This window comes from Panthera uncia, chromosome C2, assembly GCF_023721935.1.
Source record: "Panthera uncia isolate 11264 chromosome C2, Puncia_PCG_1.0, whole genome shotgun sequence".
In the NCBI taxonomy this organism is placed as follows: domain Eukaryota; kingdom Metazoa; phylum Chordata; class Mammalia; order Carnivora; family Felidae; genus Panthera; species Panthera uncia.
The window spans coordinates 99,812,891-99,884,979 of record NC_064810.1 but is presented as its reverse complement, the minus strand read 5'-3'; the positions used below and the strand labels follow the sequence as shown (position 1 = coordinate 99,884,979).

Below are 72,089 nucleotides of genomic sequence, written 5' to 3'. Positions count from 1 at the left end.
AAAACAGAACAAAATATGCTATCCTCAGATTAACAAGTTCATTTTCATTCTCACTTCTCGCAGCTAGTACTGATGTACGTAATAGTGTGCCACAGGAAATAATGAGATAGACAAATGTGGCCATATAATGGATTAGAAATTGCACAATTTCAGGTATAAGCATGGTTTGAGGAACTCTAAAGAATTTTTTTTACCCCAAATATGTTACACAACATGCTGAAATGCCACCTTTTTGTGTATGTGTGCAGTGTTCCCTATATGCATACTTTATTTAAGTAAAAAATTCTTAGAAATGGATTAAGAGGTCAAGGTTCTACTTCTAGAAACAGTAGTCCAAGTGGCTACAGCCAGTCTAACATAGAAGTTATTGGGAAAAATAATCTTCTCAACAAAAGTCTCCTCTCCACCAATACAAATGGAGGCAGAGAACAACTGTGTAATTGATTTAAACCAGAGTGGCTACACTGTAACCTACAAAATTTCATGTGATTTGTACAAAAAAGAAAAAATGAAAAATTTTCTCAATTACTTGTGAAATAACAAAATACACCGGTGATTATTTCCACTACCTCCCCAGGGGACCTTCTGAATTAATGTTAGAGATTCATGTTTACAGTTCCAAGAATCAGAAGGTTCAGGACCTCGTGTTGGAGTGATAGGAGGGGTGGGAAATCAAAAGATCTTGTGTTCTCAAGACACCCTAAGATGACAGAGTGGAGTGATGTTTCTCTCTTCTTTATTAAACCAAGAAGTCTTAATCATCACACACTTTACATGCACACATGCACACACTCTCTTCCTAAGGCAATGAGGAATATAAGTAACAAAGTACAGAAATATTTAAGTGTTTACTCTATAAAGGTCTTTTACGTTTGAGCCAATGGCTTTCAAATTCCCCTTGGTTGTGCATTGAATTTACAAACAAAATTTTATTAGTATGGATTGACAGCATGAGTTTCATCATCAGTTATGTAGTTCTTTTTCTGTAAAGGATAAGTCCCCTGAATAGAGGAGTTACTTAATGGACTGGCAACTTAATAGATTGGTAATTTTTTTTAAGTAAAGATATTTAGTGCTACAATAAGGATGCCTTTTCTCTGAGTAATAAATACCACAGAGCTCATGTTCTTTCCAGGCAATCATGTCTTTTATGGTTTTAACCTAGGAATTAATATTGGTGCTGCCAGTGGTTTTATTTTCCTGGAAATGCTGAAAAGGGGAAAGATCCAACTCTGCTATTCACTATACAGTCCATTGTTGAATACCCTGCATTTCTGTCACACAACACTTTCTTGCTTTCCACACCAAACATATTCACACATTCTTTGTCCACTTTCATTGGTCAGTGGGATTTCTGCCTTCCAGTATTAACAACAAGGAAAGGCTCCTGTTTCTCCTCTTTCTATTCTCAATGGAATTATGCCTTTTAATTTGACCTCATTTTGAGGGGTCATTTCAGCATGATTTTTGGTGAAAGAAATAAATGTTTGCTAGTTCCCATCTTAAATTAGAATCCTAAACTCTAATTCTGACATGTGTACAGCCTGATAGCTCATTCCCAATGACTAGAATACTCTATACTCTGCTGTATCCCTACATACCTGAGAAAATTCTTAGGTAAATTTGAATACCCTGTGAATCCTTCCTACAGATTTGCACCTGAAACTGCTTCCCATATTTGAGGAACATAGCAAGGTATAGTTCTTATGAGAAAGCAGTATTCTGCTTTCTACTACCAAAGCCAAATGGTTCAGATGTTAGACAATTTTCCCCCTTCAAGAACTGATGTGTAGAGTACGGATCGGTATGTGTATGGTACATTCTGCATATATAGTTTGTTCAAGTATACCCCGAATGCCCCTGTTGATCACTATCTTGAAACTGTGGAGATCCTGTCTTCCCTCTATATTCCCATCAAGCAGAATGTGCAGCAGTAAGTGTTATTTAGTATTCAAGGTCAACGGCACCCGGGGAAGCCAACTCAGATCAGCTCCCTTGCAATGAAGAGTCTGCCGGGTGGCAGACCTTGATCCCCTTGGAAACACAGGCCTTGCGAAGAAGAGAAGGACCACTGACAGTTACCAGGTAAAGTTGCTATGATGTAAAAATTTGCTGCACATAGATCCCAGCAGAGGATGCTTTGTCCAGTTGATTGCTCCTGGACTCCCTGTGCATAAGTTCCTCCCATAATCCTATGCCTCAATTGCTGTCTCTGGGTCTTTTTTTTTTTTTTTTTTTTGGCCTCACTAGAGCATCACCCACCCTAGGCTTAAAGTCTGCTAGGATGCAGCTGCACAATATTCCACTTAATATTTGCCAATTTGGTATACCATCTGGGACTTTGAATTCAGATAACAATGCACATGGAACCACATTAGCTAGGTAATAAATTTCTAAGATGTTCATGCTCTCCGTAGTTACCTTTAGTTGATTTCTGATATATTCAACCAAGATCTCCTATATAAATATTACTAATAAGGTACAAGTTTCTGGTAAGAGAGCCTCAGAAAGTAGAGACTATTTGAGATTGGGCATTTTGCTTAATTCAGACTGAATGAAGCACATGTTTAGTTTCAGTATTAGAAACTGGCAGTCCAAGCCATGCACTAATGAAAGAACTAATTAAATTAATACAGATAATTTACTAGAAAGAAGTGACTATTAAAGCCTGTGGGGTTTTGGGTAGCTACTACCTAAAATAGGGAGAAGAACATGAGAAATTTAATAACTGCAGGTTGGGGGATTGACTGCCACCAGTAACATCGAAAACACAGAGAAAGAAAATACCATGCTTCAATCCTTATGTTATTCATCAGCCCAGGAACTATCTGTAACCCTGCTAAAGAATATCTTATGTAGCTTCAGGGTAAAGAAAGCAAATGAAAAGTTTGATCCTATGATTTTCCCAATTACTACTCCATTTCATTAAATCGAAGACACTAGTACTATTAAAATAATATAGTATTACTTTATATACTGCTATGAAAAAAGAAACAAATTACTGACCTCGACTCCTTTGAGAACCTGGAAGCATGCTCCAAAGTCATAGTCAGGGGGAAGAAAGATTCACTGGTCAGAATTCTCATTGGGAATAGAAGTTTCGTCGGACATGAGAGAAACCGCACCAGACCCTACAGGACCTTCTCAAACCCACCAGGTACACACCCCTATAAAGCACGTCTCCAATTGGCTATTTATGGGCCAACTGCCCACGTTTCTGAGATTCATTTCCACACCCAGCAGGAAAGGCTTTCAGCTGCTCCTGGCCAACTGCTGCAGGAGCAGCTGAGCCAAAGGGAGGCTCTGCTGTTCAAAGGGGTTAAATACATACACATGGCAGAAAAAAGGATATTCTGTCAAACAAGAAACTGAGAGAACATAATTCATACATGGAGGGCTGCACTGACTGGAACCAAGAATGCTGAAGCTGGCACTGGTTCTGATGCAGCAGGATATCATCAATATCTCATAGCTCTTCAAGCTCATGGGGAACTTCAAGGGAAAACTGAAGGTCAAAGCCTTCTTCCCAAACATGGTTAGCAACCAGTACTAGGGATGCACCTGGGCATTCCTAAGACTGGTAGGCCCATTATCAGTGGATGATATTGCTTGGAGAAGGTGCAGTCCCAGATGGACACACATGGCCTCCACTGCACCTTCATAAGCAACTTCTACACCTACCATGTTCAGCCTAGGGAGTGCACGTTGGCAATGCATTGTGTCAAAAACCCTTTCCTTCAAGTGGTGGAACATGAAAGCCTAAGCCCATCCTCTATGGTATCTTCTAGTATCTTCTGCCTCAGGAACATCCTGGCCAAAGCCTCTGGCCCCCTTCAGGGTGGCACAGCAAGAGTTCTTGGGGACATTTTGGCTTCCTAGGGATGGTCACCTTACCTGAAGTGGCTTCCTCCCTTCCCCTGTGTCTTGGCCTTTGGGGCTCCTCCCTGAGGATCCTAAGATAGACCTGACATTGCAAACTCAGTTCTGCTACGAGAAGCTACAAAAGCAGTTTTATAATTAAGAAGAAAAACTAAGCTAAGACATAAGATTTTAATATAACTTATTGTCTTATAGTTATTAGACAACTATATGTTTATTTAGACAAAATTTTATCATGTATTCATCACTCTTATAATCTACAATGGAAAGAGTAGTGAAACAAACTAGTTAAGGCATTACTAAAGTGTCTTTAAATTTAATGTCTGAATTTTGAATTGCTTTCAACTTGGAATCATTGATACATTGGTTTTTCCATGCAATATATTCTCTGTGTCCCTAATACTGTTGATGGTGCAGCAGGATTTCTTTTTTTAAAGTGTTTTATTATAGCTCTAGGGTATTCTTCCAAGCTTCTGACACTCTTATTCAAGTTTTGATGCTAGTTTGTTCTACATGTATTAAACTCTTATTCATTTGTTCAGTTGAATCACATGGAAGTTAAACAGTTCTGTCCAAAATGCAAATTTTCTGACAAATTGAGTGTCAACAATTGAACAATAGACTGGCCTGTCACATGAATCTATCTTACTAACTTCTTGGTTCCTTAAAATTTAATCCCTCTCCTACAAAGGAGTTGGCAATTTCTACGGTCTACTGCCTCCAGTTGTGTTATGTTTACTTTGATTGGCTACCCAGTTGTACTAATTTGGTGCCAAAAGTTAACAGCTTCTTTTACTTTGTGATGTTTTATTTCTGTGGTACCTTAATACAGTGCATATCTGTCATGAGTGCGATGTTTAATTTTATGTGTCAACTTGAGTGGGCCATAGGGTGCCTAGGTATTTGGTTAGGCATTCTTCTGTGTGTGTGTGTGAGGGTATTTGGGGATGAGATTAACATCTGAATTGGTAGCCTGAGCAAATCAGATTGATATCTTCAGTATTAAGTTTATTTATTTCAAGAGAAGGGAGGAGAGCACAAGCAGGAGGGCAGAGAGAGAATCCCAAGTAAGCTCAGCACTATCAGCACAGAGCTTGATGTGGGGCTCAAACTCAAGGACCTTAAGTTCATGACCTGAGCAGAAAAGAAGAGTCAGATGCTTAACCGACTGAGCCACCTAGGAGCCCCACTCTCCTCAATTCAGTCTGTTGAAGGAATGAATAAAGCAAAAGACTAAGTAAGGGAGACTTCATTCTTTCTCCCTGAATGTCTTAAAGCTGAGACATCTGCTTTCTCCTGCCTTTAGACTTGGACTCCAACTGGAACTATATCATGGGCTTGCCTGGGATTTCATCTTGTTAAATGTAGATCTTAGGACTTTTAGTCATTGGCATGAGACAGTTTCTTAGAATGAAATATATAACATATATTTATAAATATATTAATATACAAATATATAGATATAAATATGTATTATATCACATATAATAAGTAAGAAATAATATATATGTATATTATTGCTTATATATATCTGACTTTGCCAAGGTGGCACAGTTAGGTCAAATAAACTCAAATTTGCTGTTTAACAGGTTGCCTGGTAATAATTCATAGGTTTTTTTTTTTCTTTTAATCTTAGCTTAATCTTTTTGAAGACATTTTGAGTGACAGTTAAACACAATGTGCTATTCCAACAGTGTAGATAACTTGATCTGATGATGCTATCAAAAGCAATGATTATCTTTGCACAAGTGTAGGTGATAGCTACAAAATCAGGACTGCCACTGACCAACAGTGAATGCAACACTAGGTTTTTAAAGGTACATCTGAAAATCTATGACGTTAAAAATGATATTAAAGGATGCATTGAGAATCTCTGAAATATAGTTTTTCAAAATCTGTTACTAGATGTCATGTGCTCTTAGGCACTTTTCCTAGTAAGGAATGGAAAACTGAGAATAGAAATAAAGTATTTATGAGATTCCCAAAGACTCAGAGCCGAACTGGCTACATAATTTGTAGGCCCCAGTGCAAGGTGAAAATATGGGGCCCTCTGTTCAAAAATTAAGATATTAATTGAATTAAACCAATTATGGCACCCTTCTAAGTGTGGGGTTCTGTGCAACTACATAGGTCAGTGCCCCGGAAAGTGGCTCTGGCTCACCACATCTGATACGTTGAAACTTCCAAACCCCATTGCTGCAGTGTAGCCTTGTGGTTAAAAGCACAAATCTCAGCTCTGCCATTGACATTTTCATGGCACTGAACAAGTTAATGATTCAGAACCACATTTCCCCATCTGTAAATGAGGATAATAATAACTATGAAATAGGGTTGTTGAGTGAATTGAGTCAGTTTAAAATATACAAGGTGCTGAAAAGAGATAAGCTGATGACCTGGGAGGCTCACCTCCACACAGACACCACACATCCGCAGTTTGATCATTTAGAAAAAGGCTAGTTCAACAGGGAGTTTAATGAACAGCACTGTCATTGATATGTAAACTCCCTGGCTGATCTCCTCAGGTCACTGAAGATTATTTCCTGTGCCAGAGGTTTCTGTTATTACATAGTTGGCTGCCTGTTTTTACCCCCTTTGCCATGCTTAGAATCTATCTCTTGAAGCTCTTCCCATGGGTTAGCCAGCTGTTCACGGGCAAAAATACGACACTGTACAATTGGAGAAAGGATGGAGAGATGCTCATTCTGCTGGATATATATGGATATCTTGCCCGTTGCTATTGGTGCACGTGTCCCTGCTCCACTGCCCGGCAAGTCCACAAGACAGCACCAAGGACAACATATATGCTATGTATGTGTCCTATTAGCCATTACCTGATTAAGACTATAGCAGCCCTGCCTTAAAGATTTGGGGATTTCCCTGAAAAATAAAATTATATCTCATTCCTCCTTTTATCAGTTTCATGTGGTTTCCTTAACACATAACATGAATTTGGTGGCTTAAAACAACATAAATTTATCTGCTCTTGGTTCTAGAGGCCAGAAATCTGAAATCAAGGTGTTGATAGGACCACACTCCCTCAAGGGTTCTGAGGAATAATCCACTCTCTGCTTCTTTGTAGCTTCTGGTGGCAGTCAGCAAGAAATCCTTGCTTCCCTTGGCTTTTAGCTGCATGTCTCCTATCTCTCCCACCACCTTCACATCACCTTATTCTCTGAGAATGTCCTCTCCTTCATGTTTCTGTCCCTATGCTTCCTCTTCCTCTCTTATAAGGATATATATGATTACAGTTAGGCGCCACCTGGATAATCCAAGAAATGCTACTTCTCTAAAGATTTTTAATCACTTTTTTTTTTTTACATGGAAGGCAATATTCACTTTTTTCACCTTATAAACAATAGTGTCAGGTTCCGGGGATCAGAACCTGGCCACATTTTTTGAAGGGCCATCGTTTAGCCTACTTTGTTCCTCAACTACCACTCATCTTTAGTCTCTGTTTAAAGCAGCATTTTACAACCAGTTTGTGCATTGAAATCACTGGGGAGCTTTAGAAAATCTTGACACCAGTGTCCCTTGCCAGGAATACCAACAAAGATTAGTTTGGGAAATGGTCTGGACATCAGGATTCTTTGAATCCTCCCGCTGATTTTGAAACTTAGCCAAGGTCGAGAAACATCAAATTAGGTAACAGCTTAACATTTTCTAGAGATTGTCAGTTAAAGAAAGCTTTGAAAATAGGCATTATACCAAAAGATTTCCAGTGTTTTATTTTAGCAATTTACATAATAGATATCCCCATGAGACTCTCCTTTAGTAATTTCTGATGTATGAACTTTGGTTATTCCTCTTAGCCTTTACTCCGTGTGACCAAGGGACATTCTACAAAGTAACTAAGTCTAGGGAAAGAGAAATACCAAGACTTTTTAAGGAATTTTAAACACAGTACTGTAGATAGTGTGACATTATTATGTCAAGCAGTGATATCATTTTAGACATCAACAGAAATATAAACTAGGTACTATTGCTCAACATACTTTTCAATTAATTATTATGATTATTATGAATATTATCAATGTGTGTGAATGACATGGAAACTCATTTTAGAAAATGTGGTATTGATTCACATTTTCTTTTTGAGATATAGGATTTTTTTTTAATTCTTTTAACGTTTATTTATTTTTGAGACAGAGAGAGAGAGAGCATGAACAGGGGAGGGTCAGAGAAAGAGGGAGACACAGAACCCAAAACAGGCTCCAGGCTCTGAGCTGTCAGCACAGAGCCCGACCCCGACCCCGACCTGAGCCGAAGTCGGACACTTAACAGACTGAACCACCCAGGCGCCCCAGAGATACAGGATATTTTTACATTCATTAATATTTCTTGGAATTTCTTTTCACGTCTTGTCCTATTCTTGATTAAGTTTATCTCTCTTTTTTTAAGTTTATTTATTTATTTTGAGAGAGACAGAGAGACCATGAGTGGGGGAGGGGCAGAGAGAGAGGGAGAGAGGGAGAATCCCAAGCAGGCTCAGCACAGTCATTCATAGAGCCCAGGGCGGGGCTCCAACCCACAAAACTCTGAGATCATGACCTGAGCAGAAATCAAGAGTCAAATGCTTAACCAACTGAGCCACCCAGGTGCCCCTTGTTAAGTTTATCTTTTCAGATTTACATTTAGAAATTCTGGGTATATTCTAGAGCTTAATCTATTTTCAGTTATATTTGTGCTAATTATTTCCTCTAATTTAGAGATTTTATTAATACACTTTTTTCTTTTAAAGCAGCGTTAGATTCACAACAAAATTGAACAGAAAAATACACAGCGCTCCCATATACCCTTTGCTCCACGCATAGCCTCTGTCACTAGCAATCCCACAGCATGGTGGTACATTTGTACCACCCAAAGCCCATAGTTTATATTAGGGTTCATTCTTGGTGCTGCACTTCCTCTGGATTTTGACAAAAGTATAATGTGCACATATCCACTATTAGAGTATCATACAGCATAGTCTCAATGCTCTAAAAATCCTCTGTGACCTGCCTATTCATCCTTCCTTCCTTCTGCAACATCTCTCCTGGTGTAGGTTATTTTATTCATTTGTTTGTTGGTTGGTTTGTTGGTAGAAAGGAGGAGAGGCAAATAATTGAAAAATACATATAAAAGAATAAATTGTTATTCGATGTATCCCTTAGGATAAAATAGAGTGGGGTGAGTGGATTGAGAATGACATGGAGAAAAAGCATATTTGCATTTCCAAATGGGGTGGTCTGGAGAGACTTGAAGAAGAAGAGGGAGTTAGCAATACATGTATGTGAGGAAGAGCCTTTTTGCCGAGACTAGTAAGTGAGATGCTCTACCTGCCTTTATGCAGGAACAGCAAGGAGGCCAGAGGGACCGAAGAAGGGTGGAGACTTAGCAAGAAGTCAGATTACTTAACCCCATGTACTCAGTCACTGGGCTTTGCCAAGAATTTTGGGTTTCCTCTGAATGAACTAGCAAGACATTGAAGAGGTTTGAGCAGAAGAGTGGCATGATTTGATTTAGGATTTAAAAGTTTCCCTCCAAATGTACTATTGGGGATAGACAGCAGTGTATCAAATGTAAAATTACGAAGGCCATTTAAGAGATTTGCTGTAATCCAAGCAAGAGATCACAGCATACTGAGATTGGGATAGAGCAAAAATGGTGAAATGTAGCTGGATTCTGCATATATTCAGAAATGAAAGACAACAGGATTTCCTGAAGATTGGTTGTGGAATGAGAGAAAGAGACAGTTAAATCAAGGATAATCCTATCTCTCTGAATTTAACTTGGAAAGACCAATGCAAAGAAAAATCCAAGGTTCTTTAATGTTCATTGCATCATGAGGAGTACCCAATGCCTGGTACAGCTGTGCCAGCAGGACCAGCGATAGTGGGGGCAGCCTCCAGATCCAGTGGGATAATGCAGAACATCATTCTCAGTCTTCAGCAGCATTGATGATGACATCCCAGCCTGACACGTTAGTATGAATTACTTGTAGATCAGGCTGCCTAGCCACTTTTTGTTCCTGTACATTTTCCAACCGTGAAACATATGTTTTCTTTAAAATGTATGTTTTAAATAAAATTCACTGCTTCAGAGTTAACTGGAGTTGGTTTCTGTTGTTTTCAAATAAGGAACTTCAATTACACAAAGAATCTTCTGAGACTCTAAGCATAAGGATAAGGATCGTGTCTCATTCTTGTTGTATGCAGGGCCCAGTTATCGTCATGTCTCAAATATGTATTTTTATAAATAAGGGGATAATTTATTAGTAAAGGAGCAAAATAATGAATAAATTACTTGATTAAAAATATCTAAGTTTGAATTATTAAATGCCTAGGACATTCTACCATGGAACCTCTTGATTGTTGAACACTATATATTAATACAGATGGGTTTATTTGGAAGACAAAAAGGCAATACACATTCAAAGTAAAGAAAAAATATATTTTACTTTTAATGTGTACCCTACATGTACTCTTGATTTTCATAACTCATATATTAAAGGAGCAATCTTTAAATTGTAGTTTACTTTCTGAACGTTTTTACTTTTTATTTGCCTTTTTTTCTCAAATTTGTAAGCCACAAAATCTGAGAAAACTAATTTTATAAAATTATTTCCTGCTTTATTAAATAAACAGACAGGGGTGCCTGGGTGGCTCAGTCAGCTGAGCGTCTGACTTCGGCTCAGGTCCTAATCTCGTGTTCCTGAGTCCAAGCCCTGCATCCGGCTCTGTGCTGACAGCTCAGAATCTGGAACCTGCTTTGGATTCTGTGTCTCCCTCTCTCTCTGCCCCTCCCTTGCTCACGCTCTGTCTCTCCCTCTCCCTCAAAAATAAATAAACATAAAAAAATTATTTTTAAGTAAACAAACATACATATCTTTATTTAATGGTAGAGTGTATAGTTTGTCAGGGCAATGCCACATATCTTAGCAGGTAAAATTGTGCGCATGAGTACCAGCATGTTAACATAATGGAAGATCATACTTATTACAAAAACTTGAGATACACTTTGAAGAATGTGAAAGTATTTTCATACCAAAAAATCTTACTTAATAGGCTAACTGAAGTATATGAACTTGGGTTAAATCTCTTATTAAACTCATATAAGCCACATTGCACTAATTAACTATTACAATGGCCAATAAGAATATTTAATTTTTAGGGGCTCCTGAGTGGTTCAGTAGGTTAAGTATCTGACTCTTGTTTTCGACTCAGGTCATGATCTCGTGGTTTGTGGGTTTGAGCCCCAATTCCAGCTCCACACTGACCGTGCAGACTGCTTGTGATTCTCTCTCTCTCCCTCTATCTCTGCCCATTCCCTGCTCATGCTTGCTTCTCTCTCTCTTTCTCTCTCAAAATAAATTAACTTAAAAAAAGGACATTTAAAAAAGAATAATTTTTTTGTGATTCATTTGAGTGATTCTTTTAATATTTATATATTTATAGGAAACTACAATAAGGGTCATATTACATTTGAGTTATTTTATGTTAGAACTATTTGTATATAGCAGATGTTATATAGTTTCAATAAAGAGAGAGAAAAAATAGTGGTATTATCTCAGTTGCATAGTAATTATGGGCAATGACAATTCCATAGAAAATATTTTCTGCTACAAAGAGTGAAAAAAGCACATATATATATATATGTGTGTGTGTGTATATATAATATATTATATATATATTATATAATATATAAAATATATAATATATAATATATATACATATATAATATAATATATTATATTATATATATACATATAAAATATATATATAATAAAATATACAGCAAGACATCTCATGACAATAGCTGAGATAAAAGAAGCTTTAATTCATTCTTTCTTTGTCTTAGATGATAGAAGATACATGGATGAATACATGAGAGAGAGAGGATCACTTGCTACTTATAGATCTACAAGTAGACTGAAGATATGAGCTCACTGTCCTCATGGCTTATACTTTTTTCTTATAGCTCCATTTGTAGTAGGTAACTGGAACCAGTGGCCACTTCCTTCTGAAAACATTTTTATGTATTTCTTCCATGATACTAAGCTTTCGAAAAGGGAAATAGCTTTCTCCTTAAAAAGAAAATAGGAACAACTTTCCCCATATAATACAATGAAATAATATAGATCTATATTCTCCAAATCCTCAGGCTTACAACATTTCTAAAATGTAGGAGAGTACTTAGAGATAAATTTTGAGTAGAAAAAAATAACATTTGAGAAAAAAGGAAGTACAGATTATTACTAAAGTAGTATAATGGATTAGCTCCCTTATCAAAAATAGTGATAATATTTTTTAAAGGTCAGATTTTATTATTTTTAGTTTTTAATACAAAATACACTAGACAAAGAGAGTGTAGGAAGCAAATTACTGAAATAGGGAATTGATCCTGTATCAGACATGACTATGAGGGCAAATAAAAATAACTTCATTGAATTTGAGCTCCTTAATAAGAGACAGTTGACCTTTACATTTTAAAAAAATAAATTTATTTTTTGGAACATTTTTAGACTTACAGAAAAATTGAGAAAATAGTACAACATTCTCATGTATATCCTCACTGAGATTTCTTTGTTATTAACATCTTAAAATATCATGGTACAGTTTTTACAATTAATGAACTTATATTGATATTATTAACTAATTATTATTAGTAGTAGAATGAGTATTATTAGTATCAGTATTAACTAAAGCTATAGCTTATTCAGATTCCATAGTTTTTACTCGGTGTCTTTTTCTGTTCCAGGATCCCATCTAGGATACCTTACTACATTTAATTTTCATGTGCCCTAGCTTTCTGTTAAAGATGACAGTTTCTCGGGGTGCCTGGGTGGCTCAGTAGGTTGAGCATCGGACTTCAGCCCAGGTCATGATCTCGTGGTTCACAAGTTCGAGCCTGGTGTCAGGCTTTGTGCTGACAGCTCAGAGCCTGGAGCCTGCTTCAGATTCTGTGTTTCTGTCTCTCTCTTTCCCTCCCCTGCTCGTGCTCTCTCTCTGCCAAAAATAAATTTAAAAAATATTTAAAATTTTTTTTTAATGATGACAGTTTCTCAGACTTTCCTTTTTTTTTAATGAACTTAAAAAAGTATTTTAAGTAGGCTGCACCTTTGATGAAATTTGTTTGATTGTTTTTCTCATGATTACACTGGGGTTATGGGTTTGGAAAGGAAGATCACCATTTTTTTTCATTCAATCAAGGACTCTAATATCAACATGACTTATCACTGTTGATGTTGACCTTGATCATCTGGCTAAGTGAGTTTTTATCGGATTTCTTCACTGCAAACTTATTTTTTTGTAGCTTCAAGTTTTTATTTAAATTCCAGTTTGCTAACATATAATGTAATATTAGTTGCAGGAATAGAATTTAGTAATTCATCACTTACATATAGAAGCGGAAAACTTGTTTTCTTTGAGTGCAGGACTTTCCAAAGAGTGTACGAAATAGACATCACAAATGCAAGTGTTGTCTGCTGCCTGTGGCACTGAAAGCTGAACCAGATCATGGTATGAACTGGAAATGTATTGGCTAAAGTCTATTATAATCCCAACAAGAGTCAAAGGGGAGAAAAAATATGTTTGGTTAAAACCCAGCAGAAGGCTGAACAAGCTGAGACTCTAATCCAGGACTACATCATCCCTTCATACCATGCTGATGTTCCCTGAGCCCCACCAACAGAATGTAAGGAAACAGCTGGAGAAGGACAGACTGGATCCCCTGATCCAGGGGATCCCCTGATCCATGGGAGCACTCTGTCACCATAACTTGTGAAGAACATTGCTTTGGACAAAACTGGTAACAGGCATCCCAGAGAAGCCATTTTGCAGCATGCTAAATCAGCCCAAGACGACCCATATTGGGTTTCTCCAGCATAGATTGGATTTGGCCCAAAAACCATGTTTTCCTAAGATGAATCTTATGATGAGGAAGCAAAGAATGAGCATAAAATTTGGAAAACGGAAAATGCATACAATTTGAAGACTTTTACATTGGAACTGTTCGCATGAGAGGGGAGGTATTAGACAGTTTTTTTTTAATGAAATAAGAAATACATCTTTATGACTGCCAACTTAAACCATACATTCACTAAATTGGTTGGTTCCAGTGTACACGTTATGGCAGTATCAGAATCTCAATCTCTATCCCCTTAGGAAAAATTTTTTTCAGTGAAATACAGTGTTTATGTGCAATTTCTATTGCCTTGAGTCTTATACACTCCACTTATTTCCAAAGTTACTCAGATCAGCACATTTATCTCCCATCTCCTTCACTGAAATTGCTTCAGACATTTGTGATACAGTTATATTCTCTTGTCATAGCTGCCATTCCTCCCTAGAACCTCCAAACCTAAAGAATTTTTTAAATTTGCACATATTGAAGTTCATCCCTTGTACTATAAATTTCTATAAGTTTTGAAAAACACATAGTGTCATGTATGCACCATTAGAGTATCATACAAAATAGTTTCACTGCTATAACAATTCCCCATGCTTCTCCTTTTCAATCATCCATCCTGAACCCTGGTCAAGTACTAACATTTTACTGTTCTTATTTTTGCCTTTTTCAGAAAGTTATATTGAAATAATACAGTAAATATACTTTCCAGGCTGGCTTTTTTGATTTAAGAATGTGTCCCTAAGTTTCATTCATATCTTTTCATCTACCATGTTTGTAACTATTTTCTATTCATCACACTTGTTCTTTTAATTCTTTTTTCCCTCTCTTTTTCCATCTTCTATGTTGTTAAACATTTTATATGATTCTATTTTTCTCTTCTTTTTTTTTAATTTTTTTATTTAAAAAAATTTTTAATGTTCATTTATTTTTGAGAGAAAGAGACAGAGTGCGAGCAGGGGAGGGGAAGAGAAAGAGGGAGACACAGGATCTGACGCAGCCTCCAGGCTCTGAGCTGTCAGCACAGAGCCCAACGCAGGGTTCAAGCTCATGAACCATGAGATTATGACCTGAGCCAAAGTTCAACATATAACCAACTGAGTCACCCAGGTGCCCTTCTATTTTTCTCTTCTCAACATATCAGTTATGCTTCTTTTTTAAGTTTATTTATTTATTTTTGAGAGAGAGAGAGAGAGAGAGAGCATGCAAGCAGAGGAAGGTCAGAGAGAGGGAGAGAGAGAATCCTTGCACTGTGGGGCTCCTTCCCATGAACTGGGAGATCATGACCTGAGATGAAACCAAGAGTTGGATGCTTAACCAAATGAGTGACCCAGGCACCACCATGCTTCTTTGTCTTTAATAGTTTCATTGGATGCTCTAGAGCTTGCAGTATACATATACAACTACTCTAAATCTACTTCCAAATAGTACTATACCATTTCATGGTTAGTGCACATATATTATAAGCAAGTATTCACAATTCCTCCCTCCTTTCCTTTATAAAATTGTTGACATTCATTTCACCATTATCCATACGCTAAATCACACAATTCCTTGTTAATATTCTTTATTTGAATGCTTATGTATTGGATCAATTGGATTAAGAGGTACAAAATTTCAGTTTAAAATTAAATTAAAAAGTCATGAAGATGAAAAAGTACAGCACAGGGAATACAGTTAATAATATCATAATAATATTGTTTGGTGACTGATGGTGACTATAATTCTCATGGTGAGCACTGAATAATATATAGAATTGTGTACACGTGAAACAGATATAATATTTCATGCTAATTATACTTCAGTAAAAAAGAACAAATACAATACAATAGTTTACCTTCATTTATTCCCATTTAAATTGCTTTTCCTTTATAAAACACTGATTTGATTTTCTGACCTATAGAATTTCCTCCTTCCTGAAGAACTTCCTTTTCCATTTTGCACAGGACAAATCTACTGAGGTTAAATTTTTCTCAGTGTTTGTTTGTCTAAGAAAGTCTTTGTCTTTCCTTTGTATTTTAAAGGTAATTTTGCTGGATATAAAATTGTAGGTTGATGGGTTTTTTTTTCACACTTTAAATATTTCTCTGAACTCTTTTCTTAAATGCATGGTTTCTAGAGACTTTCTACTTAATTCTTATCTTTGCACCTCTATAAACAAGGTGTTTTGTTTTTCTGTTTTCTTTGAAGATTTTATGTTTTTGTTTGGTTTTCTGGAATTTGAATATGATATGCCTCGATGTAGATTTTTGGTACTTACACCTGTGTGGTGCTAACTGCACTTCCTGTATCTATAGTTTGGTATAAGTCACTAAGTTTGGAAAATTCTTAGCCATTGTTACTTAACATATTTATCTTCTCTATTCTCTCTTCTATTTTTGATAATTCAAGCACATACAACTTAAATATTTTATATTTTTCCCATAGTATTTAGTTTTTTTAATTATTTTTCTCTGCATTAAGTTTGCTTAAGTTTCTGTTGGAATATGCTCACTGATATTTTTTTCCCACAGCTGTGTTAATTTACTGACAAGCTAATCAGGGCATTCTTCATTCTGTCACAGCATTTTTGATTTTTATCATTTCATTTTGATTCCCTCTTAGAGTGTCCATCTTTCTATTTATATTACACATGTGCTCTTCCAAATTGTTGCCTACCTTTTATATTAAAGTCATAAATACATCAGTCATAGTTTTGTTTGTTTAATTCTGATCATTCCAAAATTTGTGCTATGTCTGTATCTGTTTCTGAGGCTTTCTTTGTGTCTTCAATGTGTGCTATTTCCTGACTTTTATCATTACTTTTGTTGAAAGCTGGGTATGATATATCAGGTAATAGGAACTGGGGACAAATATGCTTTTAGTGTGAGGTTTATATTAAACTGGCCAGGAGTTGGGCTGTGTTTAATGTTTGCTGTTATGGTAGGTGTCAGGGGCTTCAAAATTCTCCAGTGTCTTTATTTTTATCTCCTTCATTGTCTTTGTTTTTCCCTAAAAACTTCTTCCTAAATATTGTCTGTGCTTTGCATTATTTCCAGTTATAATTCTGGAGTTATTATATTGGAATTGGGGAAGATAAGTATCCTATAATAATTTTTTTATCAATTCTTAGTCTTTTAGTGAGCCTGTGCTTCTTGGTTGTGATCTTCACAAGTGTTTCTTATCCTTTCCTTTCCTCTCCTTTCCTCTCCTTTCCTCTCCTATCCTCCTCTCTCCTTTCCTTTCCTTTCCTTTCCTTTCCTTTCCTTTCCTTTCCTTTCTTTTCCTTCCCTTTCCTTTCCTTCCTTTTCCTTTGTTTTGTTTTATTTTTTCCTACCATTTAATGTAATATTGGAAGGCTAGTGAGTGCTTGTGTTAGGTAATTGCACTTCTGCCTATGTGAGATAAGGCTCTGATAAAGTTTTTCACTGGCAGTTAGGTTTTTTCACAGAGTGCATACTATGTATATTTCACAATGGTTGCTTTTCAAAGACAGAAGGTAACTTTTCTAAGTTCTTCAATATGAGAAACTTATAGGTTCCTGAAGCTAAACCGCACGCTCCCCTGCAAAAAATGTGTTAGCCCCAACTAAGACTGAATCACACCAAGAGTTTCTTACTCTCAAAATAGCCCAAACTTGGCCTCCAACCATTCATCAAAATATCATTTAAGTGTTCCAACCAGTTTATGGTTCTGGTAGCTTCTGCACCAGATTAGCTGTGTTTCTCTTACATTGCCCATCTTTCCAGATTTCAAGATGGTAGTTTGCTTTGCAACCTCAATTTTCTGAAGAATCTAAGAAAAATATTTGATTTTTCAGTTTGCTTAGCTCTTATTTTGTGCTGATAAGACTTCTAGGCTGTTTAAATGTCATAACTGAATGCTATATTTTGATCTCATGAAAATAAAGACAGTACTTGCCGCATAAAAAAAATAGTAATGGTATGGGGAATACATAGATAGTTGCTTCACCTTTGGAAAATTTGGATGCAGCAGTAGAAAATTTAGTTTGGCATCAACATCCAGCTTATTTTTAAGAAACCTCATTCATAGTGAGACAATAACCCCAGTGATCCCACATAATTAATCATTAAAAATCATTCTTATTTCTTATAATAAATTTATTAGATTAATGTCATATTATTTCCATCTAAGTTTTCTATTTTCTATTTTATTCATTTAAAATAAATTTAAATAATCTTGAATAATCTCCTCTTTGATGTTTTCTTTTACTGCAATAAAATATTATGTAACTACAAGTGATGCTTGAAAACTCACAGATTAGTTTCCTATATTAATATGTCATTATACCTATCAAAATTGTGACATTAATTATATAAACTTATGACAAATGTTTGTTTTTAAAGATGCAGAAATATGCATACTAGTAAGAATTATGTTAAGACGATATAGAAATATAACAATATGAATATAAGTTCTTCAAAGAAGAATGAAAATATGTTACTTTGAATTATAGTTTGCAAGTTATTTACTTTAAGCATGTTTTGCATGTGATACATATCAATAGTCTTGTCTTTCCACAATCATAAACTTATTCCATATTTTCCTAACAATAAAATTCATGTATTTTAAAATATGTTTAAAACATGAAGATACTAAAAGATTATAAATCAAAAACCAAGATGAATACTATTTTCTCAATTATGGCAGAATTAATCATGAGTTTATAAACACGACACACCAGTCCATTCTTAACTCTTTTAGAACCGTAGAAAACACATGGCATGGGGAAGTTTATATCAAGTTTAATTACGGTAATTAACATTTTCTTTTTTGGTATCCACTTGATTTTCATTGGGGTGATAGAGAATTTTCACACTTATTTAAATGCCCAATGGACTGAAAACAGTTGAGAATCACAGTTTAGAGGAGGGAAGTGATACACCAAAATTCAATAAACTAAGAATGACACTAACTAAAATCCATAAAAGAAAGATTAATATATAAAGATTATATGTATATAAAGCAGCAATAAACACATTTACACACAAAAGGGAGAATTTTTTCAAGTCATGAAATACAGTGTTAATATAACCAACATGCATTGAGCACTTACAGAACAAGAAAAAGATGAACACCTCAAGGAGTAAGTGGATAAGAGCCATAAACGAACATTTTGTAAAAGAAGTATTGATGGTAAACAAATATAAAAATTGGCATTGGCTTATATAGACAATGAGAGAAATAAAAATTGAAAAAAATAATAGAGTGTTTTCTCCTCTTACATTGGAATGCTTAACAAAATTTTCAATACCAAGCCTGAATGAGCATGTGGAGAAATAAGTGTTTTAATGCACAGATGGATATAAGTCATTATAAACTTCTGGAGGGCAGTGTTGCTATAAATTAGAACATTTCAGATATGTATATTGGTTGACTTACATGCCAAACTTCTAGCAACGATCCTACAGAGTTAATAAAATAATTGCACAAGGGCATGCCATTTTTACCTCTACAACATCTATTATAGTAGCAAAACAAAATAAAGCAAAACCCTAAATATTTTAGGCATCCATTCATAAGGACATTCTGAAATAAAATCAAATGACATATATCCATAGAATTCATGGCTAAAAATTCATGAAAACTGGAACTATGCATTTAAAAAAATTAATGTTTGTCTTATTTTGAGAGACAGAGAGAGAGAGAGAGAGAGAGAGAGAGAAGAGCACTAGTAGGGGATGGATGGAGAGAGAGGGAAACAGAATCTGAAACAGGCTCCAGGCTCCAAGCTGTCAGCACAGAGCCCTACGCAGGGCTCAAAGTCAGGAGCCATGAGATCATGACCTGAGCTGAAATCAGACACTTAACCAACCAACACCAACCACCCAGGCGCCTCTGGAACTATACATTTTGAAATCAATGCATTAATTAATGTGTTATTTGTTTTGAAATTTGGGAAAGTAACTTAAAATGTTTTAATATTGAAAACATATGTATAGTATGATCTTCTCTTGTGTATATGTATATTTTAATTTGCTCCAATTGTTAAGGCTTTTTGAGCTGCAAACAATGGAGGATCCAACTAAAAGTAAATTATGCCACAAGGTAATGTATTGGATCATATACAATGTAGTCCAAAAGTTTCTGCCTTGGTTTGATCCAGTAGTTTAATAATATTTTAATAAGCCCAGATTTTTCCAGTGATTTTATTTTCCCCTTTACTCTTTCAGTTTCATTCTAGAACTTTCTAAAATTTTCATTTTAGGATGGCTGCTACTTGTGATATCAGTGCTACATCCATTTTCTCATGTCTATCAGTGGTTTACAATCGCTCACTATCTTAAAACAAATGAGAAACATTCTTAGAATCGTATCCAGATTAAAGAATTATATATGTATTGTATATGTCCCTCTTGTACTAGTCCCAGGAAATAGAGATGGGGTCACTGTTATATCACCCAAAATTGGAGCTGAGTGTGGTATCAATCTTTTATGGAACATGACTGCAGGGGAAAAGGGTAGATTCATTCCCCTAAAAGGGCACTGTGCAACTAGAAACTGATGCTAGGTTAGTAATAAAGATTACATATTACATGTACAATGTGATGATTTTATGCTTACATATATTGCAAAATCATTGTCATAATACTATCAGTCAACACATTCATCATCTTATATCATTACCGTGTGTGTGTGTGTGTGTGCGTATGATGAGGTCATTTAAGATCCACTCTCTTAACAACTTTCAAGTGTATACTACACTATTGTTAATTATAGTCACCATGTTGTACATTAAATCTCCAGAACGTGTTAATCTGGAAGTTTGTACCTTTTAACCAACATCTCCCCATTTCTTTCACAGACCTTGGCAAACCATTAATCTACTCTGTTTCTATGAGATTAACTTCTTTAGATTTCATACATAAGTGAGATCATGCAGTCTTTTTTTCTCTTATTTCACTTAGCATAATGTCCTCAAAGTTCATCCAAGTTGTCACGATGTTCCCTCGTTTTTACAGCTCAATAGTATTCCACTGTACATACACGCCACATTTTCTTTAACCATTTATTCATCAACAGTCACCTAAGTTGTTTCCTCATCCTGGCTATTGTGAATGATGCTGAAGTGAACATGAGGATGCATAGATCTCTTAATTTAATTTTAAAGTATTAATTTTATTGGCAAAATAGAAATGGAACCAAACTTGGTTATTTTTGGTAACCAATTCTGAACTCCTTCATATGTTTAGGAAGTTAACCACTTCACAAAATGTAGTGCTCGAAAGAGTTTGCCTTCAACTACGGAAGCAATAAAGACCACATGCTTATTTTTTAGGCCTCTCTTGCTTAGCAAGTCACACCCAGATTTCCAGGCTTTGAATTGAAATACTTTAATAAAAAGCAACATGGAGGATGGTGAATCAACTCTGAGTCAGCAGCAGAAGCGACGTCTCATTTCTAGAACTAGCAGTTGTAGTAGAAGCTGCAGTTTCCATTGTCCAATGCTGGTTCTGTCTACGGTGGATCCCAACACAGGTGCTCAGTAGCAGTGGAAGTGATGTGCTCACCCAATGGTTTTGAAGCTTAATTTTTACTTCAGCTGTGATTTTAAGGCCTCTTTTGTTTCCCTCTGTTTTCCAAGCCTGGTTCTCCAGTTTTTCCTGCATCACTGTGAGTATATGAACTGCTTTTGCACTTAAATCTGTTTGAACCAGTGTCTGTTTGCAGTCAAGAACTGTGACAGAGAAAGAACACATTCAGTAAAGTGGAGAAGAGATTTTCTTCAGAGGAATATATTTAGGCTTTACAGATAAGAGATTTGGAAGCATGTGAGCTGGCTCCAGCATAGCGTTGCTTAGAATTGCAAAGATGTCCTTTATGATATCCATAAAATTTAGTAAAATACAGCTTCAAATACTAGCTCTAATTTCTGAAAGGTTCGCAGATATTTTGGTTACTTATGGAGAACATAGCTGTGGGATTAATGAGGAAATTGTCAATTTTCTGAGGAATGATACCATTGGAAAAGCCTGTTCATAGGACAATCATCTGATGTATAAGAAAGGACTGCAGAAACCCCCCAACCATTATAGCAATGTGGCTTTATTCCTAATGGATGTAACCTGATGATATTAGGTGTGATATAATTCAACAATTATGCCTTCAGTCACAACTACCTAGGAAGCTTGGTGATTCTCCACAGCGGGTGTTAAGGTGCCTACATCTCTCAGCATTGAGAGATTTGTATCTGTTTTGAAACGCCTAAAGAAGGCTCCACTGAACAGCCAGCTTTCAAATTCTCTGTCTGTAACTACAGTGTCTGAACAAATTATTATTCTGATGAAAAATATGTAGACATGAAAGAAAACCACCCTTGGTAAATACAGAGTGCATAGGTTTGAGAGAGAGAGAGAGAGAGAGAGAGAGAGACCAATAGCATAACAAAAGTGTAAGTCACATATCTTTAAATTATCAAACAGAAAGTAAATTCTACCATTATAAGTCCGAAGATTTACTTTTATAGGTTTGCTTTGAGCTAGTGCTCTCAGGTCGGGGGGGGGGGGTGGGGTGTGGGGAATGAAATTTAATGAGAAAAACTTAAAAAGAAGCAAGAATTAGACACTCCAGCAGAAATGTGACACAGTAAATTAGCACTTACTATACGCCAGACACTTCTAAGTGTTTTAAAGTGTGTCTTTTTTTGTATGCTTATTTGTTTTTGAGATAGAGAGAGAGAATGAGAGGGGAAGAGAGAGAGGGAGACACAGAATCGGAAGCAAGCTCCAGGCTCAGCACTGTCAGCACAGAGCTGGCATGGAGCTCAAATTTGTGAACCATGAGATCTTGACCTGAGCCAAAGTCGGACGCCTAACTGACTGAGCCACCTAGGCACTCCTCTTAAGTGTTTTAGACATACTAATTTATTGAATCCTCACAAAATCCTGTGAGATATACAGTTATTATCTTTAATTTCTGGATATTGAATCTGAGGCATAAAGATATTGAGTAGCTTGTCCAAGGACATACAGCTAGTAAAGGAGAGCTGGTATGTAAGTTAGTGATCTAATTCTAGAGTTTACACTTGACCACTATGTGTAGGAACATAGAAAAACACGAAAAATTTGTATAAAATTAGGATACAGGATGAGCACAGATATAGAAGAGCCATTTTCAAGGCAATTCAATAAGGCATGAGTCAAAGCACATAAATGTGGTGGCCAAAATTCCATGAGAAATTATATAGGTCGCCTTAAAAATGAAGCATAAATACATCACAGAAGGTGTCATTTAGTATATAATGCAGCTAGCTGGTAAAAAACAGTCGGCTCTGGAGTTTCCTATTGAGCATAGCTTCACACAATATAGGAAAAACATCACTGTTACAACACGCAAACAATTGGCATTAGGCAGATTATAAAATACACACACACACACACACAGTAATTCCAGAAGTGCTAGTTGGTGGAATTAGAGTCATAAGAACATGACATAAATGAAGTCATGCTATGGGAACTTTTGTTAATTTATTCGCTAAGTATTGTTGGAGAAACCACTGTGTTTCAAACATTTGAGATTTCTCAGTGAACTAATAAAATAAAAAGCCCTGAATTTGTAGACTTATAGTTTAATAGTTCAATAAGGGACAATAGAGAACCAACAGCATATGTAGTATGCCACAAGGTGATTTTTATGGGGGAAAAATACAGCTAATGGTAAGGGAAACTGGGTATTCCGGGGTTGAGATAATCGTTGGATTTTTTTTTAAAGCACTGTTTGAGCAAATGTTAAAGATGATAGATTTAGCCATAAAAATGACAAAATTTTGTGGCACTTACAGCACCACAAGACCCTACAGCAGGGGAGACTTATGTGTTCAAGGAACAGCAAGACATTCAGTGCAGCAAAGTGATTTGGGGAAGAATACTGGAAATAAACTCTGCAAAATGATGGAGGACTGGGTCATGTAGGGCCTTGTAGGCTATTTATGGACTTAACCGTTTACTCTTAAGTGTATGGGTGACATTGCAGGATTTTGATTAGAAGAGGCATATGATTGGATTAAGATTTTTAAAGGACCATTCTGACAGTTGTGTTGACTAAAGAATGGGTGGTAGGGAGAAGCAAAGATAGCAACAGACATTGCAACTAGGGATTCATTGTACTAGTTTAGGAAAGAGACGATCACGGCTGCGACCAAGGTGATTGTAGTGGATATATACTCAGTAAAAGGGTGCTGGAAAGAGTGATAAATAATATAGGTAGAAAACAAAATAAGTGTGTTATCCTGGAAAACAAGTGAAGAAAGACGTTAAGGAAGAGGGAATGAACAACTGCACCAAATGTTGCTGGTAGCTCAAAGAAAATAAGGTCCAAAAACTGATCATTGTATTCAACAATGTGAGGAACATTGATTTTTGTAATAAAAGTAACTGGTTGGAGTACCAGGAGTGAAAGCTGGAGAATGGATTAAAGACAGTATGGACAAAGATGAATTGAAGATAACATATGTGGACAACTCTTTTGAGGAGCAAAATCAAATGGTAGCTTATAAAGATATGTGTGATCGATGGGGAACATGGTGGTTCAGTTAACTGAGCATCCAAATCATGATTTTGGCTCAGGTCATGATCCTAACTAAGGTTGTGGAATTGAGCCCTGTGTCGGGATCAACGCTGAGTGTGGAGCCTGCTTAAGATTCTTTTTTTTTCATCTCCCTCAGCCCCTTTCCCCCCACTCTCCTCTCTCTCTTTCTCTAAAACAAAAAAATTAAAAAACTAAAAAAGAAATTTAAGATATGTGTGATCAAAAGAAAGGTTTTTTTTTTCTTTTTTTTTTAATGTAAGAAGTGATTGATCCAGTAAAATATACATTTTGTTGTAGCAGAGAGAAGGAGGAAAAATTGCCAGAGGCAATATTCTTAGGTAAGTGAGGCAGGGTAGATTTAGTGCCATAGAGAAATTACAATGATATAGGATCATGTAGAATTCATCCTTGGTAATAGTCAGAAAGAAAGAATATGCAGTTCTGACAATGAATGGCAGGGAGATATGGCATTGAGAGATGATGGAAGTTCCCATTTAATTGCTTCAAATTCATAATGAAGTAAGAAGGAATGCCCTTAAACTAAAAATACATGCTTCAGCATGTGTGGGTGGTAGTGTTTGCACACATGTATATTTGGGGGCAGAAAAGGGGAAACATAATTTTGGTGGTACATTTTATTAATTTTTGTGAACACATAGGCTGATAGAATAAAAAATTCCTGAGCACTAAAATATGATAGCTTATTTTCCTAGCAATATTAGAACATATGGAAGCCTGGTCCATGAAATGTGAATCAGAGAATGAAAACTTTGTTTGGTAATTTGAAATCCTCAACCTTCAATATGTTTTCGAAACCAGTCCAAGGGAGATTATTTCTACTGTGTTTATAATAACTCAGTTTTGGCTATATTTCAAACTAAATCCAAAATGTTTCCTTTGGCTCACTTACATATCAATAATTTTTATAGTTTTTATCACATGTTTTTATGCTATCTATAAAAGTGTGACATATTTCTGTTTGCATCTGGATTTTAGGTAGTATGCATGTGTGTAGATAAAGAACTGAGAAATCAATAGATTCTGAGCACTTTATGGTAGGGAGTATTATCACTTATGGCAAGCAATCATTATAAAGTTGAAAATGATGAACTGTCCCTATAGTTCAGATTTGCCAACATAAAATCAAATATTCTTGGAAATGATAGAGCTATTAGAAAGTATTGACAGAAACTGATGAAGAAAGCATTCGACCTACCATGATGGGGGTTTGTGTATTTCAATATTGAAAACATTTAAATAATAGACTTTCAGAGTCTTCTTCATTCAATAATATATTCCCATGTATTTGTAACATGCATTTTTAGAAAAGTTATTGATTTCAGTTTACCTATAATCTAAAACTAAATTTATTCAAGAAAAAATATGTCAACACCTTATACACGTGAGATACCCAACCATACCAAATCTTCACATTTCTTGATTTTGCGTTAAATAATTTGAGTGTGTGTATGTGCATACATGTGTGTATGTGCATATATAAGTGTCTAAATTACTTTCAATTAGCAACCTGGCACACCGAAATGAGCCTTATTAACGTTAAATGCAGATGGACATTTGACAGGGGCAATTTGAGCTAAAGACAATAAATAATAGATTTGAAAGAATTGTGCTCTTCACCCATTCGTTCAATAAATGAAGAATTATTCATGGGGTACTTAAAGAATACCAGGTCCAGTGACGGGTAGTGGGGGTATTAAAAGGAATAACAACAATCAATCTCTCACCTCAAAGAAAATGCATTCTAACACCAGCAGCCCTAGGCTAAACCAATTTTCCAACTATTTTCTTTAGCTGCAGAATTTCAAATTACTGAATGTGAATGTTCTGCACAGGTCATGCACTCACCAATCTTTTCTTGGCACCACACTGTCTATGCTTTTATACTTAGCCTGACCCAGACATTTATGTAGCTTGTCTAATCTTTATATATACAATTGTACGCTTGTACCTTACAAACAATGGTATTATATATGAATACATGATTGTAGTCATAAATTGTATTTGAGTGCCATGTTACAGTTTGCAGGTCCTATTTGTTTGTAAGTATTAGGGCTTCTGCACACACTAACAATACGTACTCTTTAAATTCAAAGTCAATTGAAAAATGGACACACATGTACAAGAGTGAGACATCAAAGTGAAACTAGATTACAAAAGATGGCTTTATGTTCAATAAGTACAGTTTTCTTTTCTTGAATTAAAATTTACCTTGAGGTCAAAGGAAGCACATCTGGCACCTATAGACCTCTTCTAAAGGTCTTCTTGTTAGATCCTGGGACAGAACACAGACCTAATTGTTCTCATTAAACTCATCATTGAATAAATCATTTCACATCCTTTGGCCATGATGGGGAATAAGGAGTAGGGGCAGGGTCAAAGTTCTCCCCAGCACTGGATATAGAACCTCCTTAGACCTGGGCAAGTGAGCCCCGATTCAGGCCCTGGGCCTTCAGCAGCCTGCTGCTTTGGAAATGTCTACATCCCCTCAGGTTAATAGGACCAACCAGACCACATTGGCTATGGCCCTGCAAATGTAGGGACAACCGTACTACAGAATGGGTCCATGTCTCCCTACTACAGACCAAAGAAGGAATACAAGGAGAGTTAACTTGTGGACAACTGTGTTTTTCTTATATGCTTCTCACAGCAATCTGATGAGGTAGCCAATTTTAACCTAATGTTGCACATGGATACACAGAAATTCAACACTTTCATTGAACCAGTAAGAGCTGTGCAAAGTCACATATCCTTGTGTCAGAGCCGCATTCGATATTTTGATGTGGTCTTTCTATCATAACTCAATTTTAAAAAATAAAAGCTCTGTGTTTAGGTTTTGAGGCAAAACAGAGACCAAATCTTTACTGAAAGAATATTTGCAGTAGATGCAGCATTCTGTGACACTTGCACATAGCTCGGGAGCGATTTTTTTTGTTGCCTTAGTTCATATAACTTCAAATGAATTGTTGTAATGGCAGTTATTCCATACAGTTAAGGAAAGTCAAAAACAGTTTGGAAATCTTATTGACTATTAAAATATTTAAATATATTTAGTTTAATTTAGTGCTGTTTTGTTTTAGTGTAAATAAGATTGAAAATAAGGAGTTGCTTAGTATTCAGTTAACAGATTGATCAATTTGTCCTTTTGGTGTTTTTCAAATCCTGCTTCCTAAGCACCAGCAGCTAAATCTTTAAAGTAGAATAAATGTTTTCAGATTTCTCCAAATGGATCCAGAGATCTCTGTTATAATGTCTAACATAGATTTCCCCCAATCGCATCAAGAGATCTTTCTCTCCCTTTATCTCTGTCTATATATATCTCACTACTGTTGCCCATGAGACATAGGTTTACGATGCTAATATCACTAACAGCAAACAAATTTAGACACCTTTTATAAAGAGCATTGTTTTTTCTATGGTTAGTAGACTATGATGTGGTGTCTCACCTTTTTTAAATCCATGTGCCTTTTTGATAAGCCTTAAAATTGAATTGCATACCACGCATGAATACTGTGGCATTTCACAACATATTATGCACTATGACTAAAAGCCAACCAAAGCAGTGTAGGTAATAAAAATACCTTTTATGACCACACATCACAGCAAAATGTTTTTTATGTTCTTGGTGCAGGGAAATCCCCCATCTATCACCCCACACCAAAATTGATTGTCTCAATAGGTACAAACTTTCAGCCTCTACAGTTGAGAATAATTGATATATAGCCACAAGAAGCTTATCATTTATTTTGCTATAGAAAACAAAAATCTCAAACCATACAAGACCATTGTGCAGTCATAATCAAGCTGTATTCCATCTCCTGACTTCCTTTACAGACAGTGGTTTGTGTCCATCTCCCCTACACTTACTGTACTACAGCCACCCTCACATACTTTCTCTTGTGTAAACTGACCAAGCTGATTCCTGCCCTGATCTCAATGCTATTTCTTCTATCTAGAAATATCATGCCTCCAATTTTTGTAGAATAGACTCCTTTCTGTCATTCCCATTTTAGGTGACATATAAACTCCTCAGAGAGGGTTTCTCTGATCATGTGATGGTTTCCCTTAGTATTTTATTTTCTTCTTAGCACTTCTCACAGCCTTGGATTTTTCTCTTTGTTTATTGTCTCTTTCAAGCTTCATCCCACTTTAGGGTATAAATACTTTGAGAATACAAGTCTCAAAAGTGTTATTCAATGTTGCAAGCCTTCTCTCTCTTTTTTTTTCAATATATGAAATTTATTGTCAAATTGGTTTCCATACAACACCCAGTGCTCATCCCAAAAGGTGCCCTCCTCAATACCCATCACCCACCCTCCCCCCCTCCCACCACCCATCAACCCTCAGTTTGTTCTCAGTTTTTAAGAGTCTCTTATGCTTTGCAAGCCTTCTCTTTAGAACAGTCTGCCACTCAACGAGTACTCCAAGCATATCTGGTGAGAAATGGTGAGGGAAAGAATAAAGAAAAATCGTACAATACAGCCTATGATCATAGAACATTGGTTTCTACATAAATAAATCCATGTGAATATGCTGATGCCTACTATTTTCTTAATGTTTTCTATTATATCACATTTGTTTTCCACAAATCTTATGCAATTGAGATATGCAAATGTATAACCAACAGTGAATAATTTGAAGAATGGGAATGTTTAAGGGATTGTCTTTAAAAATAAACATTCTGGGGCACCTTGGTGTCTCAGTTCGTTAAGCATCTGACTCCCGATTTCGGCTCAGGTCATGATCTCACAGTCCTGAGATTGAGCCCCGCGTCAGGCTCTGAGATGACAGCACACAGCTTGCTTGGAATTCACTCTCCCTTTCTCTTTCTACCCCTCCCCACTGTTTGTGCTCTCTCCCTCTCCTAAAATAAATATATAAACAGTTAAAATTTTTAAAAAGTAAATATAAAAATATAAACAAACCTTCCATTTGCACCTCCATAGTCTTTTGATCTGCACTGTACCTTCAATTTTCTTTTTGGATATGTTAGTCATTTTGGAATTGCTATTTCCCCAAAAAATTATTAGTGCTAAAATATTTTTGAAAGAACAATATTCTAGAATACTTTCTACTGGCAAGTTTCTATCTTTACACCATCTACTAATATATCTTAAAAATAACTCAATATTAATTTAAAGATATCTTCTGTATTCTATTTTATAATTGTATAATACTCTATTGTGTTGAGGTACCCCACTTTATTTGGCTAACCCCTCAAGCATGAATATTTACCTTTTTTCCATTTTTTAAATAAATGTTTTATTTTACAGCAGTAGATCTAGATTTATAAAAAGATTGCAAAGATAGTATAGAGAGTTCCTATATACCACACACCCAAGTTTTGCTCCTTATTAACATCTCATATTAGTATGTTACATTTGGATTTTAGACATACTTACAAGTGTTGGTGGTGTCTCATTTATATTTAAATTTATCTTCTCACATGCAATTTTCTATCTGTATATTCTATGTGGTGGACTGTCTGGTTTTTTGCCCATTTTTAATTAGGTTATCTGTTTTCTTACTGTTCAGTTAAAAAAATGTTTTATATAGTTTGGAACCGAGTCCTTTATCAGATATGTGCTTTACAAATATTTTGTCCCAGTCTGCGGCCTACATTTTCATCCTATTTCCAGTGTCTTTTGCAGATAAGACTCTTTTATTTTATATTTATTAAATTAATAACTTCAATTATTTTTACGTATCATGCTTTTGTTCTTACATATAGTAACTCATGACCAAACCCAAGGTCTCATAAATTTTCCCCTCTTTTATTATAGAAGATTTATAGTTTTGCATTTTATATTTAGGTCTATTTTTTATTTTTATGTGTGTGTGAAGGTTGTAAGTTCTGTATACAGTTTCATTTATTTTCATATGCATGTCCAATTTTCCTAGGACTATTTGTTGAAAAGAATGTAATTTCCCCACTGATGTGCCTTTTCTCTTTTTTCAAATACTAGTTTATTGTATTTGTGAGAATATGTTTCTATGTTTTCTATTCTGTTGAATTGATCTATGTGTTTATTTCTTCATCAATAAATATCACAGTCTTGATTACTGTAGTCATATGTTATGTCTTGAAATCAGGTAGTGTAAGTCTTCAACTTTGTTCTTCTTCACTGTTATTTTGTCTATTCTACGTCTTTGTCTCTCCATACAAATCTTAGAATCAATTTGTTGATATCTGCAAAATACCTTGTTGAAATTTTTATGGAAAATTCATTGAATGTACTGATTAAGATGGGAAGAAATTCACATCTTAAAAATTATTGAGTCTTCCAATTCATAAACATAGAATGTCTCTCCATTTACTTCAAACTTCTTTGGTTTATTTCATAAGCACTGTATAGTTTTTCATATATAGATTCTCTATGTATTTGGTTAGATTTGTGCTTACTTTTTGAGGCCACAATAAATGGTATTTTCTTTTAATTTTCAATTACAATAATTCATTGATGGTATACAGGAAAATAATTTGTATATTAACTTTGTATCTTAAAACCCTGCTATACCTGCTTATTAGTTCCAGGAATATTCTTCTGACTTTTGGGAAGAAGAGTGATTGTTTCAGAATATCCAATGGGAGGCACCTGGGTGGTTCAGTCAGTTAAGTGTCTGAGTTTGGCTCAGGTCATGGTCTCACGGCTTGTGGGTTTGAGCCCCGTGTTGGGCTCTGTGCTGACAGATCAGACCCTAGAGCCTGCTTCAGATTCTGTGTCTCCCTCTGTCTCTGTCCTCCTCCACTCATGCTCTTTCTCTCTCAAAAATAAATAATAAAACATTAAAAATTAAAAAAAAAAGAATATCCAATGGATATTTTTTAAGGAAGTTTTATTTCTTCTTTTCTAGTCACACACACAAACATATGTATACATACATATACATGCATTTCTTTTCCTTGTCTTATTGAAATAGCTGGAACTTTACATACAAGGTTAAATAGTACTGTATTGTAAACAATACATTTATAGAAGAGGATTAATTGGTTAAAGGATAAATGTATATATAGAATTATTAAATATTGCCAGTTCGTGAACAGATGATTTACAAAGAAAGCTATATATTTGGCCTGTAAACATAAGAAAAGAGGCTAGACCTAACTTGTAATACAAGTAATTCAAAACTAAACTGACATACCTTTCATATCTATCAGACTGGAGGGGGGGACAACAAAACCACAAACAAAACCAAAAATCATGTGATTTAATATCCAGTTGGCAAAGCTTTAAGGAAACAAGCATTCTCATAAAAAATAAAAATAAGTACATAAATAAGAAAATTTAGTAGACTTGGCACACAATGTTTCATTAGTTTCAGGTGTACAAAATAGTGATTTAACAACTTTATATGTCACACTATGCTCACCAAACATTTCCAGACATTTCAGTTAGGACCATTTTGGTCCAACCTCTATAGAGATATATTTGACAATAAGCCTAAATATTTTAGACTTAAATCTTCTCAATTTTCTTTCTGTTTCATTCCAGGATAATCTTCCTAAACTTTTCTCTGATTACTTTATATCTAGTTATTTTAACTTCCACTAACCACTAAGAGTAAAAAGTCATGGAATAAAGAAATACTCATAATATGAGAACTGTGAACTTTCTCTGGAAATTTGTTTTATATAGTGATAGCTTTTGAGTTTATGGGATATCCCTGACCTAATCTTCAGATTCGCTTAGATTTAGGTCTATTGTAATTAAAATGTTGCTGTTTGTGAATGATTTCTTTATCTGTCCTGAAACAGACAAAACCTTGATGGAGCTGCAGTAGAAATTTTTGTCTAAATAGTTGTATCTCAGAATCCCCAGGGTGAATGAACTGACTCTGGGCAGCTTAAATTTATTTGATGGATGTAATTAGTCATATATAGCCTCTGAAAGTTAGGAAAGATTTCTTTCAATTCAGGAATAATTTGACTTCTATCATACTAAAATATAGGATGAGGTGATGGTAAAAATATAAGTTGTGTAACTAAGATTAAACACTTTTGTCACTTCCTAGCTGCATACTCTTAGAAAATATGTTAATCATCCTGAATTTCAGTTTCTTCACTGTAAAAGAGAGAATCACAATTCATTCCTTTAACTCATCAAAAGGTATTCATTTACTGAACAAGCAAGGATAAAAATACCAGGATATTTTGGAAAATTAAATAGTGTGAAAACACACAGCACATTTTCTGGAATATACTAGGCACTCAATAAATGTTCATCTCCTTATTTGTTTCTTTTTAAAACATTATTTAAATTCCAGTTAGTTAACTTACAGCGTAATATTAATTTCAGGTTTACAATATAGTGATTCAACATGTCCATGCAACACCCAGTGCTCATCACAAGTACACTCCTTAATCTTTCCATCACCCATTTCACCCATCCCACCCAACCACCTCCCTTCTGGTAACCAACCATTAGTTTGTTCTCTCTCATTAAGAGTCTGTTTCTTGGGCGCCTGGGTGGCTCAGTCGGTTGAGCGTCCAACTTCAGCTCAGGTCAGGATCTCGCGGTCCGTGAGTTCGAGCCCCGCGTCGGGCTCTGGGCTGATGGCTCAGAGCCTGGAGCCTGCTTCTGATCCTGTGTCTCCCTCTCTCTCTGCCCCTCCCCCATTCATGCTCTGTCTCTCTCTGTCTCAAAAATAAATAAACATTAAAAAAAAATTAAAAAAAAAAAGAGTCTGTTTCTTGGTTTGCCTCTGTGTGTGTGTGTGTGTGTGTCTCTCTCTCTTTTTGTTTTGTCCTTTTCCTCATTTGCTTTGTTTCTTAAATTCCACATATGAGTGAAATCACATGGTGTTTGTCTTTCTCTGACTGAATTATGTCACTTAGCAAAATACTCCCTAGTTCCATCCATGTCATTGCAAATGGCAAGATTTCCTTCTATTTTACAATTGAGTGATATTCAATTTACAATTGAGTAATATTACAAATGAGTAATACAATTGACTAATATTTATATGTATATATATGTGTGTACATATATATGTATATGTGTATATATATATATGTATATATATATATATATATATATAAAATCAGTCAATGGACATGTGGGCTATTTCCATAATTTACTCATATATAATTTTAAATTGATTCAGGTCATTTATTTTTGCTTCTCTGCCACCTCGTGGCTTTAATAATATTTTTACATAAAACTTACTCATGCCAAAGTTAAATGACATCTGGTACTCCTAAAATATTGGTAATTGTCTGTTTAAGAGTAACTGATAAATAAAATTATAAATTTATGCACATTCAGACTCATTACCCTTTAGTATGGATGTTTTAAGTGAAGTACAATATTGTATTTCAAATTTTAACTTTCTCAATATTTAAATGAAGATTTTTCCAGTCCAATTTTTTTTACACTGAATATCAAGCAACTTCTAATTTCAATTTTATGATTTTTCCAGTGAGTGTGATTATTTTTTGTGCAAATGTACCCAGAGGAAATGTTTTTTTTTTTTAATTACGGGTAAGGGGCGCTTGGGTGGCTCAGTCAGTTAAGTGTCCGACTTCGGCTCAGGTCATGATCTCACGGTTGGTGGGTTTGTGCCCCATGTTCAGGCTCCGTGCTGATGGCTCAGAGCCCAGAGCCTACTTCAGATTCTGTGTCTCCCTCTCTCTCTGCCCTTCCCCTGCTCATGCTCTGTCTCTGTCTCAAAAATAAACGTTAAAACTTTAAATAAATAAAAAATAATGGGTAAAGAAAAGAGTCATAGCAATACATAGAAAGACCCATTTAAATATATGCAGTGAATTACTCTTTGTACCATTTAATTAACTTAGAATTTCATAAATACTAAAATTGTAACTGCATTCATATGAATGTATTAACCTTCAGGAGTATGTACAGGTGCTTAATTTGTACTTAGCAAGATATAAATATCAAATTAGGTGTCGATTAATTGATTAAAATATCTTAGTTTTTGAGTAGCTATTTTAAATTTGACATTCAATAAACACCTATCAGAAGCAGATGACGTTTGATCCTCATTTCTCCACCTATTTTCAGTCTTAAATTTTATTTACCATTTATTAAATTCCTAATATGTGTCAGGTGCCATCTATTGCTCTCATTCTTCCCTAAGAAACATTTCTCTACTTTTAACTCCTACCAGTTAGGATCAATTCTGCTTCTATAGGTTTATTTCTTCCTTCAGCTAGCCTGAATGAGATAGTCCCAGGAATGTTTCATGTAAATAAAGTTGGCAATTTTTTCTAATATCTTCGACCTTTATTTCTTAGATCCTAATTTATATCTACTTGATTCTAATTTACCTGACTCTATTTCATCATCTTTCTATCACTCAGTGTTAAATTAAATCATCCATTGTGATATATTTCATGATTATATTGGTTTTAATCATTAATAATTAATCACTCGTAACTTTTTTCATGGAAATGATTTGTCAGTGATCCTTTCTTGCTTCCTGTAATGATAATTTATCCACTGATATTCCATGGTTAGATATATAAAACATAAAAAGGTCAGGAAGCTTCTCAGTTTGGTTCAAAATTTATAATTCTTTTCTTAATGAATATTATGTGTTTATATAAGACCTACTGTTTAAATTAAAGGTAATATTATTCAAAGTTAAATGAAGTACTAACATGTATCAAGTGTTCTAGATCTCAAAATGAGACTAAGCATACATTATTCTTCAGATTGATACAAAAACAATTTGGATTAGTTATTTAAACAATACACTTTTATGATATGAATGGAAATAGAATAGTAATAACTCATCACCTAGCCTTTCTCTTCCCAGGAATCCCACATTCTTGTGTTGCTTATACCCCACCTTAATTGCTTATTTATCCAGGTCTCTTGCTCAGTATCAAAAATGCAGTCCTCAGCAGACAAAGGTTAAGATGTGTAAAGTGATTTATTTTTAAATTGGATACCATGGAAATATCTCACATATTATTCAAGAAAACCCATTTCAGTGATGCAATCTTGTATTTTGGATGATCTTGATGCACATATTTGAATAAAATACATAGGAGGCACCCATTTAAAACTCTGGTTTATACTGTGGTTATAGCTAACATGACATTGTATCAATTAATCTTCCAACTTCCAAAGTTCCCAACTGCAAATCCACAATCAAAAAAATGCATGTCTGCAACATAATTGGATTCTTCTACAAACACAAGTGTATGCTCATTCCTCTGGGACCAGTTAAAGGTGATTTTTGACTGCTAAAGTCATTTTCTACTCTCCTACTTGGACTAAAGATCACTTAAAATTCTTCTTTATAAATATTGATGGAGCTATTTTTATTATGATCCAATTTAATATTGAAGTATACAACAGGAGTATCTATTGGGGCTAGAATGAAGATATATTTTTGTTACAAAGAATTTACAGAATACAACAGCACACATTCAATCATATTTAGGGAAGTGAGAAAAGGATTACTTAAAGAAATCTTCATAATTACATTTGGCAGTTTCTCCTCAGTTCTATAGTCAAATCTGAAAAATGTTAATTTGCCTAACTTTACTTAGTTTGCTATTAAGCCAATCCTGTTATCTACTCTGTCTAGACAGAAGAATTTAAAGACTTCCCATTCTTAATTTGACACAAGAAATAGAATTTATTAAAAAGTGAGAGTAAAACCATAGAAAGATGATTATATATCTAAGGCATATACAAATAAATATCTTAGCTTTTTCCTTTTTTCAATATTACTAAATGTTGCAAAATTACATAGATTTATAAATATTGGACATTTACAATCTCTTATACATTCCTTTAATAAACAATATTAAAGAATGAAGATATAGGAAAATAATTGCAGCAGTTATGCTAGAGAAGGATTATTATCCTTAATACATGAGTCCTTGAATTTTTATAACCAGTCACTTTCTTCCCATTAAAAAGTTGAATAAATCTAAAAAAATATATTGGTGGGAGAAAAAAAATTGTCAGCAAACAGCAAAATATGCTTATACCTACCAGAAAACAATCAAGAATAGAGATTTCATGTTATTTTTATCAAATTGACAAAATTTTGTCTTCTATTAATAGTTGATAGGTTTGTGCAGAGATAGAAATTTTTACATACTGGTAGTAAGTCTTCTGGCAATAAGAAGAATACACATATATATATATATATATATATGTGTGTTTTCGGGTTTTTTTTTGTTTTTTTTTTTTTTTTTGAGAGAGAGAGAGAGAGAGAGAGAGAGACAGACAGAATATAAAGCAGGCGCCAGGCTCTGAGCTGTCAGCACAGACAGAGCCCAACGTGGGGCTCGAACTCACAAACTGTGAGTCATGACCTGAGCTAAAGTCAGATGCTTAACTGACTCAGCCACCCGGATGTCCCTATATATTTGTGTTTTTTTAATATAGATAGAATTTTTCATAATAGTGAAAAAGTTAGGAGCATTACACATACCTAACACTAGGAGTTTTGCTTGATTAGCTATGGTGCAATTATATGATGCATATCACGTAGCCATTTAAAAGTAAATATTTAGGGGCGCCTGGGTGGCGCAGTCGGTTAAGTGTCCGACTTCAGCCAGGTCACGATCTCGCGGTCCGTGAGTTCGAGCCCCGCGTCAGGCTCTGGGCTGATGGCTCGGAGCCTGGAGCCTGTTTCCGATTCTGTGTCTCCCTCTCTCTCTGCCCCTCCCCCGTTCATGCTCTGTCTCTCTCTGTCCCAAAAATAAATAAAAAACGTTGAAAAAAAAAAAAAAAGTAAATATTTAAAGACTTTAATGGTATAAAAATTGTTACATTATAATAGTCACAAGGCAGATCATAGAACTACAAATGATATGTTATCCTAATTTTTCTATTAGTTACATGGAATTCAAATAAAATATCAGGAAGGGAATTCACCAAAATTCTAATACTGGTTTTCTTTTTGGTGGATCTGCATGTTTTTAATTTACATATGTATTTGTCAGTATTTTCAACAATGAAATAATATTATATAAAATTTAAAAATGTGAATATTCTTAACAGTGAAAGAAAAACTATTTTAGTTATGTATTGACAATATCATTTTTCTATATTTTAAATAGCAATTTATTCAACATATAATTATGCCAATATTAAAATTTTGCTTATTAATAAAAATAATTTACCTTTTTAAAAATTTTAATTCCACTGTAATTAATATAAAATTTTAGATTAGTTTCATGTGTACAGTATAGTGATTCAACAATTCCATACATTACTCAGTGCTCAAGATAACTATACTGTTAATTCCCTTCACCTATTTCACCCATCACCCCACCCACCTCCCCTGTGGTACTATATGTTTATTCTTTATAGTTAAGCGTCTGTTTTTTGGTTTGGCTTTTTTTCCCTTTATTCACTTGTTTTATTTTTTAAATTCCACATATTAGTGAAATCATGTGGCATCTTTTTCTGACTGACTTATTTCAGTTAGCATGATACTTTCTAGATCCACCCATGTTGTTGCAAATGACAAGATTTCATCCTTTTTATAATTGAATAATATTTCAGATCTTGATCCATTCACCTTTATCCATTCATCTGTCAAAGATCTGGAGAAAAAGAACCCCTTGTTCACTGTTGGTAGGAATGAAAAAAATAGTTTATTTTTCAAATGTATAAAATATCCTGTGTGTGTATATATACGTATGTATGTATATGTGTATGTATATATATATATGTATATGTGTGTGTGTGTGTGTGTGTGTGTGTGTGTATCCAGAACATGGATGGAATCAGTTTGCTTTATACTTCTCCAGAATTCAGGAGATATGCATAACTCAGGTTCATGTTTATTTCAGGACACCAATGACTGATGGCATTGCTTTATTTGTCACCACAGATCTCAGCTGTCCAAATTTACCAGTTGGGGGGCGCCTGGGTGGCACAGTCGGTTAAGTGTCCGACTTCAGCCAGGTCACGATCTCGCGGTCCGTGAGTTCGAGCCCCGCGTCAGGCTCTGGGCTGATGGCTCGGAGCCTGGAGCCTGTTTCCGATTCTGTGTCTCCCTCTCTCTCTGCCCCTCCCCCGTTCATGCTCTGTCTCTCTCTGTCCCAAAAATAAATAAAAAACGTTGAAAAAAAAATTTAAAAAAAAATTTACCAGTTGGGATATCTGCTTGGACCATATTGGCATTTGAACTTAAAATCTGTACTGGCCAAAATAATATCATGCAGTAGTGACATGTCGTTAACAAGACTGATCTTTACATTATCAAGTTTATGATGTTCTAAGATTTCTAATTCTTAAAATACTGTAACTATCTGTGTGTGTTTCTTAAGGCAGAAGTTATTTATTTCTATTTGTGGTCAAGCTACTCAGAAAGATAGTAAAATAAGAAAATGAATTGAAAATGTATCTTAGCGAGAAATTCTGTTTTCTTATATGAAATGAAATTTGAGGTTACAATTAAGCACAAATATTTCTTCACAGAACACTTACATGTGCATCACAGCATATTTTGCTTTCTCTATCTTATTTACTTGCCACAGTTTATTATAATCCTATTCAAAGTAAGTGAATTGGCTTATGGACTCAAATCTATACCTGACATATATTTTTACATGTAAAATTGTTTGAGTGTTTTATAACTTACAATACTTTTACAATTTGATATAAACAAAGAGCACTTTTCCAAAAAGCCGTATAGGTAAACTAGGTCACAAAAAAAATAAAGGAATTGTAAAAACATTTCAGCTTGAAGCACACTGATCTCCTTTGCCCTAGTCTACTCTTCTCTTTCCATGTCTCACTGCATGAATTCCTCTCTGATGGACAGCATGCATATGCAACCTAGGGTGTAGAAGCTTAAGACAAGCTAAAGTCATTCATCATCTCTGAATGCCTGGATGACTATATGCAGAGACATTTTGTGTTCAACAGAATTACACTGGAAACTTTGGTTGAGCACATATTTGTTTCATTGTCAGATCTGTATACTGAGTCCTTCAAATAGGATACATTTCCTTGTGTCTGCTGCTATGTTACATAAAATCAACAAAGAGTAACTAGGTTGCATTTTCTTGCTCCACCCTGCCCTCCTGAAGAATTGCTTTCATGAAATTCCTTATCAGTCCAAATGGAAGAAAATGCTGTAAGATTTGTCCAGGAAGCAAAGCCCCATTGCAGCTATGCCAAAGCAATGTTAGCACAGAATTTAAAGAACAACTGTTCTTCCTCCAAGAACATATTTAATCTTATGATCACGGTAAAATGTGTAAATGATCACAATACCCTCTTTTATGGGCATTTCTAACAAGCTTCAAGCCAAATTCATGGTCCATTAAAGCGTGAAGGTAAATGTCATGGATATCTTCAATTAATTATTGACTAATCTCTGTCCTTACCCTACCTTTTCTTTCTGCTTTTTTCCTATCTTATGAGATATAAGTATAGATACAGATTCTTGAATCCTTACAAGTTATTGAACTTTCTTTGTGAAGCAATCTTATCATAAACAAATATACATGGAGCATAAAACTAACCAATATCACATGAAGTCGTATGTGTGTATGGTATGAGTTTAAATTAGTAAACTTATTTTCATAGAGTAGTTTAGGTTCACAACAAAATTGAGCAGAAATTACAGAGAGTTCGCATATACTCCTGTATCCCTCCCTTCCCCCACTTTGCCAACGACTTCCTCTACTATTGACATTGAGCACCACAATGGTATATTTATTACATTCAATTAACACATTATCACTCAAAGCCTATAGTTTACATCGGAATTCACTCTGGTATGGTACATTCGATAGATTTCGACAAAAGTATAACGATATATATCCACCATTGTACTACTATACAGAATAGCTTCACTGCCATAGAATCGTTGTTCTCTGCCTGTTCGTTCTTCTTTCCCCTTTCCTAACTCCTAGTAATCCTTGAACTTTTCATTGTCTGCATAACTTTGTCTTTTTCAGAAGGTCATAATTGGAATCATATAGCATGTACCCTTTTCAGAGTGTCTTCTTTCAGTTAATAATATGCAAGTAAGTTTCTTTAGCGTCTTTTTAGCGCTAAAAATATTCCATTGTCTGTATGCACCACTGTTTATTCATTTATCTACTGAAGGGCATCTTAATTGTTTTCAAGTATTAGCAATCATGAATAAAACTACTATAAATATCTGTGGGCATTTTAATGTAGACCATAAATCTTCTCTATTGAGTGAATTCCAAAGAGCATGATTGCTGGATCAATAGTATGTTTAGTTTTGTAAGAAACCACCTAACTGTCTTTCCAAAGTGGCTGTACCATTATGCATTCTCACCAAAAGTGAATGAAAATTCCTAATGTTCCATATTCTCAGTGTTTATTGTTGTCAGTGTTCTGGATTTTGCCATTCTAATAGATGTGTAGAGATTTCTCACTATTGTTTTAATTTGCACTTCCCTATAGCAAACAATTTGGAGCATCTTTTCATATGCTCTCTTGCTATCTGTATATCTTTTTTGATGAGGTATCTGTTCAGGTCTTTGGGCCATATTTAAACACTTCTCTGTTGTTTTTTCATTGAGTGTTAAAAGTTTTCTGTATATTTTGGATCATAGTCCTTTTAAGATATATATCCTTTGCAAATATTTTATCCTACTCTGTGGCCTGTCTTTGCATTTTTATTTTTTCAATTTGTTGTTTATTTAAATTTCAGTTAGGTAACATATAGTGTAGTATTAGTTTCTGGTGTAGAATTTAGTGATTCAACACTTACATACAATACCCGGTGCTCAACACAAATGCTCTCCTTAATATCCATCACCTATTTAACCCATCCTTCCTCCCAATTCCCCTCTAGTATCAGTTTTTCTCTATAGCTAAGAATCTGTTTCTTGGTTTTCCTCTCTGGTTTTTTTTTTTCCCCCTATGTTCATTTGTTTTGTTTCTTAAATTCCACATATGAGTGAAATCATATGGCATTTGTCTTTCTCTCATGGACTTATTTCATTTAGCATACGACTTTCTAGCTCCATCCATGTCATTGCAAATGACAAGATTTCATTCATTTTGATGGCCGACTAATAGCATTCATCAGTCGATGGACATTTGGGTTCTTTCTGTAATTTGGCTATTGTAGATAGTGCTGCAAGAAAAGTTAGGGTGCATGTATCCCTTTGAATTAGTATTTTTGTATTCTTTGGGTAAATACCTATCACTGCAATTGCTACATCATAGTGTAATTCTATGTTTAACTTTTTGAAGAACCTCCAAACTGTTTTCCAGAGTGGCTGCAACAGTTTGCATTCCCATCAACAACATAAGGACATTCCCCTTTCTCCACCTCCTCATCAACACCTATTGTTTCTTGTATTACTTATTTCAGCCATTTTGACAGGAGCGAGGTGACATCTCATTCTAGTTTTGATTTATATTTCCCTGATGATGGGTGATGATGAATATCCTTTCATGTCTCTGTTAGCTGTCTGTGTTTTCTTTAGAAAAATGTCTATTCATGTCTCCTTCCCATTTTTAATTGGATTATTTGTTTTTCGGGTGTTTAGTTTTATATGTTATTTATACATCTCTTTCTTTCTTTCTTTCTTTCCCTTGTTTTACTCTTTTTTCTCTGTCTTCAAATCCTCATTCTTTTTAACATTATCCCCCAACCCTGAAAATATTAAATATTTCTTTAACCTCAGACCCAAAATATCCAACATAAGAGACAGTCATCCAGCCTCCATCCAGATATCCACAGATAATGGAACCAATTTGTTGTAAACTGAAACTGTCACTAATTGCCACCCTCAATACCATGAAACTTCTCCAGCCAATTATCTGATACATCTCAGAATGGCCCTCTGTTTCCACTTGCTCAAGCCAGAAAGCAATGAATCTCCTTTAACTGCATCGTCTCCATCAACAGCCTCATTTTCAATTTGTTGTTAAGTACTGACAATTTAAACTCAGAAATAGTTATTGAATTTATTGTCTTCTCTCCAACATAATTATTTCTTCTCTGAATCAAGCAGAATTCTCCCAATTTATCCCACTACCTCCAATTGTGTCTTCTTTCTGGATATTATCCACACTGCATAGTGAAATTTCTAAAATGCAAATTACAGTTCATTGCTTTCTGGATAAAATCCAGTATCTTTGCATAACCAATATGTCCTCTTATATCCTCCCACATTGCCTCACTTTCATAATATTGAAATTGCTTTCTAAATGGTGTCCTTTTCTCCATGAAGCAATCTCGCATTTGCCAGAAAATTCCTAATAAAACCTTGTATCATCGAGTTATTTTGTATTGCCTGTATTAAAGTTCATACTCAGCTTTTACACCTTCCACAGCCTATTATTTTTATTAATCCCTTCTTTTCTCCTGATACCACATTATAAGTGATCTTTTGTTCTACTGGTCTATTCAGTACCCTCCTTACACCCTCACTTTTCTAAGACTTTTACCTTGCATAGAATTTCTTCCATATTGTTCTCTACTTCTATTCATAAGATTAATGGCAAAGACTAATCCTTCACACTCATATTCTCATGGCTTCCTGCCACCCATATCATGTAAGTTTTATTTTTTCTCTAAGGTTTGTAACAAGTAAACAAAAATTAACTATCTCAGTTCTTGTCTTTTATTTGAATGCATAGATCTATGCATCCAGAATGGCAGATGGAAAGCTTTTGGGGAGTTTGAGTGTGTCTACAAGCTATGGCTATAAAACACTGAAACAGACTTTTGAACACCATACTTCTATTTTCTTTATAAATTTTAAATCTTCTTCACTCACAGCCATCTCCCCATTCCCTCCTTAAACCTATGAAATATTTACCTTTACTACTTGTTACCAATATACCACACTTGCATATCAATTACACTACATTTTAAAATAACTTGTATTTTTCACTTGATTATTTATCTCTCTCAAAACTAACGACAATTTGAAATAAACATGTCCCTCAAGAGTCTAGTGAAGTATAACCAATAATATATTTTTAAAGAAAGAATTTCTCTGAAAACTCATATTTTATTTAAAATTTATATAAATTTTGCATCCTGTTCTATATAAAGATGGTTTGTTATATCATATAAAGGTATAAATCACTTACTAAAGAAAGATAAAGCAAGCAACCAAAACTATCCTTAGTTTCTCTGCCTATATTTTTTATCAGTAGTTGATGTGGTTTCATTAATCTATCATTTATTTCTCTAGTTATTTCCTCTCCTCTGCTTTATTGCCATAATATTACAACATACCTTTATGAAATACGAGAATACAAATGGGAGCTATTTAAATTTTGCTGCAAATAATAGTCCATGTGTTATTTCTTGGTCATTTTCTTGGTCATTGATTATTATATAATGCCCTTCTTCATCTCTTGTACAGCCTTTAATTTAAAGTCTAGTTTGTCTGATATAAGTATGGCTACTCCAGCTTTCTTTTGGCTTCCAGGAGCATGATAAATAGTTCTCCATCCCCTCACTCTCAATCTAAAGGTGTCCTCAGATCTAAAATGAGTCTCTTGTAGACAGCAAATAGATGGGTCTTGTTTTTTTATCCATTCTGATACCCTGTCTTTTGGTTGGCGCATTTAATCCATTTACATTCAGTGTTATTATAGAAAGATACGGGTTTAGAGTCATTGTGATGTCTGTATGTTTTATGCTTGTAGTGATGTCTCTGGTACTTTGTCTCACAGGATCCCCCTTAAGATCTCTTGTAGGGCTGGTTTAGTGGTGACAAATTCCTTCAGTTTTTGTTTGTTTGGGAAGACCTTTATCTCTCCTTCTATTCTAAATGACAGACTTGCTGGATAAAGGATTCTCGGCTGCATATTTTTTCTGTTTAGCACACTGAAGATCTCGTGCCAATCCTTTCTGGCCTGCCAAGTTTCAAAAGAGAGATCAGTCACGAGTCTTATAGGTCTCCCTTTATATGTGAGGGCACGTTTATCCCTTGCTGCTTTCAGAATTTTCTCTTTATCCTTGTATTTTGCCAGTTTCACTATGATATGTCGTGCAGAAGATCGATTCAAGTTACGTCTGAAGGGAGTTCTCTGTGCCTCTTGGATTTCAATGCCTTTTTCCTTCCCCAGTTCAGGGAAGTTCTCAGCTATAATTTGTTCAAGTACCCCTTCAGCACCTTTCCCTCTCTCTTCCTCCTCTGGGATACCAATTATGCGTATATTATTTCTTTTTAGTGTATCACTTAGTTCTCTAATTTTCCCCTCATACTCCTGGATTTTTTTATCTCTCTTTCTCTCAGCTTCCTCTTTTTCCATAACTTTATCTTCTAGTTCACCTATTCTCTCCTCTGCCTCTTCAATCCGAGCCGTCGTCGTTTCCATTTTGTTTTGCATTTCATTTAAAGCGCTTTTCAGCTCCTCGTGACTGTTCCTTAGTCCCTTGATCTCTGTAGCAAGAGATTCTCTGCTGTCCTCTATACTGTTTTCAAGCCCAGCGATTAATTTTATGACTATTATTCTAAATTCACTTTCTGTTATATTATTTAAATCCTTTTTGATCAGTTCATTAGCTGTTATTTCCTGGAGATTCTTCTGAGGGGAATTCTTCCGTTTGGTCATTTTGGATAGTCCCTGGAGTGGTGAGGACCTGCAGGGCACTTCCCCTGTGCTGTGGTGTATAACTGGAGTTGGTGGACGGGGCCGCAGTCCGACCTGATGTCTGCCCCCAGCCCACCGCTGGGGCCACAGTCAGACTGGTGTGTGCCTTCTCTTCCCCTCTCCTAGGGGCAGGATTCACTGTAGGGTGGCGTGGCCCGTCTGGGCTACTTGCACGCTGCCAGGCTTGTGGTGCTGGGGATCTGGCGTATTAGCTGAGGTGGGTAGGCAAGGTGCATGGGGGCAGGAGGGGCAGGCTTAGCTGGCTTCTCCTTAGGTGATCCACTTCAGGAGGGGTTCTGTGGCAGCGGGAGGGAGTCAGATCCACTGCCGGAGGTTTGGCTCCGCAGAAGCACAGAGTTGGGTGTTTGCCCGGAGCGAGCAAGTTCTCTGGCAGGAACTGGTTCCCTTTGGGATTTTGGCTGGGGGATGGGCGAGGGAGATGGCGTTGGCGAGCGCCTTTGTTCCCCACCAAACTGAGCTCTGTCCTCCGGGGGCTCAGCAGCTCCTCCTCCCTTTGTCCTCCAGCCTTCCCGCTTTCTGAGCAGAGCTGTTAACTTATGACCTCCCAGATGCTAAGTCGCGCTTGCTGTGGGAACACAGTCCGTCAGGCCCCTCGGCTTTTGCCAGCCAGACTAGGGGGCTCTGCTTGGCCGGCGAGCCGCCCCTCTGCCCCAGCTCCCTCCCGCCAGTCTGTGGAGCGCGCACCGCCTCGCCGACCTTCCTACCCTCTTCCATGGGCCTTTCGTCTGCCCTTAGCTCTGGAGACTCCGTTCTGCTAATCCTCTGGCATTTTTTTGCGTTATTTAGGCAGGTGTAGGTGGAATCTAAGTGATCAGCAGGACGCGCGGTGAGCCCAATATCCTCCTACGCCGCCATCTTCCCTCTCCCACGATTATGTTTTGAATGATGATAGTTTGATAAGTTTACCAAACATATCATTCACACAAACAAAAAATATGTTTCTTCATGATTATTTTTTTCCCAGAGGTAGGGGGTGGAATTTGACATTGACTGAAGAGTTAAAATTATTTGTAAGAAAAATATGTTTATATAATAATAAATTTATATGTATATTTAAAGATAGCTTTGTAAAGTTTCCTAGTGGCTGATCAAGAAATTTTAAATCATTACATTTGTTAGACCAATACAAGCTGGTCAGATAAATAACATCAAATCAGTTATTTGTTCTCCCTAGAGAAACTCACTGAACATGGGAGTGATTGCAGCATTGATAACACTGATAATAACAATTTAAAAAGAAAAAATATATTAATCACCCAGTAAGAGCCTATTATTTTCTTTTTTCCCAACTTCTCGGGGATTCTTATATCTTGAGTGAGAAGTGTAATATCTGGAAATACAATTTATTTCTCTGTATTACTTTCATCATGGCATTCTTCTGTATAGGATTAATTTTCCTTGGTTCATTTTTCCTGTAAGCTATTTTAAAGTGGGGGGGGGGAATATATTATTGTTCAGAAAATTTATCACTTGATGCAATAAATCAATCAGCATGTGCATCCTGGCTTGAAACAAGAATTAAGATGAAGCACAATTTATTTCAACCAAATGAAGTTTGAACTCAGAATTCTGAAAGATGCATACAATCTTCACGTTTTGACTTGATGTAACCACTTGAACTAGCTCCATTCCAGGAGGTGGCACTTGTATGAACCAGATCTAGGTTAAAATCATGTAGTTATTGCATCCTTTGCTTTCCCCAGTGAGAATACTTTCTGTTACATTGAAAAGCTATTCTAGGTCAGCTTTTGAAGCAATGGTGCTCTTGACTCTTTCCTTTTTTGAATTGCTCTCAAACTGAAAGGAATATTTGTGAAGTACATCCCTTCTTAGATCCCACCTATGAAAGAAGAATATTTTATCCACTCACTTGATTTCATCTTCCTTTTAGCTTTGTGCCATTTCTTGTGACTTACAACCAGCTTGGGCTTCCTCGCATCATCAAGATAATTATACTAAGCTTAGTGCTGACAGTTCAAAGACAGCTTTTTAATAAAACAAGAAAAAATATTTTCAAAAAAGAACTTAACTTATTTTTCCTTTGATCATCCACAAAACAGTTAATTATATAAAACCTTTCAAAACGTTAAGTTAAATCATAGAATCTCAATACTACCATTGCACTGTGCATAGGGTAATACTTAATTGGTTCAAAGTAAATATGTGTTGAATAAATATATTCATGCATTCAGCATGAAGTATTTAATATCTCAAGGTCATTGGGCAAGTTTATGATGCTTCACATCCTTTGTGATGATCTTAAAGTGTTTTGTATTTTTGCTTGATTCTGTTCATGAGAAACCAGATAGAAAGGTAGATTTAAAAATTATCTGGAATTGAAATTTATTTATTCCCAAAGGCTATCAAGAAATAGCTCTATAACATGTTTTGAAGGATTTCCAAATATCCCTATAGATATTTATTTTAACTACTCTGTACAGCCCATGGTGTATATATATATATATATATGAGATCACCATTTAAGAGTTTTTCTTAGTCTATTAAATTTAAGGAAAACATTTGCTTATTATTATTAAAATATAATTATTCTATATATTCAAATTGTTAAACCTCATTGATTTATTGGTTTTTTTTTCAGAATAAGCAATTGGTGTAAAGAGCAGCAATTTAAAAAGAATTACTTAAAATTAAAAATGGCAGGACATTTGGGTAGCTCAGTTGGTTAAGCATCTGACTCTTGATTTCGGCTCATTATCTCAGGATTGGTGAGACTGAGCCCAGCGTTGGGTCTGCACTGACGGAATGGAGCCTGCTTGGGGTTGTCTCTTTCCTTTTCTCTCTGCCTCTCTCCTGCTCTTGCTCTCTCTGGCTCTAAATAAATAAATACATAAATAAACAAATAAAAAATAAACAAATAAATAAACATTTAAATTTAATGTTTAAATAAAAAATAATAAAATAAAAATCACTATTCTTTGACTCTGGATTTGTTTTTATTTAGACAGGTAGACACTACTCACAAAACATCAGTTTTCCCCTTCTCTCTTAGAAAGCTTAGCACTTGAACTTTATTTATTGTTCTGGCCAAATAGATATAAGTGAGAATTACTGATACTGATTTTCAAAAAACACTTTTAAACAATAATTGAAACATGCAGTTGTTCTTTGCCCTTTCTTTGTTCTATCCTTCTTTTGGAACACTCTCCTGATACTGGATATAGAACTCCTGTTCATAACTATCAGGTGACAAACCATATGATAAAGACGACTGGGCATGAGGAAAGGTGTGGGCATTTTATAACAAAAAAGAGCTGCTATATTTGTCCTGGGGTATTTGCTTCTGGAATTCTCTTATGTAAGGAAAATGCAAACTTTGTTTAAGCCGTTTTTTAGTTATATTCTCTTTTACTTGCAGTAAAAATGCAATCTCTAACTAATTAAGATGCTTAAATTTAACAACAGGAGCTAATAATGCACACATAACCTTACAAATACATTTTTTTAATTATTAGGTTCAAAAAAACATTATTTTACCATAAAGGTTTACTGTGAAAACAAAGTTTTAAAAAACAACAATATACACTTAATGGTTGACACTGCCTTTGAAATCCTCACATAATTTCAGATACTCAGTGTCCTAAACTGAAATAGACTCAGTTATCCTAGTCTTCCTCTTGCAATTTAGACACATAATAACTTTTTTATTCTACCAAAAATAAAAATCTAGTTATATTATTTGAATTACTTAATCTTCTATTATTTTTTTATTTTAACTCTCTGATAGTTTTATAATAGTTGTAATATTATACATAATTTACCTTTTTCTTTCATGTTGCAAATGAGGCAAGATAAGAGAGTGATTTAAGAAGTTATAAGTATTTTCTATTGAGATAACTAAAGATAGAAATTACTAACCTTTATTAAGACTTTGTACTGATAAACTACATGTTACTTTATTTAATCCTCACAAAAATCATAATGTAATACACTTATATTCTCTATTTTACAGATGAAGAAAATGAGACACGCTGAGGTCAATTATCATGCTCAAGGCCACACAGTAAAGGCTGAAGGCAGGATGTGAACACCAATTGTTTGGCTCCATAGCCAGCACACTTGTCCTGACTGCTTTACTATACTGCCCAAATTCAGTAACAGAACCATTTTAGAAATATTTCATATGTACATTTCATATGTACCTGTGGGTCAAACTGACTATATACCAAACTTCATATATTGACTTTTCTTGAATAATTGTGGTTTAGCCTTTTCAACAAAGCAATAGACCCATTAACAAAAGTCTTATGCAGTAAGGTAGATGTAGGTATCATGACGCAGATGTAGATATCACGAGGAAACAAGAGTTGGGGTTATAATACTTATCTCCAAGTAAGACCTTAAATATTTTTCTCTAAATGGACATTTGTCCTTTATCTTTTTTCTTAATTTCCATTTCCACCCCCGGCATACACACACACACACAAAGTTGTTGCTGCATTTTCCTTTGTGTCACATACAGAAATATAAAAGTTTCCCTCCATATCCATTAATTCCACCTCATCCCACAGTATCTGGACAGGTTAAAAAGTATGACCCATATATATAAGATGAGAGGGGAAAATTAAAAATGGTTAAAATTTTTCCCCTTCATTTCACCCTTTGATGCCAAACCTTATTTCTACTCACTTGAGCTACCCAATAGCCAAATCTTTGCCTGTGTTTACCACATACCATATATCATTTATTCAAACACACTTTGAATTCTTTTGTAGTCATTCTTGATCATGCTTTCCATATGTGTGTACAAACCCGGAAACAGAACACTGCTAGAACAATTATTTTCATTGACTTTTTACCTTCTGTTCTCTCCACATTGTGATAGTGAGAATAACACCTGACATGATTTCTGATCCCAGTCAAGTTACCTTAAGCAAGTCTTCCCTATACTCGGATGATTGGCAAGTTCAAATTCAGAAGTCCCGTGAGGCATGAAGCCCTTACCACTGTATGACGTAATGCTCACCTGTGTTTTTTTGCCTATTATCTGTCTCCCATGATGAAATGTAAACCATTTAATGTAGTTTTGTCCACCACCATGTCCCCAGCAATTAAAATAATGTCTGGCACATAGTGAAAGGTTAAGAAATATTTGCTGAATGACTGTTGAATTAATTTATTGCCCCACCCTTATTGTCTATTGTCTATCATATCACCCTAGGCATCCAACGATCATTTCACCTCTCATACTGAATGCAGTATTCTGTTTATTAGAATGGCGTCCCTGCTAGACTGTGAGCTTCTTGAGAGTAAGCAGTGTGCTTTATTCTCTTTTTTGAGATACCTAGTGCACAAGAGTTCTGACTATACATTTTTTGAATGGTAATATGGAAAAATATTTTTCATGATTATGGTATGCAACCTTAAAATATTGTCATAATGGAAGTTAATGTAAAAGTATAAAACATATTCCATGTTTAGAAACTCAAAAAATCACTTTTGATAATTTCGTCTTAATACCTACTTAACAAATGATGTATAAGATATCATAATTGATATCTACAACAACCAAAACTTCCTGTAACTTCTTATATGTATTTTAAGATTTAAAAAGAAACAAGAAAAAAATATGATGTTGTTATTTATGGACAATAGGTATGTATTTTTATGGATTTTTTGTTTCTTACAAACACATATTTCTTGTCTCCAGGAAAATACCTTAAGCCAGTGGATTTAAAATTGAATTCAAGATGTAGTTGTCTTATAAATCTGTAAGAAGAGAGCCCTTACACTTTTACACTAAATTGCATGTGAACACAAAATAAGAAAACTTTCAATCATGATTGAAATGAATTTATATATAAATTTCTCTCCCAATTTCAATAGGGGCAAGTTCTTTAGTTAATTTTCTGTATCACAAACTTATGTATTCTTAGCTTGCCTTATGATCAAAGTGAATGGATTTTAACATAGTGCCTGAATATTTTTAGCCCAAAGTGATTTGCTTTATAGCTTCTTTGTAATAGAAGCATATTCATTTCAAAATAATATTCACATTTTAAAAAATATTTTCCTTAATGAAGAAAGGGGCTATATTATTTTTATTTTACATTGTCTAAAGGAAAGCAAAGACTTCTACTCAGAAATTCAATTAAAATATATATAGTTGTGTGTGTGTGGTAAGAACTTTTAAAATTAATTTACTTCCTTTAGAAACTTTCAACTATACAATACAGTACTGTTAACTATAGTCATCATGTTGTACACTACATTGCCAGACTTTTTTTTTTTGATATTATAACTGAAAGTTTATATCTTTTGACCAATAACATATATATATATATGTAATATATTACCAATTACCAACTATTACATATATATAATATATATAATGTATAATACACATATGCATGTATATGTACATATATAATATATATTATACATATATAAGTACATATATAATATAATATATTATATATGCATATGCATATAATATATATAATATACACATATATGTATAGTATAATAATATAATATATACATATATATTACATACATATTATGTATAATATATATGTACATATATAATATTCTATATATATTACTATTATGGATGTGTTAACTAATCTTTTTGTGGTAGTCATTTTGCATATATATGCATATATAAAATCACTATGTTGTACACCTCAAACTTACACAATGTTCTATGTTAATTATGTTTCAATAAAGCAGTAAAAAAAGAAATACATATGTATATATGTATACTTTTGAAAATTTTTTATTTTTAAATTTTTTTATGTTCATTTTTTTTTGAGAGAGACAGGGTGAGGGGGAAAGGAGCATAAAGAGAGGGAGACACAAAATCCTAAGCAGGCTCCAGGCTCAGAGCTGTCAGCACAGAGCCCATCATGGGGCTCGAACTCACGAATTGTGAGATCATGACCTGAGATGAGTCGGACACTCAACCGACTGAGCCACCCAGGTGCCCCTACTTTTGAAATTTTAAATAAAAAGCTCAATGCTTGACATTTGTCTCCTTGCTCTTCCCCACACATTACCAACACATTTCTTCCTCAAGTCCTTTACTCCTTGTCTTCCCTTTGCCTGAAATATTCAAAACCATTTTCTTATCATTATTCAACAAATGTTAGATTTTTAACTTTTTTTTTTTTTTTGCTTCTTATAAGGATCAGTCAGATAGGATAGAGGCTCACCTTAAAAAAAAAAAACAACTTGATTTTTGACTTTATTACCTCTTTAAAGATTTTATCTCCAAATACATTTACATTCTGAGGTATGGGGAGTTAGGACTTCAACATATAAATAATGGTGGGCAACACAATTCAGCACAGAACATGAACTTGAAATGCAGATATTATATAAAAAAAGGACTGACAATTCAATTCTGTCTCTTGCCTCTTCCACAGTAATATAATTTCCAAATTTAGCTAGATATATGATCTTCAGCATAAATTAGAAATGTGTGAAATCACAGATATCTTTTTTAGTTGAAACACAAAAATAATCAATTGAAGAGCTGCATTGTCCAAATGCTTTAGTTAAAATGAGTGTGATGGTTGATTGACCACAAGCAACTGAACACTTTAGAAACATGAAGACTACATATTATATCTGAAAACCTTTATTTGTTGGCCATAACTAAGCAAAGTTATATGACTTTCATCACTGAGATTTAAATTTTTCTGCAAACCTTGGAAGTGTCTTTAATTTCTTCTGTTACCTTCCTTTCTGTTGCCTGTATCACTGATGAAACAGCTCATATTAGCATCTATTTTGGATGATGGGATGATTTGGAGAATAGAATTCATGCACATTGGAGATAAATAAGAAGTACTGTGGATTCAACTGAAATTACCTTCTCTGGTCTTTTTTTTCAATTATTTAAATGTTTTCCCTTGTTGGTATATATAATTGACATATAATTGTGTATATGTATACGGTGTATATGAACATAACATGATGATTTGGTACATGTATGTATTGTGAAATGATTACCATTCTTAAGTTAGTTAATACATCCATCATCTATATAGTTACTTTGTGTGTGTGTGTGTGTGTGTGTGTGTGTGTGTGTTAAGAACTTTTAAGATCTATTTTCTTAGCAATTTTAAATATACAATACAGTATTGTTAACTATAGTGGCCATACAGTACATTACAATCTCAGAATTTATTTATTTTATAACTAAAGTTTATATCCTTTGACCACATTCACCCATTTATTCCCACTTTATCCTGTACCACTGGCAGTTGCCTAGTTTACTCTCTGTTTGTATAAGTTCGGCTTTTTTATGTTGCATACATAAGTGAAATCATACAGTACTTGTATTTCTCTGTCATGGCAGTATTTTCTTCTTGTTTTGACTGAATATTCCATTCTTCCCAGACATGTGAGCATTTCAGGTTAGCATTTTATTAGTTAAAACAGAAAGGAGAGCGCCTAGCCATTCGTTTTTTTTTGGTTCTTAAGGGTGACTCTCTCATCCCCAAGAAAGAGACAGGAATCTGTAATATAATACTAAAATAATAGGTAGAGGTTAGGGCAGAAAGCCCAAGGCCTCCTTCTTCTAAGTCTTGACACAAAAAGAAATCTTCTCAGATACAGATTCTAGGAAGGGGAATCATACCTGGCAATTCCTCTAAGTGGAAGGCTTTCCCTCCTTCAGAAATAAATAAATAAATAAATAAATACATAAGAAGATATGTATTTCCTTCCACTGGTCTAGGTAAAGCAAAGGGGAATAAATTTCATGGCATAGGCCTAATAATAATTTTTTAAGATAATAAGAGTTGGCAAAGTTGTGGAGAAATTGGAACCCTATACACTGTTGGCAGAAATATAAAATGATACAACAGCTGTGGAAAACAGTATGGAGACTGCACAAAAAATTAGAAACAGAACCATCATGTGATCCAGCAATCCCACTTCTGGAACCTCTGGCTAGGGTCTCTGCTTTGACATAGCCACAAGCAGGAGCTAGGTCCTCCAAGGTCTAGGCACTGGTTGCTGTAAGTCTCACCACCTTCTCCATCTCTACCTCAATCCAGTGGGCTAGTCCCAGAATTCCTCATTGAGGCAAGACCCAAATAGGCCTCCCGGGAAGTGTCCCATTTGCTGGGCACCTTAGATATACACCTTGGACTCTCTTCTCCCACTGGAGAAACCATAGGCTGGGGGTGGGGGGCAGGGAGTGGTTGGTTCTCAGTGCAGTGCTGTGCCAGCTTAGAGAAAGGGTGATATGGTCCAGTGTAGCTGTTCTACTCCTCTTAACCTTCTAATGCAGCCCTTCTCTGCATTATGGTCTAGGGGGATGCTTCAGCCCTATACCTGGGTTCCGGGGCTTTCAAAATGGCATCTTGTGTATTAATAGTTGTTAGTTGGTCTGTTTGTGAGTGAGTCTGATGTTGGAAACAATCTACGTTGCCATCTTGGTTATAGTGCCTACTCCATCTTCAGTCTTTTTGAGAATAAGGAAAAACAAAGTCCTATTTAGTTGAATACACTATTATATGGCTTTTACAGTTCTCTCTAAACATATTCCTAATACTTTATTTAATTCATTAAGTCAGAGTAAAATGTTTATGAATCTAAAAAGTGTTAAGTATGTATAAAAGAAAATATGGGTAACCATGGAAAACAAAATAACTACATGAAGGAGATCAAAATAATCAAAACTGTTTCTAGAAAATGACTCTATATAAAGTAAATCTCTGGGAAAATATATATGTTATTATATATAATAATATATATATTATATATAATAATATATGTATAATATTATATGTAATATTATATATTATACATATATATTATATATTACATATATAATATATATAATATAATATTATATATAATAATATGTATAATACATATTATTATATATAATGTGGGGAAGGGACAGAGAGAGACAGGGAGAATCTCAAGCAGACACCTTGCTGACAGAGGAGATCATGACCTGAGCCAAAATGAAGAGTTGGACACTTAACCAACTGAGCCATCCAGGTGCCCCCCAAAAAGATTAATTTTAAGCAATTAGGCTCTGAACATTTCTGGTGTGAGAAAATGGAAGGAAAATGGGTTATAAAGAGGGTTATGGAATGTTAGCCACTGACATAAATGTCATTATGTTCAAGTGGTGATCTGGGTAATGCAGAGGGATATAAAACTTTGTATACTTATAATTTTTCTGGCCAAGGAATATTTAATCAAAACAACCTGGAATCTGAATGTAAGAACTTTCATGTAAAAATGCAGTCAAACCATGGATATATGGAATTTTATACCCCTTCTCCTTTCTTATAGATACTTCTCAAATGAATGTTTTGCTCATATTGAAAGTTTCCCGGGGTGCCTGGGTGGCTCAGTCGGTTGAGCGTCCAACTTCAGCTCCGGTCATGATCTCGTGGTCTGTGAGTTTGAGCCCTGCGTCGGGCTCTGTGCCGACCGCTCAGGGCCTGGAGCCTGCTTCAGATTCTGTGTCTCCCTCTCTCTCTGCCCCTCCCCCCATTCATGCTCTGTCTCTCTCTGTCTCAAAAATAAATAAACGTTAAAAAAAAATTTTTTTAGAAAGTTTCCCAAGGGCCCATTTAATTCTCAGTTATCCTGGGTGATATTGTGCCATTTTTAATATTAAGTATGAGAATTAGAGCCATAGTTTGAATACACTTAACAAGCAGTACTCTGGCTCTTCCTGTTCCCCATCATTGCACCAGATCAAGGCAGAAAAGAGAACTCCATGTGGGCACTTCCCATCTACAAGCTCTGCCTCAGTATCTGTAGGGTGGAAGGAGAATGGACAGACTGACTCAGGCAGCTAAGATACTGGGGCAGTTGACAGGCCAGACCTTTTGTGTTCTCCAAAGCTAGACACACCATCAGATCCTTTGGCATCAAGAGAAATGAAAAGATTGCTGTCCACTGCACATTCCATGGGGTCAAGGCAGAGGAATTCCTAGAGAAAGGTCTAAAAGTGCTGGAGTATGAGTTAACTTCTCCAGTACTGGAATCCTTGGTTTGGGGATTCAGGAACACATCAATCTGGGGATCAAACATGATCCAAGCATTGGTATCTACAGCCTAGATTTCCATGTGGTTCTAAGTCAAGTTTCAGCATTGCAGACAAGAAGCACAGGGCAGGCTACATTGTGGCCAAATACAAAAACAGGATCAGCAAAGAGGAGGCCATGCACTGGTTACAGGTGAAGCATGAAGCATGATGGGATACTCCTTCCTGAAAAATAAATTTCCATTTCCATCCAGAAGACCAAGACCAACAAAAACTTTTCAGTGAAATGCTAAAATAAATAAATAAGTAAAAATTTTAAAGAAGGCAGCAATCTGACACACCTATGAGGGTCTAGAAATTATTCATTGTCTATGTTGTTGGTGTACCTTATTTCTCAGGCCTCTTAACTGAATGTGGCTGGCTTCCTCTGCTGCAGACCTGACAAATTTTCAATTCCTGGCAGACAAAAATTTTAGATAAGAGGTCACTTCCAGTCCAGACTCTTAGGGACAAACAAGAGGAGATTGGGGAGATTTATCGCAAGGGGAAATTTGTTTGTAAAGAACAATGCTCTGTTGAAATCTAAATTCATCAATTTTTACATCCAGCTTGAGAGATAGCCATATTGATCCTAGGTACATCCTCTTCTGTGTGACATTCCTCTTAATGACTCACTCTGAAATATGGCAAGCATAGACAGTCCTATTATTACTAATAAGGCTGGTTTCTGCCCAGAACAAGAGTTTTTTATATCTTATCAGGTAATCAAGGATTCCTAAAAGTGCTGCCTTTCCTAGGAAAATATTTGCAAGTTCGACAAAAGGAACTGGAGTCAGACACAATGCAACACTTAATTCACTATCAGCATTTGGATGCACCTCTGAAAGGAAGCTAACGCTCTTGGAGGAGTATAGTTTCCAAGTTGGGGATTTTGAAGTATAGGAGTAAGAGTGTCTTGATTGGATCTCAGTGTGAATTCCCGGATTGTTAGCTGTTTGGTTCCTTCAGAAAACCACACAACATAAGTGATCACTAAAGCAAATTAAGTTTATTCTATTTTTTTTTTAAAGAGGACACCATTTTGACAGTCTTAGTAATTCTTAGAAGAAATTGGTTGGTCATGGAAGATATTAACACATCTCTGAGTTTGTTCTCAAGTGGTTTAAGAGGTTTCAAGGTGAGAAATTGAGTATAATCAGGCCAAGTCAGTGACAAAATCATGTAAAACTGATGGGCACAATGAAGTGAGGATTGTGAAGAAAATCTTGATTAGCAAATTATTATTTCGTAAGTGAATTGTTTGCTTAGCTTAGCTTTCTATTCTTCTAATAGGAGAGAGTTTTCCAGTTACACAAATTGGTTTTCTGACAATAAAGTCATTTATTCCTTTATAGCCTTAGCTTTCTGGGCAAGAATCTTCTGAAACAAATAGTTGTCATGTTGACATAGATGATCTTGGTTCTTAATCCTGATAATCAAGTTGTGTGGAGGCTAGTGATTTTAATTCCTAACATTAAATACAATCCAGAAAAATAAATAGTGGCATTTGTTTACATTAAGTTATCTTTTGTAAAATGAAAAAATTACCAAAAATAACTTGAAAGATAATCCTAGCCATGAAAAGTTATTTGCAACAAATAAAACGAATAAATAATTACTATCAAGTATTTATTTCTATATAAATAACTTCTACAAATCATCAAAAGAAATGTATATATATATATATATATATATATATAGTATAAGAAATCTTATTGGTTACTAATATATCAGAATTTATTCAACTTCTTTAGTAATCTGAGAAAGACCAACTAAAACTATTAAGCACCAGTTAAAAACCATAACATTTTCTTAAATTAAAATTTTATAAAACTCTAATAAAGGGTTAAAAACTGTTGATAAAAATATGGAGAAATATTATTTATCACATTCTGTAGAGGGATTATAAATTGGCTCTATCACTTTGGAGAGCTTAAGAGTACTATATAATAAAACTGAATGCTACTTTCAAGTAAATATACTGAAATCATTCTTGAGTATATACATAAAACACATATCTAAGATAAATAAATGAAGAATTCTTTCTAATAATAAAAATTTCAATAAACTAAATGACTATCAGTAGGGAAATGGAAAAATACAATGAGGAATATTCTGAAATTTGAATATCACACAACACTTATGAACTTGATCCCTGCATGTATGCATGGATGGCTGCTGTGTGAAAAAAAATAAAAGAACAAAATTTTTGTGATATATAGAGTATTTTGTAATTTATGTAAATGTTAAAAATTCCAAATCATAACAGTTTGGGATATCTACTACATATTATAGTGAAATATAAAACACTGGCAAAGCATGTAAACCTAGACTTCAGGGTCAGGGTTTCCTTGGTGGGGGGGAAGGGAATGCATTTCAAGGGAAAGTCTAACACATTTTAATAGTTGTAGAAATATGACTTAATGCCAACAGTTGTTAAACCTAGATGTTAAGTACATGGCTGCTGTTACATTTTTCTCTTCACTTTTTGTTTACTTTGAATATTTTATGATTTTAAAAAAAGGTCATTGATTGGAGATTCAAAAAATAAAGAAAATTAGTTTACATTTGAATATGAATAAGATGTAGGTCCAATGATGTTATTGCTATTTTGTAAGAAAGAGCTATTTGGAATAACTCAAACACTCATCACAGAAGAAAGCAAGCAAAAAAATATATTGTGTCACATATATTTTATATGTTTAAATAATCTGCAGATTAAGAAACAATGTGGTGGCTCTATGAGTAAATTAAGAAAAATTGAAGAAATTATCCAGATTATGAATCTGTTATCCTGTTTAGGTAAATTTAATATGCATTTTTAAATCAAATACTTCTTGAAACATCTTTTTGTAAGGCTTTAATAGGATAATGTGTGTATATGTTTTTAAGCATTTGGAAAGACTACAAAAAGCTAATAGTGCTTATTTCTGGCAAGTGGGTGGGGGGGTAGAGAGAAACAGTTATGTATTATTCTTGTGATAATAATGAAGAAAAAATTGAAAAAAAAAAACACTCCTAAAATGTATATGGAACCACAAAGTCCCTGAAAGGCAAAAAAAAAAATCCAAAGAAAGAACAAAACCAGTGGCATTCCACTTTCTTATTTCAAGCTATACTATAAAGCTATAGTCATCAAAACAGTATGGTATAAAAAACAGACAGACTATTGATCTTAAAAAAACAAAAGAGACAGTTATTTTTACTAGCAAAATGAGTTACTGGGGAATAACAGAGATGTTATAATTCATGACAAGAAAACTACAGTGAACCATAGGCACAACTGAAGAATAGAAAAGAAGACTTTCTTTTATAAGAGAAATGAGGAAACTGGGAAGTTCAGGGTTTTGCTGAGTTCTCAATGGCTGGCTGAGCTGTTGCTTCTTTCCCCTTACTAAGGTATGTGGAGTAAACTTCTTCCTGTTGGAGAATGTGAGGTAGTGGCAGTGTGTGAGAGCTCTGCATTAGGGTTCTCAGAGGGTCTAATTATTTTTTTTAATATTTTTTAACGTTTATTTATTTTTGAGACAGAGAGAAACAGAGCATGAATAGGGGAGGGTCAGAGAGAGAGGGAGACACAGAATCTGAAACAGGCTCCAGGCTCTGAGCAGTCAGCACAGAGCCCGACATGGGGCTCGAACTCACGGACCATGAGATCATAACCTGAGCCGAAAAAGTCAGACGCTTAGCCGACTGAGCCACCCAGGCGCCCCTCAGTGGGTCTAATTAAAGGGGCAGGTCCTAATGGGTTCTGAGGAGGAGGGAGCAGGGAGAAGTCTGGAGAAAAAGGGAAGTTCAGAAGTGAGAGAATTGAATCAGGAAGCAGAGGGTATAAGAGGTGTGGATAGAGACAAGAGCAGGGGGGAAGGGGACAGAAGAAAGAGGCCTCAGAAGCTTTTTCACCTTCTTTCAATTGTTTGCCTCAGTTAATTTAGAAATGGTATTTTGAAAAGAGGCAATTTTAGAGTCCTGAATAAAATCAGAAGCCTAAAGATACCAATGGAAGTAGGTATCCTATTCAGTTTATTTTATTTTAGAGCCATGGTCTTCTAATTTGCTTGTAAAAAAAAAAAGGCACATTTGGGGAGATAAAAATTTCCCTATAATGGCCATGGGAGTTCTAGATTCTTTTTTCTTAAGTTGGTCCAATTACATTAAAATGCACTTGAGGAGGGACCATAGTTTTAAACATAAAACCCAATAGGGTCCCAAAAAGAAGATCCTCTTGAGAGAATTTAGCAGATTGGGATCCCGTTATTCAAAACCAGAGGTTTAGAAACCTGAAGAAGGGCCTTCCTAAAATCAAACAAACAAAACAGATCCTGATAAAGTTGGAGAGCTCAACCAAAAGAAGGGAACTTGGATCTGAAAGGAGACTGAAAGAAAAGGGAAAGGAAAAAGAGAACTCACAGAAGCAGAGAGCACTGGGGCCACAAATGGGTAACTCACATGGTTCTGGTGGTTGTTAGTTCCTCAAGGGTTCATCTCCTTTGGGTACATTTATGGTCTCCATGTAATGACGAATGGAGACCTTAAAAAAACAAAAGGGCCAGTTATTTTACCAATAAATGACTTTATTTGGAAATAGTAGAGAAATTACAATTTGGGATGTTCAAACTATGGTGAAATACATGCATGTTTGAAGAATGGAGAAGGCTTTCTTTTATAGGGAAAAGGAGAAAGCTGGGTGAGGCTGTTTCACTGAGTTCTCATTAGCTGGCTATTGCTGGGCAAGGAGAAATTCTTTTGTCTTGCTGAGGCATGTAAAGTAAGCTTCCAGTTGGGGAATTTCTGGAGGTGTGGTTTTTATAGCAAGTTGCAGGGTGTAAGAGCTCCCCCTTCAGGGCTTCCCAACTCCATTTTAAATTAGGTTTCCTTCATTTATTTTCACAAGACCAGTGGAATAGATTCAAGAGTCAAGAAATAAATCCAAGCATCTATAGTCAATTAATATTTGACAAGGGAGCCAAGAATACTCAATGGAGAAATGGCAGTTTCTTCAATAAATGGTGTTGGTAAAATTGGATATCACATGTAAAAGAATGAAGCTAGACCCATAAATTACATCACTCACAAAAATTATTGAGAATTAAAGACTTAAATACAAGATCTGAAGCCACAAAACTCCTAGCCACAAAACCCATGTAAACATGGGAATAAAGCTCTTTTGACGTGGGTCTTGGTAACAACAATTTTTTGGATATGACACCTAAACTAAAGCACAAGCAACAAAATCAAAATAAACAAGTGGAACTACATCAAACTAATAAGCTTCTGAACAGCAAAAGAAACCATCAACAAAGTGAAAAGGCAACTTACAGAATGGGAAAAAATATTGCAAACCATGTATCTGATAAGAGGTTAATATCTAAAATACATAAAAACGCAAACAACTCAATAGTAAAAATTAATAACAATAAACAAATATCCCAATTAAAAACGGGCAAAGGTCCTGAATACACATTTTGTTAAAGATGATACACAAAAGGCCAACAGGTACACGAGATGCTCAACATCAGTAGTCATTGGAGAAAAGTAAATTAAAACCACATTGAAATATTGCCTCAAGCCTGTTAGAATGCCCATCACCAAAAGACAAGAGATGACAAATGCTGGCCTTGATGTGGAGAAAAGGGAACTCTTTTTGCACTATTGGTGGGATTGTAAATTGGTATAGTCACTATGGAAAACACTATGAAGGATCCTCATAGTTAGAAACAGAACTACCATTTGATCCAGCAATTCTACTTCTGGGAATATATCCAAAAAAGAATAAAAACACTAACTTGAAAAGGTTTCTGCACCTCCATGTTCATAGCAGCATTATTTACAACAGCTAAGACATGGTAACAACCGAAGTGTCCACTGAGGGATGAATGGGTAAAGGAGCTCTCATATATATGCAGTGAAATATTATTCAGCAATAGAAAGCAAGGAAAAACTACCATTTGTGGCAACATTGATGGACCCTGAAGGCATTTTACTAAACTAAGTCAGACAGAGCAAAAAAAAAAACAAACAAAAAACCAAACCTATATGATCTCACATGTGGGATCCAAAAACAAAACGAAAACCAAACAACCATACAAACACAAATAGCAAAGGAGATCAGATTGGTTATTGGAGTCAGTGGGTAAGGGAAGAGAGAATTGAAGGAAATTAGTCAAAAAGTAAAAACTTTCAATTATAAGACAAATAAGTACTAGGGATGCCATTAACAACATGATGACTATACCTAATGCTGCTGTATGATATATAGGAAAGCAGTTAGTACAGCAAATCCTGAAGAGTTTTCATCATAAGGAGATTTTTTTCCAAGTTTTCTCTTTTCTTTTTATTTTTTTATCTATATGAGAAGAGAATGTTAGCTGAACCTACTGCAGTAAGCATTTCCCAATGTAAATAAATCAAAGCATCATACTGTATGCCTTAAACTTATACAATGATGTATGTCAATTGCTTCTCAATAAAACTGGAACACATAAGTAAATGTGGTCATTTAAGAATAAAATTAAAATATTTTTCTTTTAAACACCCATTAAGAAGAGAATCTATTCTGAACTTGTATAAACAAAACGACATAGAAGCATAAGTGAGGATTTTGACGGGACATGTGAAAATGCTGTGTGAATTGGCTGACAAATGCATTGAGTCCAGAGCAAAGGAACCAAATAATTGCTGAAGACACAATGTGGTCATTTTTACACAAAACTACTTATATCAAATTATCACAGCTTAAAGAAACCATTTGGTTGTTACTATTTTTAACTTGTACTTGCAGCTATAAAATTTTTATCACAGAATTTATTTTATTTTTTAAACCAGGACCTTCAGAGAAGAGTATTCAGTAATTAGCTCATGGTAGTTTCAGAGGTTGGATTGATTCCCAGGTCTTAGTCTTCTCTCATGTGGGAAATTTTGATCATAAAATTCAAAGGCTGACCTTGGTTCTGATTTTATAAGGAATATTATATTCAGCTCGACCTTCACAATCTAGATTGAAAGAAGATGAAAGGATTAGTTTAAATTGAACACTATGCTTACAGTCCAAAAAGAAAGAAAAAAAAAAGTTAAACTTTCAGAGTCATAAATTATACATGAAACGATATATGCTAATAGTATAATCTTAAGTCACCAGAATTCCTGCATTATCTGAAAGTGTAGGTGTTTGGTTAGTTGAATGATAATAATGGCTTTAAAAAGACAGCGACTCTCCTGGATAGAAAAAATACTGTCCTAATTTTATAATTTCACATCGTACAAAATACTTGCAAATGAATTAATTGTCTATATAAATGATAGTTATAATTTTCAGCATTTTAAATTCCATTTAAATTTTTGTTCATATATGCAGTTACTATAAATACCATATTGTCTTTATAACAAATTTTATGATTGTTGCAAAAGTATTTGCATGCATCTGTGTATTAAAAAATATCATTCTAAGAAAAATTTACCAAATCTATTTTTAAAATATCCTTAGAATCACTTGACTGTCTTTTGACTCACAAAGAAAAGTTACTTTGGGGGCACCTAGGTGGCTCAGTCTGTTAGGTGTCCAACTCTTGATTTGGGCTCAGGTCGTGATCTCACAGTTAGGAGTTCAAGCCCTGCATCAGGCTCCATGCTGGCAGTGCAGAGCCTGCTTGGGATATTCTCTCCCTCTGCCCACTCCTGCTTGTGCCTGTCCCTGCCCCCTCTGTCTCAAAATAAATAATTTTTTAATTTACTTTATTTAGATTAAAAGATTGCCAAACGGTCTCTCACTCATAGTTATGGAGCATTTAAAGTGTAGATTTCTTAAAATATGTGATAATTGGAATTTTATAAGAAGTATGAGTCAGAAAAACAAAAGTATGGTATAGTATACCATGCAGTATGTGCACACACATCTTTCCAGTTTACCGAGAAAAAGATAATTTCTTACATTCTGAAGGAACAGACTTTTTGTCATCTTTGGGCTTCAAGCCCAAGGCTGCTGTTGTCTTTTCTGTTCCTTTTACCACTCACCAATGGTTTCATACCTTACTGTATTCATTGTCAAAACCGAATATCTAGGTGCTATCTGGGTACCAAATCTCACCTCCGTTGTAGTTGTAGCTCTGTCCCGAATTATGGCTATGTGATGCCAGCAGTTGATGCCGAAACATCAAAATCTGGTTTACTTCATTAATTGTTAACAAATGCACTATTTTTCCATTTAAAACACATATTCACTTTCAAACCACTTAGGGGTTTGTGAATAGACACAGCTTGATCATGGAAACAGAGTAGTGTGGCCAGAGGATGACAGTGAGGCAAGAGTTACATATCCATTCTCCAACATTTGGATGTAGATGAAGCCAGAATCATGAATGCCAAATGTCTGGAGTCCAAATAATGTCAAAGTCAATTTTGCCATGAATAACACATGGGCTTTGATTTATTTGATGACATGCTCTTCAGCTTTTGAAAATATTCATTGTTGTGACAGGACAATTTAGTAAAATAAGCTGTGTTCTGTTTACTGGCACTAGGTATTTTTCCTTACACATCCCAAGAAGATAAAGATGCACATGTGTTGTCTTGCCCCAGGTCCTGCGGCAGCTCACACCAGAAAGAAGAAATTGAAGACAATTTCCTCCAATCTTCAACCCCCGTCCAGATTTCTCTTATTGAAAGCATATAACTATTCGTGAAATACAGATATTCAATAAAAGGTTACTAAGTTCTCAACTTGATTTGGGATGTTCAACCTGGTTTAAAGGAGTGAATAGAACACCAGGCAAATAAATTACCAGGTAAATCAAAGAATAAAAATCTAGGTTTAAGAGAAAAATTAGGAGAGAGTTCTCACATGTAATATAAATCTCTTTTATTTCATATTAAAATCCAAAGGACAAAATTATTTTAGGTGTCGTTAGTATGTATTGTTTTTACTGTGTGTCATGCCCTGAACTATATAATTTATGCCCATCATCTATACAATGTTCATAATCATGGTATTTTTTTTAAATTTTTTTTTCAACGTTTTTTATTTATTTTTGGGACAGAGAGAGACAGAGCATGAACGGGGGAGGGGCAGAGAGAGAGGGAGACACAGAATCGGAAACAGGCTCCAGGCTCCGAGCCATCAGCCCAGAGCCTGACGCCGGGCTCGAACTCACAGACCACGAGATCGTGACCTGGCTGAAGTCGGATGCTTAACCGACTGCGCCACCCAGGCGCCCCCATAATCATGTTATAATCATTTTAATTTTACAGCTGAAATCAAAGTGAAATTCTGAGAAGTTATTTGAAAATAAATATTGGAATCAAATTTCAATTCAAGATCTGACTGATCTCAGAAATAGTTAAAATTCATCATAGAACTATGATATATGCACAGAATATAATCAAATAAAGCAAAGGGGAAAAAAATCAATGTTGGTACAAAAATACAGAACTTCCTTGAATTTTAATGAGCTTTTAGCATGTGTGAGGAAAACATAGGATACTTTCAGAAGAGTGAGGTAAGGGAGATGAGAACTTTAAGTCAGAGGTCCAGAAGTGGGTTTAGTTGAGGTCAGTTTTTAGAGATTTTCCCAAGGCTGGGAATGTCCATCTGAGAACAGATCTATCATTCACTTTCTTGCAGTGCCCCAAGGATGTAGAGAGAATCCGGTTGTGTATAATTAAGGCATCTAGAGCATCGATATTTGACAAAGTTTCTTTTTGATCTAAATATTTAAGTTTGACCCCAAAGAAGAGGAGCCACCTGACATTAAGGAGACCTGAACATTTAGAAAATGGGTACACCAGAGGCATCTGGTAAAGACCAGTGACACAAGGGCTTCCAAGATATGCACTTGACAGCATGGGACTGCCGATTCTTGGGGAGAAGGTACACTTAAGGATGGACATTGAATGTTTAATCAGCTTAGTGGAGTTGTTTAAAATTTTTTAAGGAAAATATCCAAAAAGTAGTGTTTCCTTATTCTGTCAAAGTGGAACTTGTGTAAGAGGAAGGGATGACACTCTAATGGTATGTCTTTAGAAGACTACCTTCAAATTTTGGGGTGTCTGTGTGGCTCAGTTGGTTAAGCATCCGACCCTTGATTTCGGCTCAGGTCATGATCTCACAGTCCTGGGATGGAGCTCCACGTCAGGCTCTATGCTGACAGTGTGGAGCCTGCTTGGGATTCTCTCTCTCTCTCTCTCTCTCTCTCTCTCCCTCTCTCTCTCTTTCTCTCTCTCTCTCTCTACTTCTTGCATGTTCTCTCTATCAAAAATAAATTAACACTTAAAAAGAAAAATATTGGGCACCTGGGTGGCTCAGTTGGTTAAGTGTCCTAGTTTGGCTCAGGTCATGACCTCACGGGCCTTGAATTCGAGCCCCTGGTCAGGATCTGTGCTGACAGTTTGGAGCCTGGAGCCTGCTTCAGATTCTGTATCTCCCTCTCTCTCTATCCCTCCTTCACTCACATTCTGTCTCAAAAATGAATAAACATTAGAAAAAGTTAAAAAAAAAAAGAAAACGATTGCCTTCAAATTTGTAATCTGGCTACAAGTATTCAAAACATAGAAGAATTCAGCAAAAGTGACTGAATAATAACTTTAAAACAAAACGTTTAAAGCACAGCAAATCTCAATTTCCTAAGATTTTATCAGAGCTGAAGAAAATGTGATTATGTTTAATATATAAAGACTACAAAGGACACTGGACCTGGGAGTTTTAGATGCAGGAATATTAATTCTACACAGAACATGTGTGTCTTAGGGTAATATTGAGCACAGAAATCCTCTTCAAGGTCCACCTTATTAGAAGACTATCTTCTGCTTTTTTCCAGTTGTTGAAGATGGCAAAGGGGGGAAATAAAAATTAAAAACGAAAAAAAGCAACTTTTTCTGAGTAAGGGAAGTCATGGCAACTTCAGAGTCACCAGAAAACAGTTCATAGAAGACTAGTCACAGAGGCTAGAGACTGAAGGCATTTATAACCCCTCAGAAGCCAACTGCTTACTTGAATAGATCTTGGTACCTTAACAAATGGCTAAGACTCAAAGGTTTGATGCAATGAAACTGATTTTGATGAGGAGCTCTGACCCATAGCAATGTGAACATCTCAGAGTCAGCAGTTTGAAGTTTAGGGAAGTTTATATACCCCTTTTTCTCCTTACTTTAGGGAAAAATAGACACTTTGTGGTAACCCACATCTATCAAGAGAGGCTACTTTTAATAAAGGGGTAAATGTAGTTGGCAGTAATGTCAAAGGAGACACATTATGTTTAAGAAATGGAGAAGGCTTATTCTTAAGGGGTTAAGCTCGGTCAGACATGTTTCTATTTATGCCGCAACAGCAAGAACTCAGGAAGCTGGGAGAAAAATTCTATAATACTTTCTGCTAATCGAGGGGTCAGGCCAAACCCTGTAAATAGTAACCATCATGCTTTTTGCATCTTAGTTCTGAACTAGGCATGATCCATGTACTTTATGTAAAATTCTGGATGGGAAAAAGAACCCCCAAAGCGACTGCCAATGAATTTCTACCAGTGGTTAGGATGAGATCTCAGAACAGACTCTATTTTACTTAGAAAAGTAAAATTAATGTGATGTTATTCCTACCTACCTATGGTGGGTGTCAAAATTCACATTAGCTACACCACTCAAATTGATTTGTATACTTATTATGTGTTTGGATTATTCCATAACTATCCAGTATATACATGGCAATGAAAGATTTGTGTTGATAACAGCAATGTTAACTTACAAATATTTATAAATGTTTTATCAAAATAGTATCTAAAATAAAGACAATAAATTTGCAGCTAACAATAGGACTAAGAAAATGTTAACAATGCAAATAATTTTTAACATCTGACTTAAGTTACTATTTTTACAATAAGAATTTATGCCAAATGAATTTTTGATAAATTGAATACTTTCATACATAACTACTGACAGCTTATTTAGCTATTGGCCAATATTTAAAGAGCCTTCAGTATTTGATTCTGGTAGATTAATTTTGGGTAATCATGGAGAAAATAGATACAAATTCAGATGAAAATAATTTCTAATGGGAAATTTAGGGAAAACAGCTAAATGTCCATAATAGAATTATTAAGTGAATTATTACTACCTATTTGTTACAATATTACAGAACCCGTGATGATATTTATGAAGACTTTTTCATGGCATAAGAAACTTTTCATTATATACATATATATATTCATTATATATATATTTTATATGTATATATTTCATTATATGTATAAATGACATATATTTTATTTTTCTAATAGCATAAAAACCATTAAATTAAAAAAATGTGGGGTGCCTGGGTGGCTCAGTTGGTTGAACATCTGACTCTTGGTTTCAGCTCAGGTCACAATCCCAAGTTCATGGGCTCCACATTGAGCACAGAGCCTGCTTGAGATTTTCTCTCTCTGACCCTCTGCTCCTCTCCCCTGCTTTCTCTAAAATAAAATTAAAATAAAATAAAATATTCAAACTCTTAACTGTTGTTTGCTTTGGATAATTTTAATATGAATAATTTTCATCACCTCCTTCATGTTTTCTTCTTCTTCAATATTTCTATCTGTAAATATTTATTTCTTTTATATTTGAAAATAGTTTTAAAAATATGACCATTAGATATTTCAGAGCACATTTAAAACAATTTGTTTGGAGTAGGATTTTGAAAGTAATTCAAGAATAGAAAGGGGCTTAAAGACCTTCTGTTTTAATACTAACACAAAATTGGTAATTTTTGTCCTTACAGAGACACACTGTCTATTAGGATTTAGGGTGATTTCTTGATATTGTAAAATATTATTTTAGCCAATAAAACTAGAAATATTGAATCCCTTATGTGGCTATACCTCTGCTGAGTTTCTCTATGAGCTAAACATGAAAAAGACAATGGCAAATGCAAAATCAAATATTCATTTATTGGTACCTAGTTGAGGGTAATCTCCAAAGCAGAAGTTCAGTATTGGTCAGAGCCTAAATTTTGGTCCCAAACCCTCCCAGTGGTCCCTGCAGACCAGGAATCACTATCTAGCCACATAACTACATAAACGTGCTGCTATGCACTCGAGAGGAAGCCTTAAAAGGAGAAGTGCTTATTACTGCACATGAATGCACAGTATTGGAGTGGGGGTGGGGGGAGAGGGAGCTACATTTAAGTGACTACACAGACTTTTAAAATAGCCTTAGTTAATGCCATCTTTTGAAATTAACATTCTGAGGGGACAGAATAGTTGGGAATTGGTTTTTCTTCCCTGTGCAGAAAAATAAACAAAAAACAAAAACAGTAACACAACCAGGAGTGGGGTATTTTTAGGTAGTTAACGTGTATTTGGAATTTTTCTAGACATTCTCAGTAATGTATTTTTAAGAATATCTGATGTCTTAACACTCTGTGAATGTGAACTTTAGACCATGACTGACAATAAGACCTAGAAAATGTTCACTATTGCACCAAATAGCATTACAGCAAGAGACTATAAAGGTATTGGTGTAAATCAATCATTATTTCAATACAATATCAGCAGTCATGTCTTAATGAAATGTAGGAAGTTTTTCAAACGTTGTATATTTCATAAATAAATAAATAATCATCATATATTTGATATTAGAGGGTCTGTTATTTTTTTTTAATTTTAATGTTTATTTATTTTTGAGAGAGAGACAAAGTGTGAGTCGGGGAGGGGCACAGAGAGAGAGACACACAGAATCGGAAGCAGGCTCCAGGCTCCAAGCGAGCGGCAAAGAGCCTGATGTGGGGCTCAAACTCACAAACCGGTGAGATCATAACCTGAGCTGAAGTTGGGTGCTAAACCAACTGAGCCACCAAGGCCCCCCAGAAGGTCTCTTATTAGGGGGAGCTCTTTATCTCACTGATCAGAAAGAGAAAAGAAGCGTAAATGAGGTATAGCTGAGTGACTTTCAGGTCCCAGAATTGTGAATGGACAAGGTGATGTTTTTTGAACTCTTAATTCATAAACAGCTAATTCCAGTTATATTTTCATAGTACATCTGTGCTTAAGAGTATGTTCTTTCACTACTTCGAATTCTGGGTCTCCTTCTCTCTTTGCCCCTCCCCTGCTCATGCTCTGTGTGTGTGTGTGTGTGTTTCTCTCAAAAATAAATAAATGTTAAAAAATTTTTTTTAAAAAGAGTATGTTCTCTCACTTATCATTCATCCATTATTGATGGAGTGAGTACTGTTTACCAACACTGTTTTAAGATTGTAGATACAGTGTTCAACAGGAAACAGTCTCTGCCCATATACATATTATGTTTCAGGAGACATTTACCCATTCTACCAATAAATATGTGCCATGAGATAGTACCATAGAGTAATGAGATAGAGAGGGTCAGGGTAAAATTCTGATATGATCATCAAATGCGTCCTCTCTGAGAAGGTGACGCATACATTTTGGACAAGCAACAATGACAGAGACTTCTGTTTAATTATCTTCACAGATTTTCCTATTTATCATGAGAACAGGTTAGGCTTTATTATTCCTATTTTCAGAGAAATAAATCCAGTTTACTGTCTCAGAAAACATAGTCTACTGTAACATAGGAAAAATACATACATACAGGAGAGGAGATTAGAGCAGAAAGTTGAACTGGTGTTAAAATAAGTAGACAAATTACGATATTTTGTTGAGAGAAATAGGATTTCATAAAAGAATTTTCTGACTTTAGCAATTGGGTGGTTGATAATACTATATTTTACAATGAGAAAAACAAAGAAACTAAAAGATTTGGGAGCAATGTAAGCTTTGGTTGACATGATATTTTAAAACACTTTCAAAACAATCCAGTGGAAATGTCTAAAAGCAGCTGGATAAAGAATGCTACAACTCAAAGGAGAGTAACAAAGTAGAACTATAATCTTGCGAAGCATCAGCATGAGTGATATTACTTAAGGAGGATGAGAGAAACACTGTACATGGGAGTGGCATCCTCAGTGTTCTAAAACAGGCCAACTTTGATCTCTTACTAATAGGGATGGATTTTTAGCTATGGTGGGCTTTCTCTGGAACTGCAGATTCCCCCATGTCACTCCTCTTGCAGGATTTTTTCAATGTTCGTGTAACTCTTTCTTTCTTTCTTTCTTTCTTTCTTTCTTTCTTTCATGATGGGGGTAGATAACTTGAACAAAAATCCCAGGTACTAGAATATCTGCTAATTAAGCCCCACCATGACTTTTTACATGTAACTTACATTTGCAAGGAATTTTAACTTAATGGAAACGTTTATGTGACCAAAATTCGTAATCTGTTCTTGTGTATTGGTCACCATAGTAGTTAATCAAGAAGTGGATGCTCCCCATATCACCACCTGCTGAGGATCTGACAGTGATACTCTGCTGATACAAACTGAAGAGCCCAATGAGAAGCTGATCAATTTTCCTCTAGAAACAATATCCTATCGTGCCCCTGCCAAAACATCTACAACCAGCTACACACTCGTTTCAAGGAAAAGTGTGCCTTTGGAAAACTTAATCAGAATCACTTACAATTATAACCGGGATGCATACTTGCACACCAAAGCCAGAGACATTTCCTGGCTGGTTCATCTTTATTTTTGTTCCCTAAAAAGTCAGTTACAAGTGTAGAGTGAGTTCTTGCATTTCCAAACTGACCTTTCAATGATAGTTATTACATAACTCTTCACCTGTGTTAGCACCTATTTTGAGGGAATTGTGGGATACAGATCTAGCCCCTGACTCCCTTTTGATAGTTTGTGGAACCCAGAACTCTACTACAAATTGCATGCTGGGCAAAACATTCTTAGTAGAACTAGCAAACATGCTAACTAAAAGGTAAAAATGACCCTGTATCATATGTTTTAGAATGACTGATTGTAGATGAAGAAAGTCAATATTTAAGTTTTTACTAATAAATACACAGTAAAATGTAACATAACTTGTCATTCTTTTATGATAAAATTAAAATCCTAAGATGATTTCTCAAGTCTCTTGCTTTTTAAATAAATGTTCCCCTTCTTTGTGGACTTTATCCTTCCCTAGACTTGCTCTTGCAGGAAGAATGTTTTTCAGTCTCTTAAGCTGCAGCAAAAAAGCCTATCCCAGAGTACAGGGTATCTATTTCAGCAGGATTCTCAATAAAAGAAGAATGACATCCACATGGATCCAGAGCTCAGCCTGTTCCATCAGACCGATAATACCCTCCTAGCTTCTCAGTCTG

At 35.1% G+C, this 72,089-nt stretch overlaps 1 pseudogene; it reads left to right on the top strand.

Annotated features, from left to right (window-relative positions):
* Positions 1–21,113: 21,113 nt before the first annotated feature.
* On the top strand, positions 21,114–56,102 carry LOC125921620 (60S ribosomal protein L11-like; annotated as a pseudogene).
* Positions 56,103–72,089: the final 15,987 nt, after the last annotated feature.